At 38.7% G+C, this 72,089-nt stretch overlaps 1 pseudogene; it reads left to right on the forward strand.

Moving 5' to 3' along the window:
* The first annotated feature begins 29,775 nt into the window (after positions 1-29,775).
* Positions 29,776-30,844, forward strand: LOC127448540 (uncharacterized; annotated as a pseudogene).
* The last annotated feature ends 41,245 nt before the right edge of the window (positions 30,845-72,089 follow it).

Consider the following 72,089-nt stretch of genomic DNA (forward strand, 5'->3'; position numbering starts at 1 on the left):
TCATGAATATTTTGCTTAAAATCATTCTCACGATTATTTTGTCAGACAGACAGAGCAACACACATACAAGCTACTGTATATGGCTACTTATTTCAGAGCGTGTTTGGTCAGTACAGATTGGTCAGTAGCGAACTTTTGAAGAGAGTGTGATAAGTCAGTTGAGGCAAAAATGGACTTCTAAAGAACTTGTGATTTGGTCTATCATCCGTAGAAACAGCCCATAATGATAATGGACAGCAGTTTGTAACTTTACCTGGCTGCTAATTTTTGCTTGCTAGATCACTAATACCACAAAACGATTGTGCTTAATAAACAGTGATTGTGGTAAAAATATGATTGATTGTGCAGCCCTCCTTGTCTTGTTATCTGGTCAGCAGATGACCAGTAAGAATTCTCCAACTTAAAATCAGAGAATAAAGTTTATATCAATCTGGTAGAGTAGTGTCTTTCAGGAATAAGAAGAGGAGCAGCCATGCAGAAGGTGTACAATAGACTCTTTGTTATCTATTATATTAAGTGATATTTCTGTAGTATAGAAATAGGCATACTGTAGGAACACACAATGTCGCTATCCTCCCCTCATTAACTATGAGATGTTTGGGGGTCACCCTCTCTCCCTCAGATCATGACAGGAGAACACATACTCTGCTACTAAATCTATACTTTCAGCCTTCTCTCCAAGAACATATGAGAGTTTCTCTATATTACACATTCTGCTGAATCCTCTCTCTCTCTCTCTCTCTCTCTCTCTCACTATCCAAAGTAATTTTTACAGTAAAAAAGTACTTACTTTATTACCTACACCTATCATATCACTTCAGAAGATATGGAGTTAACCACTGGAGTCATATTCTATGCTTCCTTTATGTGATTTTTGGAGCTACAATGTCTGAACACCATTCACCTACACTGTATGGACCTACAAGAGTTGAAATATTCTTCCAAAAAATGTTGCTGGGATTTTTATCTGGGATGGCATGAGTGTGAGTAAATTATGAGAGACTTTTCATTTTTTTGGTGAATTATCCCTTTAACAATAATAATAAACTTTATTTAGCTCCTTTTAAAACAGTTTATGAAGTGCTTTAAAGAGGACACATGTACAATGCAAATGACTGATTGTGCAGCTTTAGGCCTAATGAGCTGCTGAATACACAATACAATTAAGTCTGACATGATTTTCCTCTCTAGATCACAAGTTATGCCCATCAGTCTCTCTGACAGATGGCAATGCAATGTGAACCTTACAACTATACTTTACCTCTACCAACATTGCCCTTTAATAAGATTATGGGATTTGTACATTACTGTGTGTGTGACATTCTGGGTGTATTTATTAGTGTAATAGTAGTACTAAATGCCATCTTGAAACTCATATACTAACTGTACCATTTTAGTATTTGACTTTTAGGTGTTTTGCAGTCTGGTTTCTCTACATTCAAATAACTCATTAAAATGATTTGTTGTAAAAGTTGGAGATGCAAATTTGATTGAAAACGAAAGCCCATGCAGGATAAGATGGTGTGTTTCAGATTTAGTTTTCTAAGATTAGTGCAATCCAGTTGTAATCACTTCCTCCTATGCCCAGTGTATTATGGGGAAAGTTGAATACAATTTGAATGACTGCTGGAAGAATTGTCCATTATTTCAGATTGTAGCCAGCAGCTGATGATGTATTCACTGTTATGTGTTTACTTATTTGTCTGAGTTTGTGTGTGTGTGTGTGTGTGTGTTAGCTGGGTTGTGTATGTTGTAGTGACAGTGGTTTAGAGCATCAGTGGTTTCCCTTGCTAAACCAGAATGGTTTGGGCCATGCTGCAGATGCATACTTAATAAGCTTTTCTGCTGAGGTCTGCCAGTGGCTGCATCCCCCAAATGAGAGCTGACACACACTGAAATCCCATCTGCTTTGAATGATGGGAGAGGGCAGCCTTTTTAAAGGTGCTCCATTGCCCCCAGTAGTCTGGCCCTTAAGGTGACACCTCAACACCTTTGTCTCCTAATCATCCATGGCCTACTGACCTCAGAGGGACAGCACAGGGAGCATGGGTGTATGAGGTGAACCATCTCAGTGAGTTAGTGAGCACTTAGCCCCAGCCTGGGCCTCTGGGAAGAATATGTTTGAAAATCTTTTAAAGCACATGCACATTTTTAAAGCACATGATTCACGTTTTGCCTAAACAGCATTTAAAATAAATGGAAATACTCTCCCAAAAATATTTTAGCCTATTTTATAATTTACTTATTTCAGATTTTAATCAAATTGAGTAGTGAAATCCTTAAAAAAAATAAAAAATAAAAAAAAATAAAACTTAAAATATTTCATTTTTTTACTTTTGTTATAGATCACTAAATTTGTTGTGAAATTGAAATATTTAAATCTTAAAATTATTATTTTGAGTGTATGAATAATCACATACTTTTCTTCAAAAGATTTGATATTAATAGTTAATCAAGTTTGTCAAGATTAATTATGTTTTTTTTGTTGTTTTTTTTTTATCCCCTTTTCTCTCATTTGGAATGCCCAATTCCCACTACTTAGTAGGTCCTCATGGTGGCGTGGTTACTCACCTCAATCCGGGTGGCGGAGGACAAGTCTCAGTTGCCTCTGCTTCTGAGACAGTCAATCCACGCATCTTATCACGTGGCTCGTTGTGCATGACACCGCAGAGACTTCGCATGTGGAGGCTCATGCTACTCTCCGCGATCCACACACAACTTACCACACGCCCCATTGAGAGCGAGAACCACTAATTGCGACCACAAGGAGGTTACCCCATGTGACTCTACCCTCCCTAGCAACCGGGCCAATTTGGTTGCTTAGGAGACCTGGCTAGAGTCACTCAGCACACCCTGGATTTGAACTCGTGACTCCAGGGGTGGTAGTCAGCATCAATACTCGCTGAGCTACCCAGGCCCACTTAATGATGGTTTTTCACCCTGTTTCTCTAACTCGGGTGCACAAGATTTCATTATTCACAACGAGATATATATCTACATACAGAAATATATATGACTTATTCCACATAGTGTAGTTTTTTTAACCTAAGAATCAGTAAATAATATATTATTTATTTTTGTTTTAAATTACTATTTTTAAGAGCATCAAATATCTGTAAATTAACAGCAGCAGTGTCTGAAAATATTTCTATCACATCTACTTAAAATGTGATAATAGTGATTTTATTTTATTTTACTTTTTATTTTTTGAATGAAATTACATGCAGAAAACGTCTTTTTTTTTTTTTTTCTTTACCTGTCAGATATCACTAAACTATGTGACATGAAATATCACACCTATCACACAGGCCCTAGGCTGGATAAAAATCAGGGTAAAAGATGTCAGCGGGCCACAGTCACATTGTTTGTTTAGCCAATCAGAAGACTTTTTTGCCTGTCAATCACTGTGTGTATTAACAGAGCAGCCCATATATGTTTGTGCCAGTACGATGCCGGTACGGTGTCCTGCTCCCGCAAAGTGCTCAGGGTCAGATGGTAAAATGCTCAAGGGGACCCTCCCCCCCTCCATCACAATGGTCTCTAGTATGTTTGTGTGTGCAGGTGTCTTTGGAGTGGTTTTGGAAAGAGGGGGCGTGGCTAAATCAATGGCTAATCTGGTGGAAGTTCCAGAACAGCTGAATTCGCTTACAGCACCTTTAATATTATTTGTTGATGTGTAGGGTACAGGTAAAGTGGACTACTTTCTGATCATTTCTCATAAGCATTGTTTTATAATGTTACAAATGATTTAGCCCCTTACACCACACCATTTTAAATTGCTGCAAATCTTTACTACACTATATATATATATATAAACAAAAAAAAAATCATAAAAAATAAATAAATAAATAAAAAACTTCAAATGCTTCCTTAATTACACATAGAACCCAGCTCACAATTTTTCAAGTGTTGCTTGGTTACATTTATTGTTAAACTGGGACACTAAGGGGTGAATTCAATAAACAGCTGTGGCACTGTTGTGACTATCAAGCACAAAACCAGCAAATACAGCGTATGCAAATAACTGCCGCTTTTACCAGGCACAATTCTTTCTTACTTAACCCCCCCATGTTTAGGGTGAAGCTCCTTAGCACCAAGAGCTGTTATAACAGCACTGACTGGTATTACATTCTGATGATGGAACCCTGTAACACCATGGTGCTATCACGTCTCCGAACATGAGGAAAAATAACATTTTAGCAAGAGGGTCAGGTGGAGAAATGGCACCTCTAAATGAGGGTTAAGGCCCTATCATTGTCTGTTATAATGCTGCCTCTCCCTCCTCAAATAATAGCACTGACCTTCGATGGGCTTCGGGCCTGTTAGGGCTTTTGCCGGTGGAGAGGATCTATTGAGGGGGGCCTTTCTGAGCAGCACCGCTCCAAATGGCTTTTTTTCCCATACAATCAGCTGAAACAGCTGCTGAATGAAAACACTGATTACACATGAAAGGTCCTCTACTGGAGATAGCACGTCCACCTGAAGACGAAGGACATCATTCTCTCTGTCTTCATTTCTCCTTTTCTGTCTTTCTCTCTTTATCCCTGTCCTCGTTGCTCTTCCTTTTCAGCCCTTATCTCCCCTTTATATTTATTCACGCAACCTTTCTCTCTGGCTTTCTTTGCTCTGCGACTGAGAACTTGATTTGAAATATGTCAGTTATGAGACTAGATTAATATGTAAATGTCTGTACATTTTTTAATTATGTCAGATTAAAATAAATTGTGAATAATCCTGCAGGGAGCGTCTTAGCCTTTCATGAGAAACACTTATTTCACTGATTCTGTCTTTTTCTCTTTCTTTTTTTTCTTTTTCTTTTTTTCTTTAAACACTCACATGTTTAATGCTTTCCTTTCTTCATTTCCCATTCCTGTTTATCTCATTTTCTTATGCAGGCAATGCAGACCAAGAAAATATCTTTCCTATATGACATGTTTGGAACTGAAAAGAGTAGTAAATTAAGAATGGCATCCATAATACATTTGAGAAAGAAAAATAGAGCCTTATTTCCCTTGTGTGTGTGCAGCATATATGACAGTAAAAAACAGTTCTATTGATCCTGAGTTTCATTAGGTGAAAGCACCTCCCTGTGAACAACCAAACATCTATCAGCATTACAGAGCAAAGCACAGAAGGGTGACATTTTAAAAATATACAGTATATGCCTTTTAGGTAATTATTTAAACATGCCACGGATAATGCATATGAATTGGTCGCCGCAAACAGCTAATTTTAATGACTGCAGATCACATCCGATTGCTTGATTGAGTTTGAGTGGAATGACACACAATTTCTGAAACATACACACACCCCAATAGACATACAAATGAGCTGACAGTGTTGAAAGAGACAGAGTCTGAGAAGAAAGAAGCTGAATCTTTCCAGAGTTACATTAATATGGTGATGCATACAGCACAGTGCCACTTTGTGGTATGGAGTAAATAATGCTGTTGAGTTCTTGCTTTCTGAGCCACAAAGGGCTGTTGAGATTCACTCAACACACATCAGTGTTAAAGACTTTTAAAGATTTTACTCAGAAACCTCTCTATCATGAAAATATTTCGGTAACACTTTACAATAAGGTTCTATTCATTAATATTATTTGGGGGGGGGGGGGATGATATGTACATATTACATACAGGATGAGCAGTGTATTATATAACAAATTAAGCACCCTTTCTCATATAGTCATATAGTCAATAAATTATACAGTTTAAACAAGGTTCCATAGTTAAGAGCTATGAAAAAGTGAGAGAGGGGGACAACCTCTTCCTTGTAAAGTTTGCCAAAATTATTTTGCTTATGTGTGTGAAATAACATTTTAACTGGCAAAATGAGGAGTTGTTGGAGTTTTGGCAAGCCACGATTAAGCGGATATATTACTGTCACAATCTTGCAAGACTTATTCAAGCTCCCTGTTCCTGCCGTGAAGTGTTCTGGAGATAAGAGGAGGATGCCAGGTCTCATCAATGGAAGCACTTATCTGAAGAGGAAGAGGGAGTGAGATTGAGCTTCAATCCACACTACGATGGTGTATTATCTTAAATGCTTTGAGGTATTTTCTATAAGAGCAACTCGACTGCTTAGGAATGCTTTTTATGTTTTGCCTGGGAGCTATTTAGAGGTTCAGGCGAAAACAAACATGAGTGCAGATTAAAAAATGTAATGATTTTTACCGGTGACCTGATTTTCTAATCTACAAACAATGCTCCCTACAGTTTTAATTTTCTTTTCTTTTTTTTTTTTTTCATGTGACAAAAGTATATGATTTGTTGCTATAAGTACAATTGCTAAAGTAAGCCATCTCATGGAGAGGTCTGTGCATATTCCAACAATATGCTCTTTTCTCACAAGCTTAACTTTTGCCCTCTTTTCTCTTGTTGTAAAATGATCTGGAGGTGTAATCTTAAGCAGTCCTACAGATTAGAAAGCAAACGAGTTAGTGAAACTCTCTCAGAACTTATTTAGTCTGATTTGTTTATCTCGGAACTGAGGCAAAATTTTCCCGATAAGTATATGCTGTCGGAATCCAGCTTAATTCATTGTTAAAGCACAAAGGGATGGGGAGTATGTTTAATGCCAGGACAAACCGACTGCAGGGTGCAGATCACACACTACCTGAGCCACAGAGATTACACTATTGTGCAGAGGGAATGTTATCACAGGCATTCCAAATGCATACTTCCCTGTGTAAAGGCAGCAGGCGAACAGGACCCTCTAAAATGCTCAAAGAATACAGTTTGCATGCTGAATTTATCTATATCATGTCCTCTCAGACTCAAATCAAAAGGTGACCCCATATCACATATATATATATATTTGTATGTACCCTGGGCACTAATCCCATGTATTTGTGTGTGTTTTCCTCTACTCTGGTCTATAATAGGGACATACCCTGTCGTAAAAAAAAAAATACAAATAATAATAATTGCACAAGAGCAGCGGTTGCCTCTGTGTGGGATAAACTGAAAGTGAATGCTAAGAAATATAGCAACCTGGCATCATAGAAACACGTTATTATATCTACAATTTTTCAAGTGATTTTTTACATGGCTCGTTGTACATATTGCACAGTTTCCAAGAGAACTGAACACTAGAGGCGCTACAACAACATCTTTTGTTCCCTTTCACACAAATCACCAGGAAAACAGCAGATTATCAGTTCATAAACACTTTTCGCTCTGTTCCTCACACAATGCTGTCTTATGACATCTAAACCCATTTACTGTAGTTCATGACTTCTAAGGCAATATATTTAAACATTTGCATTACATAATCAATGACATTCACATGCTTGTTTGACTGTGATCAAATTGTGTGATTGCTCAACTGACAGAGTGTTGCATTTGCAATGCAAAGGACCAGTGTACAAATCCTGAAGAGTACGTGAGTCGACATATGAGTCGAAGGTGTCATAGGAACACCAAAAAGTTGTGTGGTTGTTTTAGCAATTGAGCTTTTAATGTCACATTTTCTTTTGACACTGTTGGTATGGTTTAGGTTTAAGGTTTAGGATAGGCAGGTAGGTTTTGTTGATTTAAAACTCGATAGAGTGTTAACCTTAAAAATCACCTTTTTAGCGAAAATTTTACTTACTTTTAGAGCCACAGAGAAGACATTTCATGACAAGATGTCACTCTAATCATCTTGGACTCTGAAAGAAGTTTTGGACTCACTGATGGGCTTTCCAAGGAAGATAAGATAGGATAAGTTTGTTAGAGCAGCACATTTTACTTTTGAAATGGCATCTCTGTAGTTAGGTTCTGTATGGCAATGTTTATAACATCATTATCGTCATTGACATTTTAGTCTGGATGCCTGAGGAACGGTAAATTGAGAACCCAGGTGGTACAGTGGAATGCTGTTTCCTGGCTAAGCTGCTGTGTCTGCACTCTGACTGCGTTCCTGCTATTACATAATTAAATTTAGACTTGGATGGTGCTTTTTAAGAGATTATGGCAGCATATGTTGCTTGAAAATGTGCCAGCCTCTCAAACAGAGCGAGCACTTTCATGAATCTTTCTCCCTCTGTTTGCCATTGAGAGTTTATTGAAAATTGGAAAACACTATGGTGCCAATAGTTAATGAATTGGTGTTATGATCTTGGGCCAAAGGATGCTGGTGTGCTATAAATTAGAATAAACACCGGATGGGGAAAAAATACAATAAATTTATGAAAGTGTCAAGGCCTTACATTGTATATGCAGTGGATTTATGTAGCTCTGTCACAGACAAATTCTGCACCCACTTCATCTGAGAATGAGAGTGGAAGTACGCTTGAGTGTTGTTGTAGTTGTGTGTGAGAATACACCTCTATCGTACAAGCTTTATTCTGTGTTTCTCTAATTCATGCACACATACACACATACCCACATATGCACACATATATTCCAGGGTGTTCCTCTTCTCTATGTTCCTTCCTTTCATTTGATACATTGCCGCTGTCATTCTACAGGCTGAATATATCATCTCCCTATTCGAGCAAAGCCACGCGGGGTCTGTTAAGTTTTAAGCGGTTATTCCAGTCATTATTGGCCATTAAATCCAGTGAGGATCGTAAAGGCCCTGCCAGTCCACTGTCTGCTGTAGAGGTCAGGTGCCCCACACTATTTTACGAGCTCTCTTTTGCATCAGAGAGTCCCCGTGAAGTTCCACACCTCACCACCGCCTCAACGGATAGATAGACCACAGGCTGCCATCCATTACTCCTGTCAGTGGCTTCATTTGTCAGCTGTTATAGCTATCCAGTTATCCTGAAGCCCGGCCTGATTTAAGCCTTACGATCATGTGAAGTGACTTGTGTCTCTGTCACTCTCATTTCACAGAACCCAGCTATGACAATGCGGGCGGTTAGTGTCTTTTTCTCTCTACTTCCATCACATTTACAGCCTGTTTCTAAAAATGGTCCTATTTTACAATCCCATCATGACCCGTGAGTGAGTGAGTTGCTCACTCTCATAATTTCAGAGGTCTCTGTTGTGTCCTAATGCTGAGGCAGGGGGAAAATAATTGAGTTTATCCTCGGGTTTTCAGGGAGACTGACACACTGCGTTTTATTTGACTTTTTTAAAGAGATCTGTTCTTATGAGAGGCATTAAAGAATCTGATTCCGCTCGTTAGGCACTGTCACAAGGGTGATTACTTAAAGATGATAGGAACCAGATTACTACTTCACTTATATTGATATACAGCCATACATAAGACAAATTCACATTTTATGAAGCTACACTAAAATTTGTCTGTGGTCAAAATTGCTTTTACCCGACTAAGGGAAAAAATGAAAGGACACAGTAATCCCTTCTCTCTTTCTGGATATTTTTTTCTCCTTCTCTCCTTCAAAAGTAATAATTCATTTTCCAGGCAGTTATTGAGGTCTTATTTTTAGGGGCTTTCTTGTCTGAGGACCTTTTTCGAGGGATGAATCAGTAACTGACTGTTCACTTGCTGCCTAATATATCCCATCCCTTGACAGGTGCCATTGTAATGAGATAATGAATGTTATTCACTTCACCTGTCAGTGGTTTTAATGTTGTGGCTGACCAGTGTTTGTGTGTGTGTATATATATATATATATATATATATATATATATATATATATATATATACTGTGTATTTTTTAAAAGTAAAAAAAAAAAAAAAAAACACTATTATGACACCTGTAGTTAGTGTCAGTTTCAAAGACTAAAAAATAAGACCAAATCATTCACTCACAGAATTTTCAATTATTGGGCACAGAATAAAAGTTTTGCTAAAATGTTTGCTGTGCTCAGGATGAAACTTATAGCATTTTCTTAAGTTTTTTTTTTTTTGTCTTTTTTTTTTTTTTTTTTTTACATTACATATTCTGAAACTGCTTAGTTTAAATGATGTTTCAGTAAATGAAGGTTATATAACTATTTGATTTCCTGGCAGACACAAAACATTAGAGCAGTGCAGTTTAGGTCTGATGCATGGCCTAATGGTAAAGCATAGTATATGTAAGTGACAATTGTGTGTGTGTGCACATGCACATGACAGGAAACTGTCCTTGTGTGCTTTAGCTTTGCCCTCTTCCCCTAATTTCCCTGCTGAGGAGCATCACGGTGGCAGCACAGTGATGACATCACGCAGCTGGCTGCGTTTGATGTGTCAGTCCTGAAGGAACCACTTATAGCAATTAGGATATCCTTGAACAAGCGTTTGTGAAACATTGGCTGGTTTTTGGCATTTGCCTCCTGTTTCTGCCTGCTAACTAGCAGGGTTTGATCTGTGATAATTACCCTACCACCAGCCTCTTCACTCTGACAGTCCTCTTCCCCTGAGAGCCCTGCACACCCAGGCTACTCAATGATTGCATCAAAGTGGCAGAAATTGCAACATCAAAAATAATAACTGATTTTCCTCTGGCTTTGAATGTTTCCTTTTAAATGCTTTCTAATTTATGTCTCACACATTGCAAAGTGTGTGCGTGTGATGGTGAAAGCTTACAGCAAATAAAAGCTATGATAGGGCATTCATTATTGAACTGCTATTTACATATGGCAGACTATTCTGTCTGAACTCTCATGAAATGGAAATTTCTGAGGCATTTCTTCCTCTCAATGTCACCACTATGAAGTGCACTTTCTTTATCTCTCTCTTCTTTTTGTTATCTCTCTATTTTTAGAGTCTATTCCCTCCCAAATAGTTCACCCAAAAATGAAAATTCTATAAATTTACTTACACTAATATCACTCCAAACCAACCTGGGCTTATTTTCGTGAGTGCGCAATACGCAGCACTATATCTTATCCAATTTTCGTGAGCGCGCTAATTCTAAACTCAATTTTTATGCCAGCGCAAAACACGAGTGGCCATGGGCAGGAGTGTTTGCGCTATCTGTGGGTGAATGAGAGCGAATCGAGGGTGAAGGGTAAATGAAGTGCGCAAAGCACAATTTGCCATTTTCCTGAGACTAGGTAATTGTGCTAAGATGTTTGAAAAGCACATCTTATCTCAGTGCAAAGTCTAAACTCAGTTCATACATTTGCAGTTTGGAGATTCCACCAGCAGGTGGTAATAAAGTTAATGTCCAAACTGAAAATATAGTGGAACATCAAATTATGTCCCTGATGACTGTTTATGAGATTTGTATTCCACTATCTACAGGTCATGGTTTATTTTTCAATTGTGTTTATATTTAGAATGATATATGATACACAATTTATTGGTATTTTTCCACCGGTTTTCATAGAGTGATTAAATCACTGCAAAAGGTGCCTATGAAAGAAGTTGGAGAGGGTAAAATGTTTGGATTTGGTATGATTTGATCAGTTAGGTTGAATTTGTTTCATGTTTCAATAAACAAATGAAATTTTTCTAAATCGGCAGATAGAAGTGTGTGCCAATACATTCACTGTTAATACTAGCCATGATTTGGGTGTCAGTAGATGGAAATTATTAATAATACTTATGTAGCGGAGTGGAGGGCAGAGTAACATGACTTGACTAATTGAGATAAAAAAAAATAAATAAAAAAAAAATTAAAAAGATTATATATATATATATATATATATATATATATAAACATTAAACGCACATGTTTTAATCACCATCGTATTGAATGATTTCACGTACCAAAAGTGTTGGAGCTACAGCCATAATTACGGCCACGAGTACACAGGCGGTATATGGAACAGGCAGACTGGAGGAAGGCAGCAGTCGGTCAACGGAGCTTGATTCAAACTTCACACAAACAACCACTATTGCATAAAAAGGAACTAACGTTAGCACCAGGTACCAGAGCCAAGCAGTTAGCCTAACATCAAAACAACAACACACAGTTCCTTTGGAGTGGAAGCGTGATCGTCCGATACTGGAAAAGGGGTGGTCATTAGACCGTGACGCGTGTCTAGGTGACACATAGCCGGCCTAATATACCCCACGGATGCACAGTGATAGGCTACCAACCCCACCTAATTCCATTATACAATAAAACAGACAGAAGCGCTGTCTTCTCCACACATTATAATGCAGAGTTCAAATATATTATGCATTAAAGGGACAGTCACCATTATACACAATATAACAGAAATGACAAAACCTCAAAATAAAGTGTCTAAAATGTGAAGAATTATATTTTTTGTCAGAATGAAAATGCATCTTCAGAGGAACAGTGACTCTGTTTTCTTCAGGACAGAACTGGACTAACTTATGAATGTAACATAAGAAGTGGCTGGTATCTGTATATGGGTCAATGACAAATAAGGATGGCAGAAATGTTATATAGAAGCATCTTATAAAAGTCTAGTTTAAAGGTTTCAAACATATTTTTAAGGAAAACAATATTTTTACAATACATTTTTTAGTCATAGAATATTGTTGAATATGTGTATCATAGAGTAAGTGTATTCCAGTCATTTTTATATTTAGCAGTTTTATGTATTTTTGAATAACTTAATAAATCTAGTTGAATAGAATAATCAAAATTGTAAAACTACACGTCCATCAAGCCTCTAATCCAATCAGCATTAGCGATACTGGATGCTGGAGCTGAGGAGGCGGGCGGGGCTGAAGCAAGGAAAATAACGCGGTTCTTCTGTGTTGAACCGAGCTCACGCTGCTCTGCCCGAACACACGCTGCGATGAACACATGCACGCAGGTAAGATATGTTTAGTTCTGTTCAGATCAGAAATAGGCAAAGGACACTTGGAAAATATATTTTAGAAGCATTTTAGCGGAAGTACACAGACAGATGGAATCGGCCTCGGAGAATCGTCATTGTCCGGTGACTTTTGGAGATCAGCGCACATTCTGTAGACCTTTATTTTTAGATTCATCTTGATTTTTTATTTTATTTTGAAAGGTAATGCTTTGAAATCTGATTGTGTATTTAATGTTTATACTAATCGCTGTGTATTAAACTTGTGGAAGTCCTCCAGCAGTCATTCACAGCACACAGCCTGTGTAGTAGGCTGAAACTGTGAGAACCTTTAGTTCATTTATAGCATTATATCCTGCTATAGTTTTGACAAAAGATACAGTAAAGCAGTAAAGTGTTTATGCATTTTATGTCCAATGAATACATGATGTTTACAATACAATGTTTACATGTTTATGTATCTGATTAAATTAATAAATTGTGGAACCAAATACTTTAGTAGACTATTCAATATTAACTGACAAGTAACACCTCAGTTACTTTTAATGGTTTATAATGCATTTTCACTTTAGAATACTGTTCAAGATCATTAGTAATTCCTTCAGAAGGATGAAGTAACACTTTAGTCATTACCAGCGGGTTACCATCTTTACTTTAGAATACTGTTCCAAATGGTCAATAACTCCTTTAGAAGGATGAAGTAACACTTTAGTCATTACCAGAAGGTTACCCTGAGCTCCACTTTAGAATACTGTTCCAAATAGTCAGTAACTCCTTTAGAAGGATGAAGTAACACTTTAGTCATTACCAGCAGGTTACCATGATCTTCACTTTAGAATACTGTTCCAAATGTTTAGTAATTACTTCAGAAGGATGTGGTAACAGTAAAGTCATTACAAGGGGGTTACCATGATTTTCAAAGTAGTTATTAATAGAAATCTAACCCCAAAACAGTAACAGTGCACTCGTTTCTAATGGTTAAGAGAGATATCCAGAAGAACTATATATTTATGTGAGGTAATTTGGCTAGTAATGATATTCTACCAGGCAATGTAGTAATTTAGAGGGGTTATTCCTTTAAGTTCATTTCTGTTTAAAGAGCACAAGAGGGACACTGTCTTACTTCTGTAAAGATGTACTTTATTTTTATCACTAAATAGAATATAATCATTTACATGTATTCATTCCAGTGCTGGAATTGGTGATATCATAAAGACTCTGCCCCCACTCCCTGAAGGAAAATAAATAAATAAATAAAATAAAAAAATTGAAAATAAATAACTGTAGGCTACAGTTTATATGGCATTTGTGGTAATGTTGGCTGATGAGTCCTTTTGGTCCAGTATTCCTCCTTGTCCCTCCAGTGATTACACCAAGTGCTGACCTTGGACCTTGTATGTGTAAACAAGGAATTGTCAAATCAAACAAAAGTTAAGTATGGAGTGCCACAGGGATCAGTTTTAGGGCCTCTGCTTTTCTCCTTATACATGCTTCCCCTGGGAGATATCAGGAATCATGGAATAAGTTTCCACTGTTATGCTGACGATACCCAACTTCTTCTAAACCCTAAGAAAATTCACAATTCTACAAATTAGCAGAGTGTATCAATTAAGTGAGATTGGATGGCCAGAAATTTCCTTAGACAAAACAGAACTCCTGCTTGGTGTCGGACTCCACTGCTTTGTCTCTGAGTGATGACGACTAAATGCAGCCGGAGCTAGCCAGACATCACTTCAGTCTTTTACAATGGACTTTAGAGAATGAACTGATGCCAACTCTAACTGTAAGACATCGGATACGTCATTTGCCACTGCCTATACCTTGGAATTTAGGATGGGCCCCACCGAACCTCATCGAAATGACGTGCCGGTTGAACTGCGATGCACCTCATTGATCTCTGCCTGTATCACCTTTGTCTATTGATGGACTGCACTCTTGAAATACAAGATACATATACTATAATTTGATTGCCAACAAAAGCCTTCATCAGCCAACTAACAAAGGACAATGTATCTATGTGAACTTTTGCAGTTAATTTAGGATGGACTTCAAAGACATTAGTCATTAATCTTACAGTTGATAATTTTTATTTATTTTTTTTAAACAGTGGACCTTAACACTTACTTACTTTACGAATCTTAAACCATGACCTGCACTGCAAATAAATAACTAATATTGGCATTATATTCATGCTGGTTAGCCAGAGGGGAACTGGCCCCCAGAGTGAGCCTGGTTTCTCCCAAGGTTAACCAACATCTTATGGAGTTTTGTGTTCCTTGCCACAGTCACCTTCAGCTTGATCACAGGGGTTCTAAATACAATTATTATTTAATTATTTAATTTTTAAACACAATTTACAATCATATTTAATCAAACTACACAATGATCACTCTAAGACTTTATAATATTACAGTTTCATTTTTTGTTAATGCATGATTTTCTGTAAAGCTTCTTTGATATGATGTGTGTTGTGAAAAGCGCTATAAAAATAAAAATGACTTGACTTGACCTTGGCTGTGTTATCTTTATTAAATTTACAGTATGTAATAATAATAATAATAATAATCAACAGGGCCATGACCTGTTTATTGACAGTTAATTACTTCACAAGTTCACGTTAATAAGTCCATAAGTGAAATTAAGGTAAACAGATTTGACTGGCTGTATATATAGACTCCAGCACGAATCTCGACTTGAGCTCTGATGTATTTAAAATGACTCCTTAGTAAATAGTTCTCTATAGGATTAATAACAACATTTACTAGTTATTAATAGCTAACCCCAATCATAAGTCTGCTATTACTTATTAATTAGGTAAACAATCTTGTGTATTAGTTAACAATAGTGATTAATCATTAAGCACTAATCATTTATCCTGCATTAGTTCTTGATTAGTTTAGCATTAATTATGAAACAGTATAGTTATTTAGTTGTTCTCCAGGAGTTATGAAAAATAGTAGTTATTGATTAGCTAACAGTAAACTACTGCATTCATCTGTGTGCTATTACTTCTTTCTTTCTTTCTTTCTTGTTAGTTAATAGTAGTAACTAAAATGTTAATGTTGTGCTATTAATTTGTTCCTGTGTAGTTACCCATTAATAAAGGAACAATATTCTAAAGCGCTACCTTTCATATATATATAGGACGTTCGTAGTGGACAGGGCCACTTTTACTAAAACGATTATAACTTTTGAAGGGATTGAGATATCATCACCACATTTGTTACACTTATGTATGGGGCATTCCGAGGACACACACACAAAAAATTGCACATCTCTGCCTCTTGGTGCACAATAATAATAAAAAATTAAAAATGTCTCTAACTATAGAATCGTTGGTCCGATCGGCTAGAAATTGTGCATGCAGTGTCTTTGTCCAAGGTGCCAGTGATGACAGTCACATATCTTGAAAATCATGGCCACCATCTACCAATCAGCTTTCAGAAGCTTTTATATAGGGTTAAATAAGGCAGATCGGAACGAAACCTGGTAGGCCTATTTGTCTCTTGGACCAAGAGGTCTGAGCAAAATGTGAAAATAAATAAATAAATAAATTGGGCTTCGGGAGGCGCAATCACGTTTTACATGCATGTATATCATTGTATATACTGTTGTGTTTCACAAAGAAACACAATATTCATACCATATTGTAGATCTCATAACTTTGCCTCAAGGACCATTGGTGTGAAACAAAACGTTAATTAAATACTTAAGATTATTTAAAATAATGACTTTTTTTTTATTTTATTTTATTTTTTTTTTAACTAATCCTAGGCCATTCACCCAATTGAAACCAAACCAGTGCAGAAAGATCCTCTGGAGTCCCATTATTAACAATTATCAAAAAAGTTGTAACTTTCGATTCATCGTTGCAAAGCTACACCAAAATGTACGCAGTGGGCATGGCCACTTTTACTTAAATAGTTATAACTATTGAACAGAATTAGATATTTTCACAAATTTTGAGACACTTGTGTGTTGGATCATTCTGAGGACACAATAAAAAAATTGCATACCTATGCCTCTTGGTGGCGCTATAACAGTCAGGAATGTAAAAAAAAAAAAAAAAAAATGCTGTATCTGTTTGCTACCTTACCTTATATTTCTCAAAATTAAGGCACTTTAATATTGTTTTAGTTGCTAACAGGCTGTCTTATTAATACTTAAACCATCCAGTACTGTAAAAAATGTAGGTGTAATATCTGATCCCTCCCTTACTTTTGAAGCTCAAATTACCTCCGTATCTAAAATTGCCTTTTTTAACCTTCGCCGCATTGCTCACCTTCGTCCCTTTATCAGTCTCAAAGACGCCGAAACAATGGTTCATGCATTTATATCCTCACGTCTTGACTATTGCAATGCCCTCTTCATTGGTTTACCTGCTAACCTGCATACCTGCTAGAATTCTCACTCATATCAAGTGCTCAGCTCATATTACTCCATTCCTGTTTGAACTTCATTGGTTACCAGTTTTGTTTCGCACCAAATATAAAATAATCCTGCTTACATTTGAATCACTTCTCCCTTACAACTCGATCCGCTCGCTTAGGTCTTCTGGGTCCGGACTCCATTCTGTCCCTATATCTCGCCTCTCTACTCTGGGTGGCAGGTCATTCAGAGGCGTAGTAGCACCCAATATATGGAATTCACTCCCTTTGACTCTTCAAAGCATCTCTTCTAACTCTGAGTTTAAATCTCAACTTAATACTTTTTTGTTTTCTCAGTGTAATTTGTCTTAATGTGTTATGTATTCACTCTCAATGACTGTACTATGGAACTGTGACTGTTCATTGTTTATGTATTATTGTGTTACTATTGTTAAGCATCCTTGAGCTCTGGAAAGGCGCTATATGTATTAAACATATTATTATTACTGGTCAAATATGTTTCCTATCTTTGAAGGAATAGACCCCCATACCCCTCCGCCCAGTCCAAAATAATAATAAAAATAGCTGCAAGCAGCGATTAACGGGGTTTAAGCCTTTAAGGTCATTTAAGTACATAAGCAACAGATATTAATGAAAGTGCCATCAATAAAACAACTAAAGTCATAAGGAATTTTATTATCCACACAGTAGTGAAACTGGATTGAGATATGCAAATAAGACATTAATTAATTTAATTTATTTATTAATTTATAATTATATTTTATTTATCACACATTTGCACATATACAGTGAAATTATTTTTTTTTCACATATCCCAGCTAAGCTGGGGTCAGAGCACAGGGTCAGCCATGATACAGTGCCCCTGGAGCAGATAGGGTCAATGGCCTTGCTCAAGGGCCCAACAGTGGCATTTTGGCGGTGCTGGGGCTTGAACCCCTGACCTTCTGATCAGTAACCCAGAGCCTTAACCGCTGAGCCACCATTATGAGGAATTAATATGTAAACTGAGAAATATCAAGTGATAAACAAAAGGACATTTGTGTATCAGACAGATTATTAGAATTATGACCGGCACACAAAGACCACCTCCTTATCCTCGTATTAACAAGAGTATGCAGCACCATCCAAAGGTGACCACAGGACAGAAGCCATTAGCATTCACCTGGCACAGCATACACATATTCTCATCTTCCAACATCTTGTCCTATGCTGACCTTGCATGAGGACACATTAATAACATTTATAATATATCATATCTGTCTTGTTCAAATCGTGTTCTCACTACCGGGGTGTCGGTAAGGCTCTCAGCTGTAATTACCGGCCTTAGGAATTATAATCTGCAATGTCTCACATGCATGGCTGTCTCAACACAGATCGTTTGCATTAGACAGTGCAAAACTGCAGGTAGGGCTCTGTGTGAAGAGTCCAGCACAAGATTAAAAAGGACAAGTGTGCGTTCAGACAGCCAATGGAGAGAGACAGTCAGCCAAGGTTTCACAAGGATGTGCGTAAAATCATCAGTTGTGCCATGGGCACCTGGCGAGCCTCTTTAGTGGAATGAATTAAGTGTGTGTAGAACAGAGTTGGTTTTGGTACTGACAATTGCTGATTTCCCTTGAGGTGCCTGAAGAGATCTGACCTAGTCAGTGTTTAAAATCATACAAAGAAGATGATAAATGTGGTACTAATGAGACCTCACAATTTCTTGTTCCGCTTTGCTTTGCTCGTGTTGTGTTCTCTCGTTTTCTTTCTTGCTTTCTTTCTTTCTTTCTTTCTTTCTTTCTTTCTTTCTTACATTCTTTCTTTCTCTCTTCATCTATGTTTCAGAGAGAGAGAGAGAGAGAGAGAGAGAGAGAGAGAGATGGCGAAAGAATTACAGAGAAAAATATAGTCAGAGACTGTATTTCCTTTACATGCTGAATAGATTGTAGGGAAATTAAAATCAAACACACAATCTCATTGTTCTGCAAATTCTGCTGTACTAAAACCTCCATAATCTAAAATCCTGCCTCCAAAATCCACCCTGTCAGCATTTACAGATATTATACTGATCTGAATATTCTTTGCTTTTATTCCTCATGTCTTTTGTTCCCTTGCTTACAGTAGAGAAGAGAGCACTTTCCTGATATGCACAAAGTGCAGAGCTTTGAAAGCTGTTTAACACTGATTGGACCGCTTTCTGCTCTTTGCGAGGGGGAAAATGGAGAGAAAATACCTCTTCAGGTGCTGGTGTCAAGCACCTCTGATACAGACTGCGCCTCCTCTGTGGTAAGAGGCCCTCCCCTGATCAATCAAGGTTGACAGAGAAGGCCTTTGTGTGACGCTCAGAGGAACAGATGTCTGCCGGAGAGAGCCGTTCACCTGGAGCTTCACTGGATTACCCATGGCCTCGCTTTGATGGATTAGCATGTGCGGAAATTGCCCGATTATTGATATGAAAATATTTGCAAACGAGGGGAAAGTGATGTGTGTGGAGGGGGTGAAGGGCGCATTGCTAACAGAGCTTATCAGCCTTCCTTCCAATCTTGTCCCCTGTTTCCTACAGAAAAGGGGGGGGAGGGGGGAAAGATGAGGGGTAAAAAAGACAGATGAGGGCATGGGGAGGAGAAAGAGAGTTGGTGTGTGTCAGCGTGTGCCCTTCATGAAATACTGTTCACCATTATATTAACAGAGCTGAGTGGAGAGAGATAAGAGAGCTTCTGAAATAGTAAGCAGAATGTCCTGAGGAGATATTTCAATCTTTATTCTCTCTCTCTCCCCCAGCCCATCTTTTTCTTTCATTTAGAGCAACGGGTGAGTGTGAAATGTGGCAAGACCTTTATAAATGAAGACAGGGCCAGAGATATGATGACATCATCAACTCCCACATAATTGCTTGATTTGTCAGTCTGTAAAAGGAGATGATCATGCTGTCTGTAATGCCGCAAGTTGTGAAAGGGGGGTCAAGCTGTGTGTGTGGGGGGTTTCCTTCAGATTCACTCCCATTTCATTTCCTTAACTAGCCACAGAGAGAGAGCTGAGGGTTTGCCTGCCTGCAAATTATGTTGATCTTATGCATAATTATACAGTGTGCGTGAAGGCGTACAAAATTATATAACTGAAAGGACACATTTGGGAGTGAGGTCAACCAGAGAAACACTTTTATCATTTGAGGCTGTTTGACCTCTTTGAGAGGGTATACTATGACATACCACACTGCGGTGGCAATGGTGTTGGAGAAAAGATAGAAAGTGAGAGAGAGGGAAGGGAAAGGAAAGAAAAAGAGAATTTTAGGCAAACTGAAAAAGAGTAAAATTGGACCTTTCAAATGTTTCAAACTGCATGTCATGATGAAGTGTGTAGATTCCCAGTGGTCAAAAGAAGTAAATTAATGGTTAGTTGTTTGGTTTCCTAATGATTATTTAGTTACCTAAAGGTTCATTGACCCTTGAATAAGCGTTGCCCCCCTTGGTTATTATTGCTTGCTCTGACTTTGCAGAACTTCCCATAGGAATGAATGGGAGATTGCCATGAACAGCATGTTTCTTGACAAAGTATTCTCATAAACTAAATGGATATTATTCTTCCATGGGCTGGAATAAAGATTGGTCAGATTATTATTATTATTATTTATTTATTTTATTTTATTAGAAATTGTTAAATTAGACAGTAATGTGACTCAAAACTGTGCAAATGATTATCACCTGAAAATTGAAAAGTTTCATTTAATAGTGACTGCACACATGATAACATTAGTGAACAGAACTGTTCGTAACCAGGCCCAGAAGGAATGTGTGCATGCAGAACGCACAGATTTCCACAGAAATGCAGTAGATAATAGAGTTTTGTCGCTGTCCTCCTTCACATACGGGGAAAGTCCCGGTTCTCCCTGCGGCCAGTCCGCCCCTGCTCACTATGGTACTGTGAACTCTTTATTTACTATTGCCTCGATTGTGACCTGAATCAATACATAAATTAAGTAATGTTGTTATTCGCTTTAATTTAACTCAGAGCCAATGTAGGTGTCCTTGCTGATGCTATACATGTTCATTTGGGAATTAGGGCTGACACATAGTAATATACAGTATATATATTAAAAATCTGAAAAACCTGTGTGTATCCTCTCTGGGTAACCCGTGTCACTATTAGAAATGTCCTGGCAACAAAATGTTTTAACATTTGAAATGTCACCTCCATCAGCTGAAAAATGCAGAATGCTTCCATGTAGTAAAAATCATTAGTGTTCCTTTTAAGACAATAATTCACACTAAAAATTAACAATGGATGTCTGAGTGCATAGTGTAATTGCACAGTGTATAGTGGGACACAGCTATAGATTCATTGAAAAAAAGCAAATGTTTGTCAGATGAAAAAGACTAAGATAGGATAGGGCTAAAGATAGGACTGGTCAGTAACACATTTAAGGTGGGGCTTAAGGTCAGGTCAGTTGCCCAATTGCCACAGAAAAAGATCAAGTTAATGATGAAGAATTTCAGCATTCTTTGTCAAATATGTTGGTGCAAATAATGTCACAACTAATATGATTAATTAGTAAGCAGACCAAATGAATAATGTCTACAATGTTTCTACTCAGTTACACCCTCCACAAACTAGAAACATATAGCACATACCTTGCCTCTTATCAACCGGCCGGATGCTGATGTCCAGATGAGGGCTCTCTGTTATATGTCAGTGCTTTCTTGATCTGAAGACTAAGACTCTTACCCACATTCAGCTCTTACACACACACACACACACACACACACACACACACACACACACACCTCAGAGCCATGCACAGGTTAATGAATACAGCGTGTGTGCAGCGTGAACTCCTGAGGCAGGGTGACAAACACTAGTAACGCAAAAAGCGTGTGTTTTACAATTTCCCTTCCCTCGTAAAGGTTTGCTCGTAAAACTGAGAATTTACGTCCTTCATTAGAGCTAATACAATGCACATAACTCTAATGCACAACAATTGGGATAACCATAAAGTAACTGCTTTATACCTCCTCAAATCTCTGACTCCTTGGTGACCCTCGGCTGGCCACAGTGAGGGCAGATAGATTTACAGAGAGACGCTATTCTGCCTGATAGACATCTGCCTTTTTAGCGAATTAGAAGTGCCAAAATGTAAAATGATTTAGATATTTACTTTGTGTACTATTGTCAAAAATATAAGTCTCCAAAGCACTATTTACAATTTGAAACTCAAGATATTTTGCTGAGGTCACGTTTGACTTATGGCTAAAGCTCGGTTTTATAACCAGACATGAGGTTAAAATGAAAGGCAGTTTTTATTTCAGCTGTTACTAGTCTGAAACTCCACTTGGGCTGAAATATTGAGTGTGAGTTACATTAAGGTTCAAGCCACGAGTCAGTTACTTCATCGTTTACTTCTCTCTGCCCTTCCTCCAATAATAATTATAGGTAACTTTAGTCCTGGACTTTTAAAACATTTCCTGGTGTCACTTCACCTCAGTCTAATTGATAAACCAAACTGTCAGAGATTCATATGTTTAGCCTACTCTGTTCTAAACCTCGCCCTGACATTTGGCCTTTTCTGGTTTCTTTCATGGTATATCAGTGTCCTACTTTTGTACATGATTTATTTATTTTTTTACTACCACTCATAATGATGTATATAACCTTGAAGGCGGTGAGAATAACTGTTTCCAGGTCTTTGAAGGCCCAACACCCTTCTGCACATAAGCAGTGCAAGTGGGTTTGGTGTACTGAAGCCCTGGATAATGTAGATGATCCTGACCTAATGAGTCCACATAGAGTGCATATACTGTGAGTTTTAGAGAGGAACAGAGATAAAGACAATGCATACTTTCAATTTCAGGTTGTGAAATTCAATGTGAGGGAACTTTAGCCTGGAAAATAATTTGCTGTAATGGCTGGGTGGAGAGGAAGGCACAAAGCTCTCTCTGTGTATTTGTGGCTCAGTTTGGCATGATTGTTGCATTTATAGCGTTATGCATTTGTGTGCATCAGGATGTAGGTGTGTGTTCTTACTCCCAGTCTTCATCTGACACTCAACACATTTCCCGTGATCTTTCACACTGCTACAAAGTACTTTTCACAGAGGGCATCAGAACATGTCATGGGTTTACGCAAAGTGATGCGTTGTTTTTTTGTTTTGCATTTTGTTCCCTTTAGAGGTTCAAGCTGTTTTCCAACCTTGTGCAGGTGAACAGGCAGTTCCAGTGAGTCAATCTATCTTTAGTGTTGTTTTTGAAGGGATAAGCTCAGTAAAGGCACCTTTCCCTCTGTTTCTATTCTCATCCATGTGTTTCCATTTTAAAAACCCATCATAACCAAAAGGGAGGATCCACAATTATCTGACTGAGTGAGATAGGGGTGCAGCAGGCATGGTAGGGCAATCAGTCCCTCTCGACTCCCTCTTTTTGATCTCCCAATCTCCCACAGCTACTCACAGAGGTAAAGAGTATATATGTTGTAAATAATAGCTTTTTTAAGCTAAAACTTTGTAAAAAAAAATAAAATAAAAAAATTGAGTGAGTGTGTTTTAAATAGTGTAAGAAAATGCAATGACTGAGAGAAAGAGAGAATAATGAGAGAGACAGAAATACAAAAAAGAGAGAAAATGTGACAATGCTGTAATTTTTAACACTCAAACAATTCATTCAATTTGATTTTTGAATTCAACAAATCAAACGTCTCAGTAATATACTGTAAGCAGCGGACCAGAAACAGACACACTGAAAAGATAGTATGGGGAATTAATGGAACAGTGTCTGAAAAAAGTGGTAACCTGCAATTTTTACCTCATGGATCTACATTATTTTTATTTGATCTAACACATACTGTAAAATATTACTTGTGATGGTGTAAACTAATTCGTCAGGTTTATTTAGTCAGAGTAAAACTTTTTTGACTTGAATAAAACCTGATTAATTTAGACCACACGAAGTACATTTTCTAGGTTACCTGACAATTAGTTTTACAGTGTATGTCCAATTATCAATCTACCCATCTATATGTCCATGTGCATACATGTGTGCTTAAATATGTGCACGCATGAGTGTGTACACCATCTGTGTGTGTGGTACATGGCTGGTTAAGCAGATACAGAAACAGAAGCTTGTTGTGTAATTAAAGTGAACTGATAAAGGCTATAGCCCAGTATAACATGCCAGGCAGTGCCAGTCTGCTCTGCGCCCAGATGAAAGCTCTGTTAAAGACTGTTTAATGTCCCTCTCAAAGACCTGCTTTAGAAATTCCCCTCAGAACACAACATAGAGAACTTTTAATGGGTTCAGGATATTCAGTCCAGGGTCCCAGGAGGAGCAGAGGGAGTCTAAACAACCAGGCTTCATTAGTTTGTTAAAAGAAGACTTGATATGCATAATGTGCTGTGTCTTTATGAAATTAAACTCTTTTTATATTCTGTCAGACTGCTGTCACTGATTTATATTATCGTCCTGAGATTGCATCTGTAATCACTGTGTTTATTCATCGTTGTTCTTCCATTGAAGCTCTGAGTTGACAGAATGGAAATGGCATGTTAAGCATGTGTTTAATATTTGGAATGTTGATAGCAGAGCTATTCCACTCTTTATTTGTTATTACTGAGTAGTACATCACACTATGATGCAGTGTGTGTGTGTGTGTGCGTGTGTGTGTGTGTTTGTGTGTGTGTGTGTGTGTGTGTGTGTGTGTGTTTGGGCAGGTTTAAGTTGTTTATGAGGACATTTCTGTAGGTTAGAAACTGGTAATTACAAGGGTATTATGCTATAAATGTGGTTTATGAGGACATTTCTAGTGTCCATATAATTCAAATCACTTAAAAACATATTAAACAATGTTTTTTGAAAATGTAAAAATGCAGAAAGTTTTTTTTTTGAGGGTTAGGTTTAGGGTTATGTTTAGGGTATAGAATCAATAGTTCGTACAGTATAAAAATCATTATGTCTATGGAGAGTCCTCATAAGAATAGCCGCACCAACTGTGTGTGTGTGTGTGTGTGTGTGTGTGTATGTGCTCAGAGTTGGATGTCTCTCTGGTGATTACAAAATAAACCCCTTAATGCCACACAGCCAGACCACAGCATCTGAAATCACCACACGAGCATCAGAGCCATTCATCGCACACAAAGTGCTGGTCTGACATTCTCAGAGGTCATTATATGGGTTCTACATGATTCCATAATGCCAAAAAGAGTTGAAAGTTACAAAGCATGTATATAAAGCAAAAGCTAATAAACAAATAAATAATGCCAATGTTTAGAGAACCCTCTGCGCTTAATACAACATAATGAGCAGACCAAACCAGACCAAACAAAATAATTGTTCAAGATGATCACACAGTAAATTGTTGTATTTGTTCTTCAATTATTTATTTATGTATTTTTTTTCATAGAATTTGGATCCAATGTGCTGAATTTCAGACATGCGGCACCATGTGGTCAATGTTTAATCTCCAAAAAATAGCCCGCACTGTTCTTTTGACATCACATCCCTTTTGATCTCTGGCTAGCGAGATACTACTTTTGCTAATAAATAAATAAATAAATAAATAAATAAATAATAATAATAATAATAAAATGCTTCTTTAGGTCTCAGTACTGTTAGAGTTAGATTTAGGGTTTGGATTAGGGTTTGGAGTATATGAATGTAATTACTACTCAAACATATCCAAAATAGTATGCATTGTGCCTTATAAGTCACATCTATTCAAATGTTTAATTTGCATAAAGCTTGCTCATGTCTCACGCTTGCACAGTGAATTGTGTCAAGGTGCGCATGCGTACAACTGTAGTTCCAGATTCGGCCACTGGGGGTCAGTTTGGAAATTCGAAAAGCATAGACCGATTTTAACAAACCCAAAAATTAACCTTTTGTCCCTGATTTCCCATGAGATCAGTCTGAATTATTGCAGTGTCAATAATGGTACAGTCCATAAAGGTGGTGCACAGGGCCGAATTTCACACGGAGTGTGAGAGCGATTAATTCATGTCTTTACAGAAAGAGAGTGATTCTTTACACTGTTCTTTCAATGAATCATGTGTGAGCTCCAGCCACTGCTGAAATAATGATGGCATAATAGCAACTAACGCAGAACGGCAGATTACCTCATATTTATAAATGTCTACCACAGTGCTATAATCTCCTGTGACAGAGAAACGTGAGGAGCGCAGCAGCGACTCCTTCCATGTAATGCAACAAATGCAGGATTCCCCTGTAGTGTGTGCGCTGTGAATAACTGCGATAATCACAGGACAATGGCTTCATTTATCAAGCTAACCCAGCAGCCTTGTGCAGTGTGATTAAAGTGCTCCACATTTTCCAAGCTTATTTTAGATTTTAGGACAAAAGGGCATGGAAACTTTGTGGAAAAGAGATCAAGCTGGACATAATAAAAAAGAAAAATAGATTAACTAGTCTCTCTGTTTTTGTTTTGAAATGCACAGTGGCATGCAATGAGCAAATTCCAAGTCAACCAAAAATGAAAATTCTGTCCCCATCTACTCACCTTCATGTTGTTCCAAACCCATATGCCTTTCTTTCATAAGTGGAGCACAAAAGGAGATGTAACCATGTACTCTTTAATTGCACCTTTTTTCCATATAGTGAAAATGAATGGTGACTGAGGTTAATATTCTGATTAACATCTCCTTTTGTGTTCCACGAAAGAGAGAAAGTCATATGGGTTTGGAATTTCATGAAGGTGAGAAAATGACTGCATAATTTTCATTTTTGGGTGAACTATCCTTTAAGTACTGAGTGATAAAAAAAACACCAGTTTATTAATGAATGAATAATGAATTATTTCTGGTTCTACTTTGGAGTTAAAAGACTGGACTACTGTTTCCAGATACTTGCTAAATATGTGCATTAATGTGTATTACTGTATTCCATCATCCACCAATCTCCTGATGAATGGCTTCCTCTCATTGTCATGGCGACACAGTTACGCCATTCAGCTAAATGATGATAGTCTCATTCACCTCTTCAAACAATAGCCACAGTCTAAATATAGATTTGATGACTATTAAGGTAATTTTGCTGTTTAAAAATAGGGATGTATAGTTTCTGACTGTTTTCAATGGCCACCCTATGTGTTTAACTGCCATGTGTGTTACTGTAGCTGTTACAGTTTGGAACAAGGGGTAAGTGATAGATGGAAGGGGGAGATGACAGATAATTATGCAAATACAACAAATTAAAATCCTTGTTTTGTCTAACAATGTGTTCCTTTCAATCAACAGCTAGTTTGTTAATGTCTTTCCTACGTTATCCACAAGATTATGTGACCTTTTGTGATCTTTACATTCTGAACTTGATAATCCAATGCTTCATGAGCTATCAATCCCAGACCTAACAGGCTGAACCTCATACAGAATACATTCACAGTGTATTACCATTAAGGTAGAGGGAATGTTAAGTGAAAGGAGAACTTATGTGACTTTACAATGTTTTTCTTTTCTTTTATTGCAGTTAGATTGCATTAACATTAATTTATTTTATTTTAACACTACTGTATATTGTACAAACTTGGGCTGATATATGATAGGAGCAATAGTGGGGCATGTTGTCACACTTAATAGGGTTAGTTAAATAGCCTTTTACAGGCATTTCAGCTAAATGTAAACAGTAAAACAGTTATAGAAACACCAAACAATTAATGAAACAGCAAAAATATCAGAGGTAACATACAAAAATATGAAATCATTGTTTTGGTTGACACAAGCTTTAATACATTCAATTCAATTAGGCCTATAACATATAAAAAACATGTGACCACTTGGCCCAATAAATATGATTTGCCCCAAACTGACACGAAAAATCCCGTCTCCTAAGAAAACAGTTAATGTGGTTTTATCATGTTTACCCAAGAGCTGTAGCCAAAATATGATATTAAAATGTTGTTTGGGAGGATAAAATTCACCCAAAAAATATTCTAATTTAAGAGGGTTTTAAACTACATATTTGAAACCAATGTACAAAACCACTGTTAGAGAAAACATGCATTTGTCTAATTAGACTTTTCATTCAAAACATTACAGTTACTGCAATATAGCCCTTATGACAACTTCCAAGTGTAACAACTATCCTTGTGTCTCCCCAGTATATTGATATATTTTTTTCTTCATTGCGCATGTGAATAATTTTTGCTGTGCAATTCATTAGCATGTATCCCAAAGAAACACCAAATTCACACTTTCTGATTTCTTAAGAAAACACTACACACTCTTTATCTCTCTCTCTCTCTCTCTCTCTCTCTCTCACACACACACACACACACACACACACACACACACATCCTTTTGACACATCTGAAAGAATTAAAAAAATCCTGAGGTATACGGCCTGTGACCTCAGCCAAAACTAGATTCAACTCCCTCTTGGTCTAAACTGTACATAAATTGCACTACGGTATATCGCAGACATTAGATCGAGTGTCAACTGGCTGCCATTTTCACCTCCATGCATGGTTATGTGCCTTTCTATGGTTTAAGAGAAACTTTTATAGACTCTAATGATAGCTTCAGACTCCCATAAAGACAGAAATAGTGGCTGATATAGTGGTCCATTTGGAACACGCCAAGTCATTTGACTTGGAAAAACTACACACCACAGCAACTCACAGATCAGGCAACCAGCTGGACCTCATCTTTACACGTAACTGTACCAACTCAAATATTCTTGTTACTCCTTTACATGTCTCTGATCACTACTTAGTTCAATTCAACATGACACTCCCATCTACATTAAAACAGACTCTACCATTGGTTTCCTTTCGCCGTAACCTCCGTTCCTTCTCACCCTCTCGCCTTTCCACTGCTGTCTCTACATCTCTTCCTACACAAAATATATTTAACACGCTTAATGTTAAACACTGCCACAGACACACTAAGATCTACTTTAACAACCTGTCTAGACAACACCTGTCCTATCTCCACTAGGCCAGCACGTGCTACACCACCCAGCCCCTGGTTGTCTGACGTCCTTCGTGAACATCGGACTGACCTCAGGGCAGCTGAGAGGAGATGGCAGAAATCTAAAGATCCAGCATATCTAGGTAAATATCAGTCCCTGCTTGCAACTTTTTCAGATAATGTCAAATCTGCAAAAACCTCCTATTACCAGAACAAAATCAACAGCACCACAGACACTCGCAGCTTGTTTAGAACATTCAACACACTTCTCTGCCCTCCCCCTCCACCTCCTGACACATCACTGACAGCAGATGTCTTCGCCACATTTTTTACTAATAAGGTTGCAGCCATCAGCAATACATTCTCAGCACCACACCTTGTCAATCACATGTCTCCTGTATGCAACTCTTCTGTCTCCATGTTCTCTCCTCTGACTGACACTGAGGTCTCTAAACTCCTCCTCTCCAACCACCCCACCACCTGTTCCCTTGACCCCATTCCTTCCCACCTTCTCCAGGCCATTTCTCCATCCATCCTACCTGCACTCACACACATAATTAACACATCTCTACTTACAGGCACTTTTCCCACTACATTTAAGCAGGCTCGAGTAACCCTGCTGCTGAAGAAACCCGCACTTAATCCCACAAAGATAGAACACTACAGACCAGTCTCTCTCATACCATTCATGGCAAAAACACTTGAAAGGGCAGTTTTCAATCAAATCTCTGCCTACCTCTCACAGAACAAGCTGCTGGATGACAATCAGTCAGGCTTTAAAAGTGGACACTCCACCGAGACCGCACTGCTGTCTGTCACCGAGTCGCTGAGACGGGCGAAAGCTGAATCCAGATCATCAGTCCTGATTCTGCTGGACCTTTCTGCAGCCTTTGACACAGTCAACCATCAGATATTACTCTCTACGCTTTCCTTGCCTGGCATCACAGGAACTGTGCTTGAGTGGTTTAATTCCTATCTCTCAGGTAGGTCCTTCAAGGTAGCCTGGAGAGGTGAGGGATCCAAGCCACATCAGCTACTTACTGGGGTACCTCAGGGATCAGTGCTTGGGCCACTTCTCTTCTCTATATACACAACATCACTGGGACCCATCATTCAAGCACATGGTTTCTCTTACCACTGTTACGCTGATGACACGCATCTCTACTTGTCTTTCCAGTCCAACGAAACCACAGTGACTGCTCGAATTTCTGCCTGCCTGGCGGACATCTCGGCCTGGATGAAGGAGCACCACCTGCAACTCAACCCAGCCAAGACTGAACTCCTTGTCTTTCCAGCCAACCCTGATGTTGAACACAACATCACTGCGCAGCTGGGTGCAACTACAATAACGCCTTCCAAATCGGTCAGAAATCTAGGGGTAACCATCGACAACAGACTAAATTTCACAGACCACATCTCAAAGACCGCGAGATCATGTAGATTTACACTCTACAATATCAGGAAGATAACACCCTTCCTCTCTGAACATGCCACACAACTGCTTGTCCAGTCACTTGTCATAACTAGACTGGACTACTGTAACGCTCTCATTGCAGGCCTCCCTGCTTGTGCAACTAGACCCCTCCAAATGATCCAGAATGCAGCAGCACGTCTGGTCTTTAATGAACCAAAGAGAGCACGTTACACCACTCCTTGTCTCTCTCCACTGGCTACCGGTTGATGCACGTATCAAATTCAAGGCTCTGATGCTGGCATACAGAACAGTTACTGGGTCTGCTCCAGCATACCTAAAATCATTTATGCAGAGCTACGCGCCCATTAGAAGTCTGCGGTCGGCTAAGGAACGTCGCCTTGTTGTACCAACACAAAGAGGCACCAAAACACTTTCCCGGATTTTCAGCTTCATCATACCACGTTGGTTGAACGACCTTCCCAACTCTATCCGTGAAGCTGACTCACTCTCTGTCTTCAAAAAACGACTAAAAACACATCTTATCCATGAGCACTTAACCAGTCATTAAAAAAAAAAATAAAAAAAAAATTCTGTTGCACTTTATTCTATTTTGAATACTATTATGATGCTAGTGATACTTTGTAATACAGCACTTTTCATACCACTGTCTCCTAAGATGATTCGCTTATGTTTTCCTCTCTTGTAAGTCGCTTTGGATAAAAGCGTCTGCCAAATGGATAAATGTAAATGTAAATGTAAACACGCAAAAAAAAAAAAAAAAAAAAAAAAAACTCTACTTTTGTTTCCCACCAGACAGCCTTTTGATTGGTTGAGATGTTACACAATGTCCAAACATTGATAATTTGACTTTATCATGTAATTTTGAATGTATACTATCATTAACATGTACAAAGTTAGTAATTAGCTTTACTTACATACAATGCTATAAACATGGTTGCCCTAAATGGCATACACCATCAGGTACTCAGGATCATTTGGGACTTTACTGTACAGGTTGTGAACACCAGTTTATTAATGAATGAATAATGAATTATTTCTGGTTCTACTTTGGAGCTCCAAGAGTGGGCTACTGTTTTCAGAATTTTTGGAACTGTCATTAGATATCATTTCTAATTCCAAGTTTGTTTGTTGTTGTTGTTTTGTTAGTTTAAGGGGTGGAGGGGGGGAGGGGGGGATGTTTACTTACTCAACATGTGTTTGTGGCCTGAGGCTAAAATACCCCATATGTGTGCATTACATTTTTCAAATGTGACAAATATTCTCAGTAACTGCTGACATACACACTCACAAACATTAAACAAATGCATGTACATAACTGTGTCTCTATACATACTTATGATACATTTTTGTTGGTTGCATTTGTTTTGTGTTAGTATATTCTAATAATTATATTCCTTTACATTCAATTGATGTTTTTTATTTCTTCATCAGTTTTTCTCAATCTAAACTCCACTCCTGAAAGCTAATCTAGACATAAGACTCTCATTTGCTCCCGGCAACATTTTAAGTCTCATCAGCAAGAAGCACAACAGACATGGCTGCTTCCCATATACAGATTTATACCGCCTTAAGTGTGTGTGTGTGTGTGTGTGCGCGAACTCTCTAAACTTGAGATTGAGCCCACCTCTCAGTGGGTTCAAACTAATACACTAATTACCTCTCTCTCTCTCTCTCTCTCTCTCTCTCTCTCTCTGTCTGAAGTGGTGGAGGCATTTGTGGGCTGCAGGGATGAGAGAGAGACAGATTGTAGTAGTGAGGTGTTGATAATGGACCGGATGAATGTGTGAGCCAGAGCTAATCACCCTTATCCCAAACTCCCCCCACAGCAGATAGAGCTGTTCATCTGCCCTGACTGTGGCCTGCAAGATGGATGGCACATACGCTGCTGTCAGTACAGACCAAAAACACTCACACACACACACACATGACAGAAGGAGAGATGGGCAAGGAAAAATCATGGCTGTCTGTCTGTAATTGAATATATATATATATATATATATATATATATATATATATATATATATATATATATATATATATATATATATATATATTTATATATATAGATAGATAGATAGATAGATAGTACACTGGTAGACAAACAAGCAAACAAACCAACAAACATATACACTGAGGCAATGTTTTTTGCAATACCTGCATTCTCATTCAAATAATATTAATCTTTCGCTTCTCATCCATTCCTCTGTCTTTTGCTAATCTCTTCTTCTCTGTTTCTTTGTTCTCAGAATTCTAAATGGTCTATCTTTTGACATGCATTTGTGATGAGGAGGAGGGCGTGGTCAGGCCTTGAGGGTGCATGACCGGCGCTGAATCCGATGATCAGCTGGAGAGCGAGATAAAGGGGAGCTGGTGACGCTAGTTCAAGAGAGAGATGCACATGGCCGCGATGTGTGAGCTTGAGTTTGTTTATGTTTGTTTAAGTTGAGTTTTGCATTAAAACTTTATGTTGACTGTAATCCTCCTCCTTGCATGTCCTTATACTGTTATAGCATTCAAATCAGCAAATTGCACTGTGGCAGGAGAATAGTACAGGCAAAGAAAAGAGAGAGAGAGATTTTTACTTAAATTAATTTACTTAAATTGCATTACATATAGCATATTATGAAATCATAATGTAAAAACACTATCTTTTTGGAAAGATTGTGTTCTAAATTACAATCACACTTTTTCATTCTTCGATTTCACTTGAAGTATATTGTTACCTTTAATGTGAGTTATACAGGGCCAGTGAGACAAGTCCTCTTAATCCTTCTTGGTGTACTCAGACTTCATTCCCACTTCTGGAGCCTCCAGTTCATTGCAGATTTCTTTAAACTTTATTTGTTAAACGACATCTGATTCTTTAACACTTCTGCCCCGATGAATGAACAAAATCTGTTTATTGTTGTGATAACATTTACATTAACTAACAATGTACAATACTTTTACAGCATTTATTCATCTTATTGTTAATTTCAACATATACATATACTAATACATTTTTAAAATCAAATTTATTTGTTAACATTAGTTAATGCACTATGAACTAACATGTACTAACAATGAACTATTGTATTTTTAATAACTAATATTAACAAAGATTAATAAATGCTATAAAATATATTGTTAATTATTTGTTCATAATACCTAATTCATTAACTAATGCTAATGAATGGAACCTTATTGTAATGTGTTACCGTTTTTGGTTGTGTAAATATTACACATATTGGTTGTGCTGTAGTAAAGACACCTCCGCTTAAATCTCTGCGCTGTTAAAGGCACCTCCGCTTAAAGGGGCACCTTTACATTTGTGAACAAAAGGGGCAGGGGCTTGTGCCCCTGTATCCCCCCCTTTCTGTGCACGTCAGTGGACACACACATATATTGAGACACTGAGGGAACTGGTCACGGGCCATACATGCCTTCTATTTCTTGCAGCCCATTAACCTTTATGTACGTATATCACTATTCCTTAAAGCAGTTTAAAACTTAGTGCCAAGGATCCCCAAATACAGTATGATGATCCACTAACAAGCAATTCCCTTTCTAAAATGTAAAGGCAGTTATATATTTTATTGTATAAATGTCCATTTATATTGTTAGAAAAGTATCAGGCTATTTATATCATGAAGTTATACTATGAACACAAGTTGTAGTTGGTGACCTGCTGAATTAGTCTTCCGATGGTACTTTTATTAACATTTGTACAAATGACTGTGTGTTTCTCTCGTGGGTTATATTTCGTAATGTTGAGCTTCAATTGCTAATTAAACTCCACCATACAAAGATGCCAAATTGCTTTACTTTTGTAAAGTGCCATTATGGATTTAATTTAAATATAAATTAACCTTTAAGAAGGCCTTTCTCCATCATTTACTTATTAATATATTTTTTTTCTTCTTTTTTCTAATATAAAACTCAGCATTATACATTTGTGTAATTAAATGTTTTACTCATTATACAGCATCCATGCTGGTCTTTAGAAAACAACATGAAACAGTAATAATGTCAAATCAGGTAAACACATTAACATAATTAACTTAGCACACTGAGCCTATTAAAATACTTATGTTAACAGTCCTAAACATGTATTTGGTTAAAAACCTTTTTTCTCTCGCAAATTTTCCATGGACCCCCTAGCGCCCCCTTGCGGCCCCCTAGGGACCAGTGGACCCCAGTTTGAAAACCTTCAAGTACAGAATAGAATATAACCTTAGTGTGTCTTTAGAGTGAGAAACCCCCTGGAGCTAATCTCTGAAATTGAGCTCTAATCCATACTGTTGGTAACACATGGCCCAAAATGAAACCCCATTAGCCACAGAAACAGGGCTAAACAGAAACAGGGCTCTGTTTACCTTTTCTTTTTCTCTCTGCACAAATGGCTTATTCTCTCTCTTCTACGCTGTTCTAGACACTAGTCTTTTTTTTTTTTTTTTTTTTGGTCTTTATTTTTCCTTCATCCTTTACCGTTTGGGGTTGATTTGCTTTTTCAAAGAGACTACTAAAATCAGCCACTACAGTTCCCTTTGTAGACGAGGGTCAGCTGCCCATCCTGGCAGCAAGCACCACCCCACCCACACTCAACAATCAGCCCCTGCGCAGCCCAGTGTCCTCTCTTTCCTGCTCTTTCATCAGCTCAGAAAAAGAATTCTAGCTACGATGACGACTTCACAAATGTCCCCAACTCTTCTACTAAAAATAGTCTAGGATCAGGAATTCCACACATACCTTTACTCGCCTTCTGAAGACTAATGGATCAAATCCTTTGTGCTATTAATCTCTAAGAGAACAACTCTGGCATGGAATTTTACATCAGGTTTGAGGTTTCTGCCACCTGCGTTCTGCCAGGTCAGACAGAAGCTTGTCAAATGAACTGTTTACACACTGTTTCTCGTGTCCAACACATAATTGGGCCCTAAAACACACACACATCCATGCATCTGAAGCTGCCCCCACCTGGGCTACACACTATTAAAATACTTAAACAGAGAAACCCGTTCTGGCATCTCACCTACCTCTTTTTGCACATTTTCACCATTTGATGTGGTTTTAAACATCACGCAGTAGGGCTGTATAAAAGTTTAACACTAGAGCTAGGTCACTTCTCTTTGGGCGTGCATTGTGCTTTTTACAGTTCTCCTATTAGTCAGCTCAGTGAGGGAAAATTTCACTGCAGCTTTTCATTGATTTATGTCAATGGTCATTAGGCTGCTGTTGCAGGTTTTAGTTTTAATAGGAACTTGCATCCAGCTGGTGTGGTGGTGAACGACCTGAGGTTATTAATTTGATGATTAATTAGGAAAGTTTGTTTCTTGTAAAGTGGCAGCGCTTCTTTAAGCCGCCTTGTAAAGTTTTATTGGCGCATACAGCTAACCTGTGATTGGAAATTTGTGTTTGAGGCAGACTGACTCACCATCTTAGATCCTGACTGCTGTTAATTTTATATCTGTCCAATAAAAAGCAGCAGGAGCTGGGCAAGTATGTGTGTGTGTGTGTGTGTGTGTGTGTGTGTGTAAAACTCTCTCTTTACACACACATGCGTGTTGTATACCCTGCTGTTCAAAAATGGCTCAAAGCGAACAGAAAAACAGATATTTTTCCTTTCAAAAAGGTGTATGAAATCTGTTTGCCTGGTATAGGATGTGAAGGGGTATTTACCTTGCTAAAAAGACCAGCTCAGACCAGCATGCATTTTCATACTGGTTTATTCTGGTTAGTGATGGTTTGGTGCTGGTCTGATGAGTAGCCCTGCCAAAAAAAAAACAGCTAAAACTAGCCTAAACTGGTTGGCTGGTTTTTGCTGGTCCCTCAGCCTGGTCATGGCTGTTTTTAGAGGCTAGCTGGTCTCACAGCTTGATCAGCTAAACAGTGTTAAAAACCCCTCTACAACCAGCCAACTGACCAGCCTGGCGAAGCTGGGTGACCAGCTAAAACCAAACTTTTTTTTTTTCTTAGCGGGGAGACTAGCACAGCCATGCCGAACAAGGAATACTTGCCCGTTAAGCCCGTTAGTCAGGGCCATAACCACCAAAGACATTGAGGGGGACATGTTTTATTTTTTTATATTTTTCATGGTTGATTATTAAATTATTACATTTGGTCAAATCCTGAATATGTGATTACATCCTTGATGCTAGTTACCAGCATCCAAAACATAACTTATACTGGTGACTAGCAATGTCTTTTCATCAGTCCAAAAAAAAATGTCCTTAGAATGTTTCCAGCTGTGAATCTGGAGATATTTTGTGTTTATTTGTCTTGAATTTTGTCTTACATACATAATTTGCAGGCACCCAAAAAATATTTTGACCAGCGTCCTGCAGTAGCATGTAGTCATTCATTCATACACACTCTCCTTCTCTTTCTCTCGCGGTGTGTGTGTGTATGTGTGTGTGTGTGTGTGTGTGTGTGTGTGTGTGTTTACAGAAAAGTAAACTGTAGCACAAAAAGGCAAAGAAGGACGGACTCTGTGCGTTGTCTTGATTACCTCCCCTCGGGAACCCTCACTATGGAACCACTTTAAAGATAAATACTCAAATTATGTTTTGAAACTGTGGTTGTCTCAGCGTGGTGTTGAAACAATATCAGTGAGGTAAGGGAAATGAGAGTTGAATGGCACTGTTTACAGTTGTTAGCTGTTCACACATAACCAGCAAATTCCAACATAAACATCCACTCAGGGCATGTAAAAGCAGAAACTATTAATAAGCCCTTTTATCCTTGCCCGAGATTTTGTGCTTGGCCCCCGAGAGAAGGGTAATATCGCCCTAGATTTCTGTTTCATTCTTATTTCTCACACACACCTCCCTTTTCAGAGTTAATGACTCTCATGCTTTTTATTCTTCTTCTATTACAGAGACCAAAAATCCATGACCTCAAAATACCCTTATTGTTGTGAGTATTTGATTTGTGTGTGCCTGTGTTGGCATTTAAAGGAATATTCCAGGTTCAATACAATTTAAGCTCAGTTGACAGCATTTGCGGCATGATGTTGATTATCACAACAAATTTTCTGTAAAAAAACAAAAATTTGGGTTACATTGAGGCACTTAAGGCGGTCGCACACCGTATGAGGAGCGCCACGTCGCGCCGCAGCTAGGACACAGCACAGTTATCAAACACAGGGCACATCAATGTCGTTCAGGTGGCAGACAGTACACAGAAGTTACCAAGGTTTTTCCCATCTTCTAGAATAAACAATGCTAGAATACTTGATCTAGGTCCTTTGATAATGATTTGGGATGAATTTAATGGAAAATATGCGAGTTGTGCTCCGTGGCATGGCAGAAATTTGATCAGCCTCTGGAGTCGTTGCTGAGAGCCACCGAGAGACGCCGAGCAGCGGTGTGCATACCTTCATTGAAAACAGTTGTTAGAACGAGCCATGTCGTCCACCAGATGCGTCTGTTGTGTGACCCCCTTTACAGTGGAAGTGAATGGGGCTAAACCGTAACGTTAAAATACTCACTGTATAAAAGTACAGCAACAATATACATGTTAACTTGATTTTAGTGTGATACAATTGCTTATTAACCTTTTCTGTGTAAAGTTATAGCCAAATTTACAACTTTGTTGTCATGACGATGTAATGCCGTAAACCCTACGATGAATTAAATAAGATTACAGCTCAAATAATACACCGGTTTTAACAGAAGAATTAATGTAAGTGCTTTTGTAAAATTATAAGCTTCACATTTATGCCTTTAAACCCTCCACAAATTGGCCCCATTCACTTCATCGTAAGTGTCTCACTGTAATATCCATTTTTGCTTTTTTTAAAGAAAGGGAGGGACGAGTCAAAATAACATTTTGTGGTAATCAACATTATCCCACAGATACTTTCAGTTGAGATTAACTTTTGATTCCTTTATAGTTTAAACCTAAATAAATATGTAGCAGTGCGCCATGATCATAGTAGGCCTACCTGTATTTTATAACACATTTCTAACGCATAGTTTGTGCATGTGACACAATTTAGGAAGTTCAAGACCAGGTTGAACCAGACAAGTGTCTAAGAGGACTTTCCTGTGCTTTGTATGTGTATACATGCTTTGAGACAGGAGACAGTGCTTTCAAGAGTAAGCCAAAAGCAGAGAGTATTCCACTTAAGGATTGCTTGCCACTAGTCATTCTCCTTCAGGTTTCAAGAACTCAGCATGTGAGAGTGTTTGTGTAGCTTTCTATTATTTCTCTATTAAATAACATCTGACAACATCCTTTACCCACTGATGTACAATAATATGACAGCATATGGCTATTGTTTGTTTAACCTAAGCAATAACTCAACCCTTGAACTTCAAATCAAGGCCCTGTTTTCCCTTTTCTTCCTCAACTGGAGCTGATGTGAGTTGACATAAAACTTTTACCCCACAGAGTAATGGAGAGCAAGGAATAAAGAGAAGATGCCTCTCTCTCTCTCTCTCTCTCTCTCTCTCTCTCTCTCTCTCTCTCTCTCTCTCTCTCTCTCTCCCCCTTTGTTCTTCTCACTAATATGTATGTTCATACTGTATCGTTGAGACAGGCTTTTTACCTCTGTATATCATTTGATAACATCCTCTACTTCTTTTCTCTGAATCCTGGTCTGGATGCCTGTTTAGTCCTCTGGCATGTGGCAGATGGATGCCCAGTTTGTGGTATCCTCTCCTCACACACTAGTTTTCCAATCAAAACATGGCACCCCTATTACATGACCTCAAAGTGTCTCACGTGATCTGGAGGAGTCTGTCCCATTCTCATTAAGAAAACTAATACTGTGTGCTGAGTGACTCCAGCCAGGTCTCCTAAGCAACCAAATTGGCCCTGTTGCTAGGGAGGGTAGAGTCACATGGGGTAACCTCCTCGTGGTCGCGATTAGTGGTTCTCGCTCTCAGTGGGGCGCGTGGTAAGTTGTGCGTGGATCGCGGAGAGTAGCTTGAGTCTCCACATGCGGAGTCTCCGTGGTGTCATGCACAATGAGCCACGTGATAAGATGCATGGATTGACTGTCTCAGAAGCAGAGGCAACTGAGACATGTCCTCCGCTATTCGGATTGAGGTGAGTAACCGCGCCACTACGTGGACGTACTAAGTAGTGGGAATTGGGCATTCCAAATTGGGAGAAAAGGGGATAAAAAAAGAAAAAAGAAAACAAATACTTACTCTAGACAGTGTCCAGTGGTTTAACAACCAACTGACCTCCATTTATTTGCTTTCACAAATTTAATTAGCAGATCCAGTTTTCTGTTCTTCATAACAGATCAGTATTTAATGATTACGTAAAACAAAATATACATAAAATACAATTGAACCTGGAAATCCATTTTGGAGTAGTCACAAATTTCTTACAATTCAATTCAATTTAATTCAGTTCAGTTCAATTCATTTTTATTGGCATGACAATTGGAGTATAGTATTGCCATAGCATTTTAAGTTTATGTAAACACACACTGTTTTAAATAAGATAATAATACAATAATAAATACAACAATTAGTAGTAATGAAAAAAGAAAAGAAAATGTAAACATTTAAATACTAAGAATGATAAAATAGAATAAAAAGACATATACAGTATATACAAAAAAATTATATTTTCTCTGTATCACTGAGTATAAGGAATGATGGATTCAGTGTTACAAATTTGGGGAAAAAACATTTCTCTCACAGTGTGATGGGACAGATGAGAAGAAGTGTTTCTCATCCTCTATTTGCTTCAGGTCGCAGTGTCTGCCTATTCTCTGATTTCTCTGTGTCCAGGCTTTCTTATGTCTCCCTCTCTCTATAGCTAGATCATGATCACTTAATCTGTATTTCGAGAGGATTTTTCTCTCTTTAAATTGTTTAATTGATACGTAGTTTGAAAATGTTGTGGTTCTATTTAGAGGCGGATAATATTGGAGTTTGTTTTGGAGGTCAAATTGAGTTTTTAACATTTTATCATAAGTATTTTAGATTCTTCTTAATGTTTTTAATAATGATTTTAGGGTTGAGTTTCATTAACTAGTTTAAGAGCAAGTGTATTTAGAGGATGATACACTGGTGGGATCTTTTTGGCGAGAAGGGCTTTATATTTTATAGACTCAGGATCAGACTGATGGAGGTGATGCAAGAAATGAACAGATCTCTTCTGTATTTCAATGTTTAGGGGATATAAGCTTAATTCAGTCCTGCAGCTGGAAGTGGAAGTGTCTCTATTTACCCGCAAAATATTATTTGCAAATTCCAACTGAATTTTTTCTACTGCAGTTTTTTAGATTTAGAAATTTGAAAATTTAAGACTGGTCCCCAAATTTCACATCCATATAATAAAATTGCTTTAATGACTGAGTTGTATAATTTAATCCATGTTTTAATTGGTAATTTCATATGGCGAATCGTGATTTAGTTTTACTCAATGCTGTTACAGACCGAAGCCCCCAGATGTACCGATCTCAGTGCCCAGATAACTGTAGCTGGTGCTGTGCTGTAGGACCTCTCCTCTGGATGTGAACTGGTATTTGTTTCCCTGAGATCTGGCCTTCATCTGGAACACCATGACTCTGGTTTTGTCCAGGCTGACTGTAAGGGCCCACTCCTGACTGTACTCTTCCAGCAGGGACAAGCTCTGCTGAAGACCCTCTGCTGTGAGAGACAGCAGGACTAAATCATCTGCATACAGCAGACATTTGAACTCAGTGTCATGTAGAGTGAGGCCATGGATACTGGACTGCTCCAGAGCTACTGCAAATAGGGTTGGACTCAGACTGAATTCCTGTCTCACTCCACGTCCCTGCTGGAAGAATACTGTTCTGTGATTTCTCAATTTGACTGCACATTTGCTGTTTGTGTACTGGGATTGTATAATATAAAATGTTTTTTGAAAAAGTTTATAAAATAAACCATCGTGCCAAATTGAGTCGAATGCTTTTTTAAATCTATAAAACATGCTAATATTTGTCTTAGTTTTTCATTTATGTTTTGTTAATTAGAGTATGAAGAGAATACATTTGGTCGGATGTGCGATGTTTTGGTAAAATTCAATTTTTAATTCATTTAGGATGTTGTTTTGAAATGAATGTGACTATGTGGCAATGTATTATGCTGCAGAACAGCTTTCCTAGTGTACTGCCCAAGCAAATGCAGCGGTAATTATTGGGGTCAAATGTATCTCCTTTTTTAAATATAGGGGTGATCAGTCCTTCAGGCCAGATCTCAGGCAAGATACCAGGCCAAAAAAACAGATTTAATATTTTGACTAAAGCTTTGATTATGATGGGGCTGCTCAGTTTAAGCATTTCACTAATGCTAATGTTGTCTTGTCCACATGCTTTCTATAATTTAAGATTTTTAATATGCTCTGTTATTTCTGACATTGTTATAAAAGTATCCAATGGATTTTGATCATTTTTAATTGTTTTCTTTAACTCTTCTAGTTTTTGCTTTATTTTTCTCTGAGGCTGGTTGAGGTCTGTGAGTTCATTTTTTTATTTTTTTTTTAAAGATTTTTGAAGTAAGATTTCCAAATTGAGCCACAAGTGACATTTCTGATTTTGGGGTTTAAAATTTCTTATAGAGATTCCATAAAGTCTTTTGGTCTATAGATTCATTAATTTAATCAATTTTGGATTTAAAATATGTTTCTCTTTTGTTGCATATAAGTATTTTGTAATTCTTCAGACAGTTAAGTGAAAAAAACCTTAATGTCTTATTGTCTGGTTCATTATGTTTTTTGTTAGAAAGCCTACTTAGTCCCTTTCAGAAACATTTACATTTATTATCAAACTACACATCTTTACGTATTTTTTGTTGATTTGTTTTATATTTGTTTTTTTAGTATTAAATAAAGAAGCCAATGTTTCAAATATTAAGGTTGTTTGTTGCTAAATTTATTCCATTAATATCTGGGGTGAAGTCAGTGGACATAAAATAATCCGGCATTTTTAATATTATAGAATTGTTCATGTTTTCTTTGAATTGTTCAAGGCTGAATTGGTTCCATCTGAGTTTGGGTTTCAAAGGAAACAGATACAAGGGGATGATTTTTGGTCTTTTCACATGGCTGTTTCAAGTAAAGCACTGTTTGGCAGTGATCAGAAATGGGGAGTTGAGGTCTGACTGTAAAAGCACTAATAAAGTTTGGATCAATAACTGTTATTGAATAATCAACCACACTGGGTCCAGATCTGGAGCAATACGTGTCGTGAATCTACCAAGAGAATCTCCCCTGGTTCTGCCATTAAAGATACAGCCCTAAACCTTTACAGAGCATTAACATTTGCTTTCCATTTGTGTTCACTAAACTATCATAACTGTTTCTTGGTGTGAAAATTGATGGGGATTGAAACATGGTGTCACCAAGTATGTGACTGTTATCGACAGTATTCAAATAATCGATTTCCCTCCCAGTCCTTGCATATAAATCTCCACATATGACGATATGTCCTCTGGACAGGAAGTGTAAGATATAAGTTTGTAACTTTAGAAAGCGTTCCTCTAAGTAATGGGGAGAGTCATGAGGTGGAATATAAACAGCACAGAGGTAAAGTTTATTCTTTGGTAGGACCGATTTTATTTCAAGCCAAATAAATGAATTTTCAGTTTTGACTATTTTAATCAAGTGGTTTAGATTGTCTTTATGCAATATAAGTATTCCACCTGAATCACAGCCGCATTTTATTTTAGAATTTTTTTAATGAGAGAAAAACTATTACTCTGTATCCTTTTGGACAATGTAATGTCTCATTACTGCAACATCATGTCTCATGAAATATAGAGATAATACTGTGGTCTACAGTCTTGTTACCAAAAGTAGAAGAGTGCAGACCCTGTATATCCCAACAACTGATTTTAAATGATTTCATGGATAAGTTTGTCTATAATGTGTGTGTGTGTATACAGTATATATGTGTATGAGTTATGTAGATCAGTTCATCAGTTTCGAGCAGATGATGTTCAGTAGATATCTTATCTGGTTGAGTTCAGGAGCTGCAGGGTTTTGTGGTTGTTGAACTGCCGCTGCATAGCTCTTGTGTAGTGTTGAAGGTCCTGTGGCCAGTCTGGACTGTGGTGGAAGGTGGAGGATCCTTTATGGCTGAGAGCTTCTGTTGTCAATTGAATTTCTGCTGTTGCTTCGTACCCAAGGGCTGTGCTTTTTAGCACTCTGGCAAAGACTTTTACTCCTTGTTTGTTTCAGTGGATGTGGTCATACATATGATGAGGTCGTATATCTTCATGATGGACGAGATGAATGTTTGGAAGAAGTGCACAGCTTCTGGAGAGTTCCACATTATTTCCATGAATGACGTGGAATGTTGAATATTGTTCTTACCATATCAGACCATAGGAGGGTCATTAATCAACTCCCTCAGGATGTTAGCGACATTGCTTTTTCTTTTAAAAATCAATATTTCATGGTGAAAAAAACTCTTTCAGTCCATATATGGGAACACTTTTGATCACAACCAGACCAAGGCAAGCTTACAAAAGTCAAGCAGACAGCAGAGCAGAATGAAAGATCATATCCCTACTAGAGGTCTGGAAGTGAGGGATGGAGAGAGAGAGAGAGAGAGAGAGGGATCAGTAATATCCCTTTCACAGGGTGGAAGCTGGGACGAGAGGGTAATGGCAGCTCCCAGGGAAAGCCAACAACTGGCCATCATTCTGACCGCTTGTCCTCATCAATCACTCACATTTGTTGACCAAGCAACATGATGTCACTATTCATTTCATGCATTCCTCTAATGTGAACCCAGGGGGAGTCCACCACTCTCTGTGGGTATTTCCTGAACTATTGCATTCTGGGATAAGTCTGTTTCCTTCAAGAAGATCAGTTGAAAATTTGCTCTCTCTTGCTCTCACCCTTCCTTTTCTATTCTCTCATTCTCTTTGCTTACTCTCTCGCTCCATAATACCAGTAATTTAGCATTTGTTTTCTCTTTTTTTCAGTACTGAAATTATTTCTTGTATCCCAGCTTTATATGCAGAGACAAATATAGGTAAGCTATTTGTAGGTTGTTTTCACCAAATTATGAAACACTGTGGCACTGTTTTGCAATCAGACATTTCTCTGTTTGTCTGAGCGGCCCAACTATCAGACACAGCAACATTGTCTCGACCACAGGCGTGAGTTTGGGGCAGAACTATGTGCTCGTACAACTAATGTAAGACGGGGGAGCTTTCATAAAACTGTATGAAAAACAAATTTCAACTTTGATTATCTTAAAATTTTTATTATTAAATAAAAATGCATAGAGGGATTTTAAAAACTCTGTAGCACATGATGTACATGTGTATGTGTTTTTTAATAAATCCAAAAAATAGTCAAAAAAAAAAAAAAAAAAAAAAAGAGATTAGCATATTTCTTAGATATGTCAAAGTTGCTGTGGGGACGCCAAACATAACAGGAGGGTTCATTTAACAGAGAGACTATTTACACTAGGTGTAAATAGCACCTGCCACACAGACCAGTTATTTGCACTCCAGTAGTCTGGTGGAAAAGCAGAAACTGAATCATAAGAAATAAAAATTCATATAGAGGTTGATTTCCTCACAGTGATTTGGTCACAGTGATGGTCTTGGAGTTGAGAGAATGTTTGATCTGAGTAAAATTAACCATGGTTTTACTATAGTAATATTATAGTAATCATGTGTTTTATTTATTTTTTTATAATTGTTTTTTTTTTTTTTTTTGCAGATTCATTAGTTTTAATGCAATTAGTCATGGTGTTTGTACACTAATACGCCATTCATACTTGTATAGCAACCATGTTTAATTTTGTGGTTAATATGATTTTACTACAAAATACTATGGTGATACAATGGTAACAGTAGTAAAACCATGGTTAATTCTTGTAAAGGAAGGTTAGGGTAATGTTTAGGGGTAGAGGTTGGTGTAGGGTGTCAGTGAGACTCTGAATAAACACAATAAATATACTGCAGTGATGCCCCTATACTGTATGCTAATATTTGATTAGGGGTGCAAAAAGTATCTGCCACTATTTGTACTTAGTGCAAAGAAAATGCTTATTGTTGCTACTTAGTGTAATTGCATCTATCGCAAATAGCCTCTGCCTTCATTTAAAGAGGTGTATTTAAGGCACAGCATTATTTCAGCACTGATTGCTTCTCCCTAACTAGATTGCTGGTAGTTCATGAATGAGACCACGCTGAAATACCACGCACAAAAGTGGCACAATTGTTTAGTGAATTCGCCCCAGAGTTTCTTTTTGTCTTCCTTTCTTATTGTAGTTTTACGTTGTTTGCAGCTGGGATATGTGAGCACCTGATGGTTGCTGCTTATTTGTGGAAGGATGTGCTGTACTGAAATGGCCTTTTGATCAAATCTGGCTGTTCCTGAGCAGACAGAGTTGCTGTAGGCTGTGATCAGTGCTCCTATATCACATTTGAAAGAATGGTGTCAGCGTGTTGACAAGCTGCTGATAAGTCAGTATCTTCTAAAGGAAAATGTTTAAAGGCATATAAATGCCTCAGGACTTAAACTGTCTGTCTTTGCATACTGATTGTAGTTTATTTTTAGTGATTATGAAAACAGGGTTTAAAAAGGCTTCTGGGATGTTGATTTAGTAGTTGTACATAAAAAGGGCCCTTGTGCGTGATAACTGCACTCTTGTAGTGCATGTTATCTCCCCTGACTTTTGTGAAACCATATTTACTGTCCGCATTCATTTCTATCACTTCCTTCCATTTGATAATCTTAAAGTGAACTGTTCTGACTTACTACAATCTCTCTCTCTCTCTCTCTCTCTCTCTCTCTCTCTGTCTCTCTCTCTCTCTCTCTTTCTCTCTCAATTCAATTCAAATTAGCTTTACTGGCATGACCATATACAATGTTGCCAAAGTTTGTTAACAAAAAACAAATCAGACAAAAAAAAACAAAAAAAACATGTATACATAAATCAAATAATATAGTAATAATATTAATAATCATACAGGTAAGTGCACAAAATGTAAAGAAAAGTAACTACAGAGAACAATGAGTAAAAGTGAATTAAATGGACACTTTCAGTATTTAGTGAGGGGTCACGCTCTCTCCCTCAGATCATGACAGGAGAGCACATACTCTGCTGCTAAATCTATACATTTAGATTTCTCTCCAAGAATATATGAGAGTTCCCTATCTGTCACTCACTCGACGTTGTGTCGATGTAGTGACACTAGGGGTCACTCTTGGGAGCCCGAGACACCTCTGGTCTTTGATAAAAGGCCAATGAAAATTGGCGAGTGGTATTTGCATGCCATTCCCCCGGACATACGGGTAGAAAAGGAGCTGGTATGCAACCACTCATTCAGATTTTCTCTTCAGAGCCGAATGGTCATGCTCATTGAGCTGAATACTACTGTTCATTCACCTCTGCTGGATCTGACGGCGCATTTCAGCGGCTTCTCCCTCCTCTGCACTGGTGCACTGCAGAGAATGCCCCTGGGCGCTTCAGCAGAAAAACAAGAGAGTATATTTTCTGAAAGAGCTTGTCCTCCTCTAAAAGAGTATATATTTCTCTAAAAGAGCAGCACGCACTTTTTAAAGATGCCTTTCTGATTGTGTGTTATTCCTGGTTGTGGTCGCTATCTCTCAACTTCGGATGGTCATGATCGCTGTCTTTCATGTCTGGGCGCGACCCACACGGAGGCAGCATTTGTGGATGGTTCATGTTCTCACTGCGAGAACATGACCATGGCAACGTTGCAGTCGCGGCTTGCTTTCGTAAGAGAGCAAGCCGCTGTCCTTCTACCTACGGGTATGAGGCCAGCGCGGCTAGCACTGGGGGCGATTTGGGGACCCCAATGGGATCGTCTCCGCCGGGTATCCCCCCACAGACCTCCCATTCCCCAGCACGCTCGTCTGCCCCAGTCGGGCTTCCGGATGAGTTCGCCGGCTCGTCTCACGGTGAGTCCGGCTTCTTGTACCTCGAGCACCTGCCGGTACGTCCGACGACGTTGTCCCCTTGGTCCCCCTCGCACGGAATTTAGACGCGTGACTCGCGCTTTCCAATCCATCGCGATGGCTGATCCGGACCGTCCGACTCAGCTACGCAATTCAGATCACCAGGCAACCGCTCAGGTTCAGCGATATTCACTTTACCCTGGTCAAGAGCGAAAACGCTGCCACCTTGCGCGCGGAGATCGCTACCCTCCTACGGAAGGGCGCGATAGAACCTGTACCTCCAGCCGAGTTGAAGAAAGGGTTTTACAGCCCCTACTACATCGTACCAAAAAAAATTGGGTTGCGGCCAATCCTGGACCTGCGAGTACTGAACCGGGCTTTACACAGACTCCCGTTCAAGATGCTAATGCAAAAACGCATTCTGGCGAGCGTCCGGCATCAAGATTGGTTCGCAGCAGTAGACCTGAAGGATGCGTATTTCCACGTCTCGATCCTTCCTCGACACAGACCCTTCCTGCGGTTTGCATTCGAGGGTCAAGCGTATCAGTACAAAGTCCTCCCTTTCGGCCTGTCCCTGTCTCCTCGCGTATTTACAAAGATCACAGAGGCTGCCCTTGCCCCGTTAAGGGAGGTGGGCATTCGCATTCTCAACTGTCTCGACGACTGGCTAATCCTAGCTCACTCTTGAGACATGTTGTGCGCACACAGGGACCTGGTGCTCTCACACCTCAGCCGACTAGGGCTTCGGGTCAAATGGGAAAAGAGCAAGCTCCTCCCAGTTCAGAGCATCTCTTTTCTCGGTTTGGAGTTGGACTCAGTCTCCTTGACGGTTCGCCTTACGAACGAGCGCGCCCAGTCGGTGCTGGCCTGTTTGAAGGCATTCAAACAGAAAACAGCGGTTCCACTGAAACTTTTTCAGAGGCTCCTGGGGCATATGGCGTCCTCGGCGGTGGCCACCCCGCTCGGGTTGATGCATATGAGGCCACTTCAGCACTGGCTCCAGACTCGAGTCCCGAGATGGGCATGGCGCCACTGGACACATCGCATGGCCATCACGCCGGTCTGTCACCGTCTTTTCAGCCCTTGGACTGACCTCTCGTTTCTATGGGCAGGTGTTCCTTTTGTACTGGTCTCCAGGTGCGTCGTGATCACGACAGATGTCTCCAAAATGGGCTGGGGTTCTGTTTGCAATGGGCACGCAGCCGCCGGCCTCTGGACGGGTCCATGACTGCATTGGCACATCAACTGCCTCGAGTTGTTGGCAATTCTGCTCGCCCTGCTGAGGTTCCGGCCATTGATCCAGGGCAAGCATGTGTTAGTTCAGACAGACAACACGGCAACGGTAGCATATGTCAACCGCCAAGGTGGTCTGCGCACTCGTTGTATGTCACAACTCGCCCGCCATCTCCTCCTCTGGAGTCAGCAGCACTTCAAGTTGCTACGAGCCACTCATATCCCGGTCAACTTCAACACTACAGCGGACGCGCTGTCACGGCAGGTTACCCTCAGGGGAGAGTAGAGACTCCACCCTCAGGTTGTCCAGCTGATTTGGAGCTGATTCAGGTGGGCACAGGTGGACCTGTTCAGCTCCCCCCTGGCGAATTCCCCTGAGGAAGAACCTTCTCTCTCAGGGACAGGGCACCCTCTGGCAACCGCACCCAGACCTCTGGAATCTCCATGTCTGGCCCCTGGACGGGACACGGAAGACCTAAGCGGTCTATCACCCACGGTGGTAGACACGATCACTCAGGCTAGGGCCCTCTCTACGAGGCGCCTGTATGCCTTTAAGTGGTGTCTGTTCACTAAGTGGTGTTCTTCCCGACGCAAAGGCCCCAGAGATGCGCAGTCAGATCAGTGCTTTCCTTCCTGCAGGAGAGGTTGGAAGGGAGGCTGTCCCCCACCACCTTGAAGGTGTACGTTGCCGCCATAGCAGCACACCACGACGCAGTCGACGGTAAGTTCTTAGGGGTGCACGACCTGATCATCAGGTTCCTAAGAGGCGCTAGGAGGCTGAATCCCTCCAGACCATGCCTCATTCCCTCATGGGATCTCTCTGTAGTTTTTCAGGGTCTACAGAGAGCCCCTTTTGAGCCTTTGCAGTCAGCCGAGCTTAAGGCACTCTCCTTGAAGACCACCCTCCTGACTGTGCTCACTTCCATCAAGAGAGTAGGTGACCTGCAAGCGTTCTCTGTCAGCGGGAGTTCGGTCCGGGTTACACTCACGTGATCCTGAGACCCCGACCGGGCTATGTGCCCAAGGTTCCCACCATCCCTTTTAGGGACCAGGTGGTGAACCTGCAAGCGCTGCCCCAGGAGGAGGCAGACCCTGCCCTGTCGTTGCTGTGTCCGGTGCATGCTTCACGCATCTATTTGGATCGCACGCAGAGCTTTAGAATCTCTGAGCAGCTCTTTGTCTGCTTTGGTGCACAGCAGAAAGGAAACGCTGTCTCCAAGCAGAGGATCGCCCACTGGCTCATTGATGCCATAACTATGACATATCTCGCCCAGGACATGCCGCCCCCGGTAGGGCTATGAGCCCATTCTACCAGGGGTGTAGCGGCTTCCTGGGCCCTGGCCAGAGGTGCCTCTCTAACAGACATTTGCAGAGCAGCAGGCTAGGCAACACCCAACACCTTTGCAAGGTTCTACAACCTCCGGGTGGAACCGGTTTCGTCCCAGGTAGTGGCACGCAACACAAGCGGATAAGCCCGGGATAGCTGGCTGGGTGTATCGCTTGCACATAGTGCCTTCCACCTCCTTTTGAGCTAAAGACGTGTGCCATTAATTCCCAGTAGTGTTAACAAACTTTGTTCCCTGGTTGACTTCCTCCGAGCCCTGTGGCAGTTGAGTTTTCGTAGAGACTCGCTGCCGGCCCAGTACACGTGCTAACTAAGAGTCCTGTTCTGAGGTAGGTGCTCCGCATGTGGCGGTTCCCTGTAAGGCTAACCCCATGCGAGATATATCTTCCGCTAGTTCGTTTCCCTGTTGGCAAACTTCAGTCACCATGTTTGTAGTAACTCCTCCCCCGTTGGGTAGGATCTACCTTGAAGACTCTCCACATGGTCGGAAAGACCATGTGACATATTTTTCCACTTAAATATCCCCCCTCTCTTTGGGTGAGGTGTGGTATCCGTGGTGTCTTCCCCTTGGGAGGGACACCCCCCGGCTAGACCTGGCGGCCCAGTTGGATAATCCCCCTTCTTTTTCAGGGAGTGGAAAAAGAGAAGGGGAAAAGAGGCCACGACTGGGTTAAGCCTGTCTCTATCTTTTGGGTAGTTGACTTGTCCCCAAAGGGCCGTTCGACACTCATAACTACAGTGCATCCGGAAAGTATTCACAGCACTTCACTTTTTCCACATTTTATTATGTTACAGCCTTATTCCAAAATGGATTAAATTCATTATTTTCCTCAAAATCCTACAAACAATACCCCATAATGACAATGTGAAAGAAGTTTGTTTGAAATCTTTGCAAATTTATTAAAAATAAAAAATGAAAAAAATCATATGTACATAAGTATTCACAGCCTTTGCCATGACACTCAAAATTGAGCTCAGGTGCATCCTGTTTCCACTGATCATCCTTGAGATGTTTCTACAACTTGATTGGAGTCCACCTGTGGTAAATTCAGTTGATTGGACATGATTTGGAAAGGCACACACCTGTCTATATAAGGTCCCACAGTTAACAGTGCATGTCAGAGCACAAACCAAGCCATGGAGTCCAAGGAATTGTCTGTAGATCTCCAAGACAGGATTGTATCGAGGCACAGATCTGGGGAAGGGTACAGAAAACTTTCTGCAGCATTGAAGGTCCCAATGAGCACAGTGGCCTCCATTATCCTTAAATGGAAGAAGTTTGGAACCACCAGGACTCTTCCTAGAGCTGGCCACTTGGCCAAACTGAGTGATCAGGGGAGAAGGGCCTTAGTCAGGGAGGTGACCAAGAACCCGATGGTCACTCTGACAGAGCTCCAGCATTTCTCTGTGGAGAGAGGAGAACCTTCCAGAAGAACAACCATTTCTGCAGCACTCCACCAATCAGGCCTGTATGGTAGAGTGGCCAGATGGAAGCCACTCCTCAGTAAAAGGCACATGACAGCCCACCTGGTGTTTGCCAAAAGGCACCTGAAGGACTCTCAGACCATGAGAAACAAAGATTGAACTCTTTGGCCTGAATGGCAAGTGTCATGTCTGGAGGAAACCAGGCACCGCTCATCACCTGGCCAATACCATCCATACAGTGAAGCATGGTGTTTGCAGCATCATGCTGTTGGGATGTTTTTCAGTGGCAGGAACTGGGAGACTAGTCAGGATCGAGGGAAAGATGAATGCAGCAATGTACAGAGACATCCTTAATGAAAACCTGCTCCAGAGCGCTCTGGACCACAGACTGGGGCGAAGGTTCATCTTCCAACAGGACAACGACCCTAAGCACACAGCCAAGATAACAAAGGAGTGGCTCCGGGACAACTCTGTGAATGTCCTTGAGTGGCCCAGCCAGAGCCCAGACTTGAACCCGATTGAACATCTCTGGAGAGATCTGAAAATGGCTGTGCACCGACGCTCCCCATCCAACCTGATGGAGCTTGAGAGGTCCTGCAAAGAAGAATGGGAGAAACTGCCCAAAAATAGGTGTGCCAAGCTTGAGCATCATACTCAAAAAGACTTGAGGCTGTAATTGGTGCCAAAGGTGCTTCAACAAAGTATTGAGCAAAGGCTCGTTTTTTATTTGTAATAAATTTGCAAAGATTTCAAACAAACTTCTTTCACATTGTTATTATGGGGTATTGTTTGTAGAATTTTTGAGGAAAATAATGAATTTAATCAATTTTGGAATAAGGCTGTAACATAACAAAATGTGGAAAAAGTGAAGCGCTGTGAATACTTTCCGGATGCACTGTATGTTGGGGGAGTTTATGTGTCGACCTGGTGTGCTGGCTATGAGGCACACAGTAGTCTGCCCACCACACACCGCCAGTTCACGTAACACAGTTCAGCCAATTGTGGCATTTCGTATAGGGACCCCTAGTGTCACTACATCGACACAACGTCGAGTGAGTGACAGATAGGGAACGTCATGGTTACTTGTGTAACCTCCGTTCCCTGATGAAGGGAACGTGACATTGTGTCCCTCCTGCCACAACGCTGGACTACCCGCTGAAATGGCCTGGACCTTGTCTCAGCTCCTCAGCACAAAACCTGAATGAGTGGTTGCATACCAGCTCCTTTTATACCCGTATGTCCGGGGGAGTGGCATGCAAATACCACTCGCCAATTTTCATTGGCCTTTTATCAAAGACCAGAGGTGTCTCGGGCTCCCAAGAGTGACCCCTAGTGTCACTACATCAACACAACGACTCGTTCCCTCCATCAGGGAACGGAGGTTACACAAGTAACCATGACATTTCTCAGTATTACTCATTCTGCTGAATTCAGGCAGTACCTGTCCTATGAGTGTTCTGTCCAGTTCTGTCTATGCTGACCCGTCAATACTGCCAGACTGTGCTCACTCATACAATACTTCATCAGAAGCTTCCTGTGATTGTAGTCTTTAATTTTGGTCAGATATGATACCAATTTTTATTTTGTCTTCATTTTGGGGAAATAAGTTAGTTTGTTAATTTCTTTGAGTTTTATGTGCCAATGATGAATGTATTCTTCTAGGGTTGTGTTTTGAATTTGTTTTAGTTTTGCCTGCCTGAATTTAATTGATACATTTATCTGGTGCTTGTCCACTAAGTACTGTAAAGGGTCACTTTCTGGGTGTGCTGCTCTGTGTATAAATGCACAGTGATGGTGATGTTCTGGGGAAGAGTCTGATAGGTGGAACCAGAATTTACTGGCTCTCTTTTGAATGTCAGTCAAGAGAGGGAATCTGCCCAGTTCTGCCCGACAGCCCAGGTTAGAAGCACTTCTTTGAACTCCCAGGATATTTTTTACAGAATTCAAGGTGGAAAATTTCAACTGGACTTTTGTCACAGGATTCATAATACAATTTATATTTGGGTCCCCAGATTTCGCTGCCATACAGAAGTATGGGCTTGATGACACTGTCAAACAATTTCAGCCACAGTTTAATAAGGAGGTTGAATTTAAATAGTGATTTTCTTATACTACAATATGCCCTACGAGCCTTGTCTGTTAGGTCTTTTATTGCCATGTTAAATTCTCCAGAAGCCGAGATAGTCAGACCTAAATAATAATAACTGGTAACATGGTTAAGAATTGTTCCCTCAAATGTAAAAACTTTTTTCCTTTTTGTCTTGAAGACAATTTTTATTTTGGAAAAAATTATCACTTTTGACTTGTCCATTTTTATTGGTAATGCCCAATTACTGCAGTAATCTTCTAGAATTGAGAGGCTTTCACATAATCCCTCTTTAGTAGGTGAGAGCAGCAGCAGATCGTCTGCATATAGAAGACATTTGATTTCTCTGTCCTCTAGATTGAGTCCATGGCTAGAAGAGTTTTGAAGCATTGTGGCCAATTCATTTATATAAATATTAAATATAGTTGGGCTTAGGCTGCAGCCTTGATGAACTCCCTTATTCTGGCTGAAATAATCAGTTAGACTGTTGTTTATTTTAATGCAGCACTTGTTGTCTTTGTACATGTCCTTAATTAAATCACAAACCTTTCCTCCTAATCCACTCGGAATCAGTTTTAGGAACAACCCATGATGCCAAACCAAATCAAAGGCTTTTTTTATTTATTTATTTATTTTTTTTTTAAATCAATAAATCAATTTCCTTGTTTTGTTTGGTGGACATTTTTGTTTATAGTAGATATGATCAGTTGTTCTCTGTTTAGGCATGAATCCAATTTGACAGTTGTGTAAAGTCTTGTTTTCTTGGAGATATTGGGTTAATCTGTCATTCATAATGCAACAGGATAGTTTGCCAAGGTTGCTGCTCACTGACATGCCTCTGTAGTTGTAAATTTGTCGCCTTGTTTGAAGATTGGAGTGATTTGATTTTCTTTCCAATTCTTAGGAAAGTGTCCTGATTTTAAGAGCAAATTGAATAATTTGAGAATGGTCTCATTCAGTTTGGGGCTGCGATGTTTCAACATCTCATTGCATATTCCATCTGAGCTGCAATATTTAAATTTTTGAGGGATCTGAGTTCCTTCAGTGATATGGGGGTGTCCAAATTAGTTAACTGACCCTTTATTGTGCATTCCAGATTATATAGTTGGGAATTCAGATTTCTTTTGGGTGGGGTTTTGTTTATTTTGTATATAAAGGTTTCCAAAATGTTTTGTCCAGGTGTTTGAGTAACAGATGGGAATTTGTTCTTCTTTTTTGGACTTATTTAAATTGTTCCATAATTCCCATAATTCATTTTTATTAACTGATTCTTCTATTTTGTTGAGCTTTGTTGTCATATGTTCAGCTCTTTTGATTTTTAGCAGTGACTTGTACTTTTTAAGAGTTTGTTGTTAGGTGGCACGTGTTAGTTGATTTGCGGGGTCTCTGTGTTTTTTTATTTGAAAAACAATCATAGTTCTTTTCTTATCATTTGACATTCTTTATCAAACCAGTCAGCTTTTGTAATTTACTTTTTTCTCCTTTTCAGTTTTTTTATTTTTTTATTCAATGATTGGCTGGCAACTGTGAAAAAGTTTTAGTCAATTGTTTTGTTGCCAAATTTATGCTTTTCTCGTCTTCTCCAAATATGGATAGGAGAAACGCATCTATCATGTTCTCAACCTGAGTGCTGTGGAGTTCAGCAGCTGGAGTTCGGCTGGACTATCTTTTCTCCAGAAGAATCTGATTGGGAGGGGATATAGTTTAGACTTCTGATCTGAAGATAGTAGAAGACTGGCTGACTTGTTTAGACTAATGACAATGTGACAGTGGCCTGAGAAAGGTAGCTGTGACATCACTGTGAAGTAATTTATCTTGTTTTGGTCTAGATCTGTGCTGGTATAGACCACTGTGCTACTACCTAAAGAAGAGCAGTAGTTAAATCGACCCTGTTAATCACCCTTTGTTCTGCCATCAACTATATAGAGACCCAGGCTTTTACAGAGCTGCAGAATTTGCTTTCCATTTCTGTTTATTGTGTTGTCATAGTTCTGATGTGGTTTATCGGGATGCTCATTTTGATTTATATTTGTATTGTTAATAATATACTTATCTCCAGCTGAACTAATATAATCCAGTTATTTCCCAGTTCTTGCCTTCAGATCCCCTATTATCAGGACTGAGCCTAGAGACTGAAACTGAATGATTTCAGACTGTAATGTGTTTAAGATCTCCTCATTATAATAGGGTGACTCATGTGGGGGTATGTAGGTGGCACACAGGCAAGTAGCCTCATCTGTACAAATGAGTTCCTTTTAATTTTAATCCAAATATGTTTTCTCCCTTTTTAAACAGGCTGAATGTAATGGAAAAGATGTTCTATAAACCAAACAATAATTCCTCCTGAATCTCTTCCATTTTTAATGTGAAGGTGTTTCACTGATGGTATATATAATTCTCTGTAGTTTAAAGGAGTGTAGGTTTTAGACTCTAATCGGCTCCATGTCTCAAGTAATATTATGATATCTAAACTATATACAATATTTACAAAATCAGGGTTCTTGCTTTTTTCTCCAAAAATAGCAGATAGCATTCACTGAATGTTGTAGCTTGTAATTTAAAGTAATGACATTGTGATTTTTACCAGAAATAAGAATGTATGATTCTGACTCAATCATGTTATGAAATATACAGAATTACATGAAGTAGATTAGAATATCAACTGTATAACAAAAGAGAAGATACAATAAAATAAATATATAAAAAATAAAAATAAATAACGAATATGCTTAAATTAAGCTCTTGCCAATTAACTAATACATTATAACATAAAAGTTTTAGCTTGTTTTTTTGTTTTTTTCAGGAGAACAGAGGCTTACTCCCGGTTAGCCATGGACTGCTGATAGCAGCCATAACATTACGGCTTGTAATTATATAATTATATAAGACTCTTGAGATTGACCATTTTGTTACACAGTTTTAGGTTAAAGCCGGCCCACAGCTGAATAGTAAACCCTTACCAAAACAATAACATTACATAGCAAGTTAGCCGAGCACTACCGTGGATTGCAGATGTAAAATGACCATTTGTAAAAATAAATCCATCTCTACACTTAATCAATATTCATGATAGTAAGAATGACAATCTACATAATTCTACACAATTGTAGGTAAAAGTGGGTCCACAGCTGATTAGCAAAACTATTTCAACACAATAACATTAGCTAGCAGGTTAGCAGAGACCTACAGCTGTGCACTGGGTGTACACTGTAGCTACAACACAAAACTCCACTTTTTAACTCTCGGTAGCAGATTAATCCACAAATAATCAAGCATACTCACAGGTTGTGATCCTGAAGCACCAGATTGTCCCAACAAAGTGTGAACTGCATCATCTTTCAGGAGTAACCGTCTTGAAAATCCGGCATTGGTTGTGGCTGTACTGCGAAATAATTAATCTACATTTTAATCACTGATTCTTCAATTTGTCTGCCTTTGGAAATCCAAACAAAGAGGTTTTGCTTTTGCAGTGAAGAAAACAGCATCTTCTCAACATAGCGACAACACTATCCCAACTCATCCTGGCCTCTGCTATAACTATGTTTGTTTGAGGGCAGGCCAAAGTAGCCCTTAGACTATGCAAATGTGTTACATAGTGACACAGATACTTTATGGAAGAAATGGCTGGACTACAATCCAGCTGTTTCTTGAAGTTCTTGAGCAGTGTTGTCTGTGGGAGAGAATAACTCCCTTTTGCGTGGACTTTGTGCTTTGCAACTTTGCAGACCTTTTACATGCACAAACAGCTATATTACACACTAAAGGAATGGTAAAATCCCAAAAAGCATAATAGGGTCTCTTTAAATAAATCTAATTTGAATCATTTTTAAAATTGTACTTTTGCCAGGAATAAGTGCAAAAGCAGTGTAAAAAAATGAAATAAAATATAATAATAATAATAATAATAATAATAATAATAGCAGTCTTAATAGAAACAAATAAATAAATATAAATCAAGGGCCAACAATGGTAATACATATAATAACAATAAACAATCAAATTAAAGTAAACATTCAACAAGAATAGAGGGCCAAATTACTCCAAATTAAATAATTAAATTAATATTTAAATATTTAAGAAAATCATTAAATGCATAATAAAAGTCTTAAATACAAAAAAAAAAAATAATAATAATAATTTAACTAATCATTAAATTACTCAATAAATCAGTAAATGTCCCTTGTATTGCATTTTAGTGCTAGTTTTCATCCAACTTAATTTTAGCCACATCTTTGAGTTTATTTTTTATTCAAGCACAAGTTTTATGTCTTTTAGTTTTCATTTTATTGGCACTCATGTCACACAACTACAGTGGGCTTCACCTTTCAGAATTGATTTTTTTATTTATTTTTTTAACACTACAACTATGGCTGAGCTTGGTACAACAAGAGTTTTATTGTAAACTCTTGCAGATGACAGTCACTTAATTTAACCCAAATGTAGCCAAGTGGAGCAATTTAATGCAATTTCACTATTATCATAAATTGGACGTGGCCCCTTTAAGAACCAGAATTTTGTGACACCGGAGTTTTGCAACACCTGCTTTTTGTCCCTCTCATGTTAGAGACGTGAGAACATACATTTTGCAAGAGAGCTCCCGGTTTTGTTCATCGTTTCAAAATTCTTTGGGTAAATATTACATTTCACACAAGATGCTCATAAATTGCATTAAATATGTGTTCAGAAGAGTTTTATGTTAAAACCGAGTGTTTGTTATGGATCATTTTTGAAGGATGCTTATGGATTAAATGTGTGGAGTTTGACCACATTTTGTGCAAATACGAGGACTGGGTATGTAAATTTAGTTTTAATCATATCTCATTTAATGATTTTTAGCTCAGAGTGTGGCTATAGGTGGCACTTCAGCACAGAAACATTATATACACAGCACATTACAGTTTAAATCAACTTGTATCACCTTGCTGGACAGCGAAAGATGCATTTAATAGGTCCTGATTTCAATCTCTCACCCTCCGTGCAAAACAAGCTGAATTCCATTATATTAGCTATGCTGATGAAAGTGCTTAGGAAATGTTTTCAATTGCTATAGTTCACTCTGCTTGCTCTGTAATGTTATGTTGCTATGGTTACGAACAACACATTAATATCGAACGGTGATTAAAACTGACCAGAACTACCTGTGCATTCAATGGTTTGAACTGCATGCATTCCAGCAAATCAGAATTGAGTATTAGAACAGACCATGTTATAAATGTCATTAAAGCCTGGTTAAAAATGCATAAAATGCAATGAGTGATTTAAGCAAGTACTTAAATGTATACAGTTCTGTGAATGATATAAGCATGTATTAATGTGTTGAAGCATATGGGTAGGCTAATGCCCTATTTGTATTTTCATTTGGATATTAGCCTCTACCATATTTCTTTTCCATTTTTCATTTGAATGTTTTTCATTCTTTTTTATAGTATATACGGTCCCATCAATCGCTGATTATTATTTTTTTCTTCTTAAAACAGCCGTCAGATTAAACCCCCAAAATATATTTTTGTATCCTGTGTTGTTTATTCATAACCCACCGGCAACTCCTATAAAAATTAAGGCTGACATAAATGCTGCACAGAGCTGTAGCATTGGCTTAGGTGTGTGGACCATTCTAAACAGCATTGAGCAGTATGTTCGACAGGAAAATGGACGACATGATGTTGATTCTGTGAGAGAAGGTCTTTTTGGAAGAGGATGTCCTACTTTGAAAGATGATGCCCAGTTTGGTTGAGTGACGTGCCAGTAGCCTTCACCCAGAAACCTACAATGAAAATACACAATGCTCATGCTTAAATGAAAAATCAACCCCAATATGATGCTAAAATAAAAATGAATGCAAACAAGTGCTAAAATGAAACACAAGGGACATTTGTTGAATTATTTCGTGACTGAATGATTAATCTAATGATTTAATAGTTTTGAATGATTTCATTATGTATTTAATGATTTATTTATATAAATATTTAAATATTTATTTAATGATTTAATTTTGAGTAATATGTCCCTTCACAAAAAAGACATTAATGCACATAAATAATATTACAGATATTAGAGATATACACCAGCAACTTATGTTGAGCAGAGCAGTGATTGGCTTCTGAGAATGTGAAGCTCTCTCTCTCAGTTTCAGTTTCAGTTTTAAGGCGCATTATTGGCATGACAAATATGTGTACATTCGTATTGCCAAAGCATTTACATCTGAGCTTCATATACAAATAAGACTGCAAAACGAAGACAGTGCAAAACAATGTACATTATATAATAAGAGAAAAAAAAAATTAAATAATATATATACTGTATAAAGAGGAAGAAAAAAACAAAACAAATCCTAATAAGAATAAAAAGTGCCATAGTAATAAAAAATGGTAAAACAATAAATACATAAACATAAAAAAATTGGTAAAAAATGTCTCTCTCTCTCTCTCACTCACTTTTCACCTCCCTCCAGCATTAAGAGGCTTAGAGGGAGCTTAGCACCCAGGTCAAGCTGCCTTTTGGCTTTTACAACTCAGATCTTTGAAATGGTGCCAGGTTGAACCAAACAAGCCACTCCTAGCGCAGGTGAGCTTCCCATGCTTTTACTGCCAATCCAGGGTCAGTGCTTGGCAGAGCCACAGATGGCTCACTCACCAACATACTTTACCTCACCACCATACTTACATTATTATTTTATAGTTTGGTTCTGCATTCCTCCCGCTCAGCCTGTGGTAGACACAGACCCTTCAGTCTTATGGCTTACACATGTCTACTCCTCTTTGCCTCAGCAGGAACAGACAAAACAGAAGGGGGAGGAGGAGGAGGGAACAGCCTGGCCAAACTCCCCCCACATTGAACTAATCGAGAGGAGGCCGGAGAGCTGTAGCCATGCAGGCCTATGCCAGTGGGGTTTCAATTTGTAGAGGCATAAACAGATACTAAAGACAGAGTAATAGAGGGGTGATTTATCAAGCCAGTTCACATCAAATTATCACAGTGCCCCCCTGCTGCCTGGCCCTGCAACAACTCAGGTGAGAGGGCAGGGCTGGTCTCGAGAGAGAGAGAGAGAGAGAAAGAGAGAGAGAAAGAGCAAGAGATCCAGCGTGGTCACAGTTTGACACTCACTACTTACCCATCTATGGGAAAAAGAGAGGGTGAATGTGAAAGGCGGAGAGCAAGTCTTGAGTCATCAACTATCTTAAATTTTTCATAGAATAATTTTCTCAAAGTATCATTTTTTTTTCTCTCTCTCACTCTTTAATCTTGGACCTGGGAAAAGTTCTGCTGTACCCATAATAGTGTTTGGGTCATATGTATAAGGCCATACTTCTTAAAATAAACGTATTATTTTTCCACTGAGAAGTCATGTTTCAATTTTCCCCATTTCGCCAGAACACAGTTATGCCTTTGATCTTGTCCAGCGTCAGCCAACACATGGATAACACATCGCTTTAAAGATAAAGGTAAGAAATATGTTCTGTGATGTTGTTATCCTGTTACCACGGCTATGAGCCTGGGAGTGGGGCAAAGTTTTGCAGATAGGCTTTGTCCTGGTCTGCGTTAGCGTACATGAGTGTGTGTGTGTGTGGATGTGAAAATGTTAGTATGAGTTACTACAGTATGTAGATGTGTGTCGGTGTGTGCCCTGGGAGGCTACTGATCTCTGATCTGTATGTGAAATCAATTACACATTGTCCAAAGTTAGATCCTCTCTGTAGGAACTTAATCGCTTCAGCTCCTGCTCAGAATCATCCCAATGAAGTTTAAGATTTGTTTCTGGTTCCTGTTCCAGGCATTTGATCCTGTTATTCACTCTTTCACAATGTCTCTGTCTCTTTTTCTCTCTTGCATTTCGATACATTTGTGCACTCCTTACAATTCAGTGGAGAACCATTCATCATCATTTGACTTTGTATCTGTCCCATTCTGCTTTCTTTGATCAAGCTATGCTTGACATCGCACATCTGCTCTGCGTTTAAAGGCCAGGTAGCTTAAACACTATTAGCTAGCATAACACAAGAACAGCTTTACTGGACAGTGTGTTTCTCCTATAATTCCTACACCCTCTTCCTACAACTTGTGCGTGGAAGCTGTGATTTTTTTTTCCTGCCAGATGTGTCACTTTTACAAGAAGTTATTCTGCATGTGTTCCCTTGTGAAAAATGCATGTAGGTGGAATATGCTGTTATGTGATTTGAACAGAATAGTTTATTTACACCACTGTCTTCAGCGAATAAAGCTATACTTTTACTACTGACACTAATATAGGTAACCTGATCCAGCCTCATTCTCTTTGTCAATGACAAATGACATCTTGTATTATCTACTAAATTACAGTACCTATGACATCAGCCATGCATTGTCATTCCAAAACACTAGAAACTGCTTTTAATTCACTGAGCATTTACATGCATCAGGCTAGAGAAAATAAAAACATACAGAAAGCCATAATGTAAACAGGTAAAAAAAAAAAAAAGACAACTGACAGACTTAGAACAAAGAAGACATTTAAAGGGATAGTTCACCCAAAAGTGATAATGATTTCATAATTTACTCACCCTCATTTGTTGAGTATATTATCTTTTCTTTTTCCATGGAGCCTAAAAAGAGCAGTTGTTAGACAAAATGTTAGACAGAAGGCTAGCCTCAGTCACCATTCACTTTCATTAGGCTATATGCAAGAAAAGATGTAATTAAAGTAAATGGTGACTAAGGCTAACCTTCTGCCTAACATCTCCTTTTGTGTTCTACAAAGGAAAGAAAGTCATACAGGTTTGAATCAACATAAGGGTGAGTGAATGATGACACAATTTTCATATAGGGGTGAACAATCACTTTAAGCTGTCAAAATAGTTCTATGCAAGATATTGTTGATAAATGTGATTTTCATTTTATATATTATATATTTTATTATATTCAAAGAAATGAATGTGATCTGGGATAAAAAAAAAAGAAAAAAAAAGAGAGAGATCATGGTAGATGTTTTGGGCACTGTAGTTTTAAAAGGCTTATTGCACAATTTGAACAGTTGGAGAAAAATAGGCTACTGTTTATTCAGTTGAACGAATTAGCACTAACTATTGCTCTACAATTTAAGGGCCTTTTCATGGATAAATTCAAAGCACAAATTTTTATTAAGTAAGACAGCCTTTATGTTTCACCACCCTCGCAAAATGTGCAAGTATTTGTGTGTGTGTAAGAAAGAGAGAGAGAGAGTGTGTGTGTGCTCTCAAGCCCTCCCCAGCCCAGGGCTCTACCTCCACTCCTTCTCCTTCTAATCAGCAATAATCAAAAGTGAAATGCGTTTTTCTAAGGAAGTAGCTGGAAAATTTCACAATCTGCATTTTCTCAGACGAAACTGATTAGAGAAACATTATCCTGCTCGGGCAGTCACTTCCAATCTACCTTTCATCTGTCTCCACAATCACCTAATTATTTAAGCAGTGACCTCACGAGGCAGTTTTACGAAAGGATGAAACACAAGCCATGACATTTCTGCCTAGATTTCTGCATGATAACTTTGGTAACGTACTAGACTCCCTGTCTGTACATAAAATGTGTGTATGTATGACAGTTTTAAGACACTATCTGTCTAGACGTACAAAACTGTATCTCTGTAAATGTGTAATATTTGTAAATCTCTTCACTGTTTGTGTGTGTGTGTGTGTATGTGTGTGTGTGTGTGTGTGTTTGTGTGTGTGTGTGTGTGGGCGGGTTTGGGTGGTTTACGAGGACATTTCTTTAGGTTACAAACTGGTAATTACAAGGGTATTATGCCATAAATGTTTTTATGAGGACATTTCTAGTGTCCCCATAATTCAAATTGCTTAAAAAAAACATACTAACAATTTTTTTTTTAATGTAAAAATGCAGAAAGTTTTTTTGTTGTTGTGAGGGTTAGGGTTAGGGTTAGGGGATAGAATCTATAGTTTGTACAGTATAAAAATCATAAGGATAGCAGCACCAACATGTTTGTTTGTGTGTGTGTGTGTGTGTGTGTGTGTGTGTGTGTGTGTGTGCGCGTGAAAGATAATCGCTTACACTATATAGTCTTTAGCAGTTTGTTTACCAGGGGAATATGTGAGAAGTTGAATCTTGTTATTGAGGGATCATGATTGCAATAGGGCTTCAGTGGCTCTCTTTGACTTACGCCATATACACAAGAGTCTACTTCCTGCTTTAGGGCACCAGGCAGTATGTTGAGTATTGAATATATGTCAGGAATGTGCTCACTGTTGGCAAATATTATATCAATAAAGATGTGTGAGGTAAAGAGTTTGGACAAAGGCTAAGAATACCTTCTAAATCAATAACGTTCCACCTTGTGCTTAGGTGAATTTGACATACAATTATGACAGTAAATGTTTTGGTGCTTAATTAAATGTACAATATTATTGTAATTGATTATATTATTATGTGTTTCATTTACGATGTAGTACATTACTAGAGTCCAGTGGCCTGAGGTAAATGATAGTTCTGCAGTTCAAACCCCATCAACTCCAAACATCAAAAGAAAACAAGCAATCAGCACTCTTTAGAAATATGTCAGTTTCTCAAAGGGTCCACTTGGGGCCTGGTTAAGAGATATCATTTTCACTCTAACAGTCGTCTGGATTGAGTGAGTTTTGACTGAATTATCGGCCCACTAGCAGCTAAAAGAAAGGAAGAAAGCGAGGAAGAGAGAAAGGGGGTGGGCGGGAGGAGAGAGGAGGCTTTGAACCTGCCGCAGGGTCTGGACCTCTCAGCCACTCAGACGATAAGAATCCTTAGCTTGACTGAGGGAGTGGTATTTCTTTCATCTCTCCCACTCTCTACGCCCGGGGTGATTGTGTCGCTCGTTCTGTTATCGTAGGTGACTGTGTTGAATCATCATGCTTATTTGTACCTGACACCTGATCCGCAAATAAAGCAGCTTTGGAAATGGGCTTTAAAGCGAGAGAGACATTCCTGAGTCTGGTTAGAGGGTAGAACCCCAAACCCAGAGGCTCAGTTGAGCCTTGCAAGCAATAAGGGCCATGACCTCTGTGTTTGAGAGAACACTTCCACTAGTGAAATAGTATTTTGGGGGATGAGGGGTAAGGATTGCATTCATATGCCCACCAAAGTTTCATTCTTTCAATCAAACAGTTAGACTGTATTTTATGGTTGAACTGCACAGACTGACATTCTTTAACCACAGCACATCCCTTTTCTTTTTCTTTTTCTTTTCTTTTCTTTTTTTTTTTTTTTTGTCCATGCAAATGAATTTTTACATGTGTAACAAAAGTTACGTTTCTTTTCACAACACTGCCAAAGTTGCCAAAGTGTTCAGGGTGTTGATTGTCTTCAGAAATCCTCATATACTGTACCTGCATTTTTATTACCTGAAACATATACAGGGTTGGGGAGTAACGAAATACATATAATGGGATTACGTATTTAAAATACAGTATTCCACTACAGTTACAATTGAAATCTTTGGTAATTAGAATACAGTTACATTCAAAAAGTATTTTGATTACTGAAGAGATTACTTTGCATTTTATTGTCATTTGTTTCATTTAATATTTAGTCCTTTCAGATGGAAAACATTTATACATATAAATGATGCGATCCAAAGTGCATTTGAACAGCAGTGAAACACTTTCTTATGATGTGTTACATTCATACGAGCAGACAGAGAAGTAAGTCTGAAGTAAGTCTGGAGCATAAGAAATAGAAATAAACCTTGTGTAAATTGTCATCTTTACGCTAAGCTAAGATGCTATTTCAAGCCATTTTACATGCACATGTTACCAGGCACAATCATATTTTCAAGAATAATTTTCAAATATAATCAAGAAAATTCACGTTGGATCATAATTTCTTTTTTTCTAGTAAGACCTTTGATATTGGGGCAAAAATCGTATTCTTGAAAATAATTTTTGTATTGTTTTCCTGTAAAAATATCTAAAAATCCTTAAAACAAGATCAATTTGATTTATCTTGTTTTAGAAACAACACTGCATAAGATATTTATGTTTTTCAGAGAATGTATTTTTAACATGTGTATTTTGTCTTACTGTGCCTGCAGAGTTTTTATAGTCAAAATAAATGAAAGAAATCTACCAGTGCTGAAGAAGTAATCCAAAGTATTTAGAATATGTTACTGACCTTGAGTAATCTAACGGAATACGTTACAAATTACATTGAACAGCATGTATTCTGTAATCTGTAGTGGAATAAATTACAAAAGTTACCCTCCCAACCCTGAACATATATCAACAAAATTGTTATTGGCTACTATACATGCCATTACACTTTAGTTAATCCAAACAATTTGACCAAACTGACAACATTTCCAGTCGGAGGTTATGAAAATTCTGTCATCATGTACTCACCCTCATGTTGTTCCAAAACTGTATGGCTTTCTGTCTTTCTGGAATACAAAACATTAGAATATTATTCTCAGTCACCATTCACTTTCAATGTATATAAAAAAGGTGGTAACTAAGGCTACAATTTTGCCTAAAATCTTTTGTGTTCGACTGAAGAAAGAAAGTCAAATGGATTTGGAACAACTTGAGGATGAGTAAATGATGACATAATTTTCATTTTGGGGGAACTATCCCTTTAACAATCTAGATTATGACTTAAAGGGATAGTTCACCCAAAAAAGAAAATTCTCTCATTATTTACTCACCCTCATCCCATCCCAGATGTGTATGACTTCCTTTCTTCCTTTAGAAGAGTATCTCTTTCCTGTCTGTCCATACAATCCAAGTGAATGGTGATCAGACCTTTGTAGCTCCTAAAATCACATAAAGGAAACATAAAAGTAATCTATACGACTCCAGTGGTTAAATCTATATCTTCAGAAATGATATAATAGGTGTGGGTGAGAAAAAGATCAAAATGTATGCCCTTTTTACTTTAAATCTCCACTTTTACTTTCACTTTTACATCTGAAAGTCACATGTGGTGACTGTTTATTTTCACTTTCACATCTGAAAGTGAAAGTTAAAATAGAAATTTAGAGTAAAAAAAAAAAGACTTAAATATTGTTCTGTTTCTCACCCTCACCTATCATATCGCTTCTGAAGATATAGATTTAACCACTGGAGTCTTACTGATTACTTTTATGTTAACTTTATTTGATTTTTGGAGCTTCAAAAGTCTGATCACCATTCACTTGCATTGTCAGGACCTACAGAGCTGAGATATTTTTCTAAAAATCTATGTTTGTGTTCTGCTGAGGATAGAAAGTCATACACATCTGAGATGGCATGAGGGTGAATAAATGACATGAACATTTTTGGGTGAACCATCCCTTTAAGAATCTAGTCTTCCATGTCACCCAGCAGAATTTGATTGTCTGAGCTTCTTGCCTTGATATATCTACTCCAAAGCTGGCATGGGGTGATAAATATCAGAAGTTGTGGAATGCAACATAAGATAAAAGCAACAATTAACAGTTGGTAACTTTTGGACATAACATGTCGGTTTGGCATTTACCATTATATCTTGCTCCCTTTTTCTGTGTCTCTCTGTTGCACTGTGTCTGTGTGGCTCTCTCTCACTCTCACCCACCTACATTGTTCCATTGCTGGAGGAAAAGAGAAATCACGTTTCCATCAGGTTAAATTGGGCCGGGCAGTGTTATCAGTTGGGGAGGGGCTGGCTCTGACAGGAGCCTCTCTGGAGTGATTAATAGCTGCTGGGCTGAGGCCAGGTTTTTTCTGCTTGCAATGAGGAGCTGGCTGGAGGGCAGGGCCGATAAGCACTGCTCTTATTACCCCAGAGAAGACTTGAGTAGGCCACTTTAGCTGGGGTTGGAGGGAGGGGGCCTGTGATGCAGTAGTTAAATATATGACTAATTTTAACATTCCATATTTACCTCATGAATGGTCGGATCTGCTCGGTTTAATGTCCCACAGTAGCGACATTTAAATGTTATCTACCACCACTGACGACTGCTAGATGGACACTGTAACACTGCAAGATACACAGCCACTTTAGTAGCTATTTGTTCAATACTGTCACAATCTGTTAAATTAGGAATGCTTCAGGTTAGGCCACCGTTAACTGTCAATTCTAATTGTAATTAGTTTTTCACAATGCGTCTGGACAAACAAACCCTTTGGAGACTAAATTTGATACTCTGTGAGGGATGTTTTTGGCCCAGGGGTAACTTTGGTGCTGCAGAGAACAGCTGCTTGTAACATAGGCTTGCGTTTGTGTTCTGGCAGATTTGTTGTGTTTATTTATGCATGTGCATTGTTGTCTTTTTCCACAATGGACTGTATGACCAGTGTGGATGAACTAGCGCTCTCTTACAAATATCCCTAAAAAATGGAATGAGAATGTGGCTATTAAACCCCTCCTTCTTCTTTATTTCATCATCCTCTCTCTCCCCCTTCCTCTGCTGGTTTATCATCAGACTGAAACTCTTGCAGTAGCAGATCCTGGCATAGGCAATAGGCAGCCGCTTAGGACAGCAACCCTCTCAGGGGCAGCACAACAGGCTACCTGCTTGACCGCCCTGCACAGAGCTCACAAGATTGTGATGAGAGAAAGGTGCCCCAAATCATGCCACCCCGCCCCCACAACGAGCTCGCAAGATCACAATGGAAGAAAGGTGCCCTGAGTTGTTCCTGACAGGCTACTCAGCCTCAAAGGCTCTATATGGTTAGGATTATGGATGTTCATAATGCATTCTCACATTCTGAAGAAACAAAAGATAAACATGATAAACAGTATAGGTACACCAAGTATTCTGCCATTTTCTTTATTTATTGACTCAATAGTTTAATTGTGCAATTTAAGTTATGTAAATATAATGTAAATGTTAATATAATTTGCCATATATATATATATATATATATATATATATATATATATATATATATATATATATATATATATATAGTTACTTCATTTCTATATTCATTGTCTGGTTATTTTTATTATAAGGGATAGTTCACCCAAAAATGAAAATTCTCTCATCATTTATTCACCCACTCACATGCCATCCCACATGTGTATGACTTTTTCTTTTGCAGAAATGTGTTAAAGCATAGTTCTGTATTAAAAAAGTTGTCAACATCGTAAAATCCATGAATTTTATGTTTTTTTTTTCTTCTTTTTTTTTTCGACTCTATGCCCATCTATGAGCTTTTGTCTGGCCTGCACTGCTTTGTTTTTATACCCACAGCATCAACACAGGATAATATGGCCTTATTATGGCATTTGAAGTCATTGTGTATTATAAAATCAATCTAGATGGGGATACAGCCATCCTTCTAATTAGAGGAGGTGACTGGAGATTGATTTTTAATTGCAAAAGTAATTACATGGGGCAGATAGCCAGTGACGTTTGATTATCTGTGTGATTGATTAAAAAGCCTTGTGAGGGGAGTGGACTGGCAGACTGCAGGATCCAGACAAAAGAGAAAATTAAAAAAAGTTGTCCCGTTTGTAATCACACATTTCAAGGGTGAAATTACAAAGCCAAACATCCCCCATGAGATCAGAGCCTGTTACAATGTGTGCCGACATGCACCTATACACTAGCACACAACATGATTTTCGTGAAGTTTCTCCACTCACAAATCACACAATGTTTTTTTTTTTTCTATCAGTGAACAAAGAATGAAAATGTGATCCTTAAAGCAATGTTTTTATTTATTTGTTTTTTATGATAAAATACTTCTACTCAGCTTAATAAGCACAAACAACAATAAGTAAACCATCCTTAGGTTATTTTCTCTGAAAAGTGTAAACACTGCAGCTTTGTGACACTATCACTATCAGAGCAAAAATTGACTCAACCAATGGCGTGAGTTTGGCGCTGTCCTTTTCTGCATATCGCGGTGCCGTTTTGTGGCCCGTTCTGCATAATGCGGCGGCCCATTTCAGCTTATCGCGGCCCATTCGGCCCCGTTTCCGGCCGGCCCTTCGGGTAAAGTCCCGGTTCTCCTGATGGCCAGTCCTCCCCTGGCAAATCAGAAAACACAACAACAATTCAGTCGAAATGGAAAAGATGGGCTCCATAGCTTCTCACCTGTTGGCTGTGATACCTAGCCCTTTCTTTATGATTGGTTCACTGATTATTTCCAAATCAATGCCATAATAAAACATAATAATAATAATAATAATAATTTGGAGTGGTTTCTCAATCAGTAAAACAGTAATGGGACACTTTAGAACAGAGAGAACAAAAAGAGTGATCAGGATAATGTTAAGAAAGTTTAGAAACTATATCCTTCTATAATGTATAAGGGACTGTCTAAAAAGTCCACAATCTGCACTAAAACATTGATGGTGTCCAAGGATTCATTAATTTCACTTGACATTCCAACATAAACACTGTTATTAAAAAAAGCATTTTCACATCTAAAAGGTTGCAGTAGGCTGCCCATGTGATGGCTGGCTTACTACATAAGAAGTTTTGCCAGCATGTCCAATTATATGTACACAGTGTTCTATAATTTTATAAATAAAATCACTGAAATTCACCAATATATTATTTTCATTTTCTAAAGGTTGTAGTAAGCTGCTTATGGACAGGCTTACTTACTTTAGGTGAGATTTTCCCAGTATGTGCAATTAAACAAATTTTAGTTTTTTTTATAACTCACTAAAATTAATCAAGTAAGTCATTCACACCACTGGCAGCCTACTACAGCCTTTGGAATATAAAAATAACATCTTGATGAATTTGAGTTATGGTTTTCTATCTATATAATTTGACTAACTGGGAAAATCTTACCTGCTGTAAGTTAATCAATCCATTGTCACTAACTGGAAACTTTCTTTTATTTACAGTTTTTGTTAAGTCAAAACATGCAAGTCAATTAAACACCGCCAATGTTTTAACACAGTTTGTGGACTTTTAGATGGTTCCTTACACACTTACAACTTTATCCCTTTCACTCTTCTTGCTCTGTGTTCTAAAGTGTTCCGTTACTGTTTTAATAAGTGAGAAACAACAACTCCAAGTGATTCAGTTCTTGATTCAATGATTCAATTTTGAAATAATCAGTGAATATATCATGAAGAAAGGACTAGGTATCATCCACACAGCCAACAGGTGAAAATATGGGACCCACCCTTTCTGTTTTGACTGACTTGTCATTGTGTTTTCTGAATTGTTGATGTGTTTTCTGTCTCGCTGTTGTGTTTTCTGAATTGGAGTTGTGTTTCAGGATTTGGTGTTGTGATTTCTGATTTGTTCTTTTGTTTTCTGATTTGCCTTTGTGTACTATGATTTGTTGTTTTGTACTTCACGGCCACCGTAGTCATCAGAGGAAGAGTACGTGAGATAGACAGAATAATAGGGTGGGGAGACAGAGATGGAGAGAGATGTGAAAAGATATGTATTATCTCTCTTTCTCTGATTTCTTCTTCCCTCAGTTCCATCTATCCTGTCATCACTGAGCAATAGGTGTCTTCACCTGCCAATTGTGGTGCTCTGTGTGATAAGCAGCCCTAGCAAATAAACATGTGAGTAAACATCTTATCACTCAAACTGTCAGGAAACCCCCCGCAGAATAGGCTACTCGTCTTTATTTATCTGATTTGTCACTCTTTAGAGAGCCTGTCTAAGGAGGAGAGCTGGTGACTAGTCAAACTCATAAAGAGATGTTTAACCGCAGAGGGATCCCACTGTGTTAGTGATATTATACTTTATGACTGGGGGTTTGCTCTGATTTGAGGCTTTGCCCTCATTTAAAATAAGATCACAGTGGAAATAGGACTAGGACAAACTTTTAGGATGTTTATGCGCCCTAATGCATGTAATCTCTCTCTTTTTCTATCTCGCTCTCTGTCTTTTGTAGTCACCTCCTTTTAATATCATACCACTCAACCACACCTGTCCTTAATAAGCTCTTTAGTCGCAGCTGTCAAAAACACACACTAACACACATCACCCTTCCATTCACAGTCCCAGCCCTTCTAATTTGGCGATACATTTATTTCTCAATGTACTGTAAGACATGCCTATAAATTATACCTTGATGAGGTGTGGTTTAGTGTGGACTGTGGAGCCAGCACTGTCAGTTGAGTGAGAGGTTTGAGTCTTTAAGCCCTGAGTCAGGGCACCATTTATGGTTTAATTTACAAGGGCTTGCCTTGGGGATATCTCCGTCCTTTATAAAGTGGTATTAGGGGGCCTATTTAGTTGACATGGCAGAGATGTGCTCGGTATGGTGCAGAAGAGGAGAAACCAGTGAAAAAGATGAAAGAGATGGAGTGTAAAGGAGGGAGTAGGGAAAAAGATTTCAAATGAATATGACTGTCCTTTTAACTGAATGCTTTCTGTAGGCAAAATGTTTGAAGTATAGAAACTGAGAGAAAGAGAGAGAGAGGGTTAGAGAGATGAAGTAAGAAAAAGACAGACTCCCCCATGATATCATGCCCCCTCAGATTGTGCTCAGTCTGTATTGGCTTAAACAGAAGTAACCCGGGGGTCAATACAGCCTCTATGACTTCTATTGCTGTGCTAAGAGGGACCTCCCTGCCACTCTAAAAAGAAAGAAAGAGCAAAAGAGGAGAAGAGAACATGGAGTACTAGAAGGAGTGGAAGAGGGGAAATCATCACAAATATGCCTCTCAGCATAGGGTGCTGTGGCGAGCTCACCAGGCCTACACAAAGCAGCATCACTTATTAAATTTCCATGAAGTTTACTGAATTTATAGAGCAGCTGGGTAAGTGAGGCAAGGCTGTGACCAGTGCCTGTAGTGAAATACACATATAGAGACTTCACAGTGTCACCTTGCAGGTTCTGAAACACACCAATGTCTACTTGGCCCTGAAGGCCCCTGGAGGCCCTTCATAACAAGAGGCAGGACAGAAAGATAACAGAGAACAGCAAC

This window comes from Myxocyprinus asiaticus, chromosome 1, assembly GCF_019703515.2.
Source record: "Myxocyprinus asiaticus isolate MX2 ecotype Aquarium Trade chromosome 1, UBuf_Myxa_2, whole genome shotgun sequence".
NCBI classification, from domain to species: Eukaryota; Metazoa; Chordata; class Actinopteri; order Cypriniformes; family Catostomidae; genus Myxocyprinus; species Myxocyprinus asiaticus.